Consider the following 72,089-nt stretch of genomic DNA (forward strand, 5'->3'; position numbering starts at 1 on the left):
TTACAATAATTGCCTCTTAGGATCTGCAGCATCTTTTCTATATCACATAGATTGTTTCAGTATGATCACCAACCTGAAAATTCTACTGATAATCCCATTTCAAAGCACTGCACAATAAAGCAAAACTGTTCTTCAGTTATTATAGCATACATTTTCTATAAGAGGTAATCATAATTGCTTTTAATTCTTTTGTTTTGGGATGCTTTTTCATATTTAGCTTATGAAATTTTATGTAGTATCCTTTTAATCAATACACAATGATGAGGCATTACCTCAATTATGCAAATGAAAAATCAGAAGTTTCATTATTAAGCAACTGGCCCAAAACAATACAGCTAATAAGAGGAAAACAAAAAACTCAGTTATGTCTGATAACAAAGTTAATATTATTAAATACTTTTGTATACAATTATAAAAATGAGAGAAAAAACAATTCTAATAAATCTATAGTTAAATGTTGATTATGCACATACTGATTTGAGAGAGTATTTCAAATTGAAACTGAAAATTCAGTTGTTTGTATGAATATGTGTTTACTGACACAGGGAGACCTTGACAAAATGTGAGGCTCTCAAGACCATACATCACTATCTCTGCATTTCTTTTACCAATGTTCACATGTGTAGAGGTGAGAAATTATCCTGGCTGACAAGTAAAAACATGTAAAACCAGACACATTTGAAACTAATGGCCTTAATGTAAATAATATACTTGAGTCTTTGATTTAAGTGTGCTACAGAGCATTTTCATTATTATTTTCTTCTATGCAGAAAGAAGAATTGAAAAAATATATTTAATTAGTTATAGAATAGATTGGGAGTAGGTAGGCTTACAGGTCATAAGTTCTCAAATAAGAAGAACCCATCAATTTAATTCTAGACTGAAGTAAGGATGTGATCATTTCAATTATTCCTGAAGAACCACAAGTAATTACCAAAACTAATTATATTGGTCTGGCCTGAGGTTAACAGCTGGCAAAGAGTGACACTTGGCTCTCCACAAAAGACAAGCAATTATAAATGTTTCCTTTAACTCATTGTGAATGGATGCATGGAAATCAAATTTAAGTTAACATGCACAGAGTTCTGAATAAGCACTCCAATGGATAATACATGAAATTGTAGGCTCAGGGTATCAGATATATTATAGATTGATACGAAGGAACATCATATAGTAAAAGATTGTGTTAATTTTCCAATTTAATTTTCTTTAGATACAAATTCTTATATGTGAAATGGCACCTTAGGGCAGAAGCAGATGGAGCAATTTTGAAGATAACTTGTCTTGGGCCTTGAGTTCCTAATAAGAGTAACAAAGATACTGGTATCAGATAATGCAAGGCAAGATCAATTCTTGCTATCAAATTACCCCCTTTGACTCAGGTCTTGTGTCACTAAAGAGAAATAACTTGCACCAATAGTTGAAATATTTCTTTTAAAGAAATTTTTATTAAAATTTTGCTCATGTTCTCCCTGTTTTTGGGGAAAAAGTGTCAGAAAGGAAGTATATTTTCATAAAGGAAGCAAACTTTCCTTGAGCAGTATTCTAATCCAAGATTTCAAACTTACAATTTAATTGTGATTAATCAGTCTCAGCTTTTCAATGTTTCTCTTTGAAACATCAGTTTTCCCCCAATAACAGCCAATGGATTCATATATATATATATATTCTCATTCCTGGATTTATCATATGCCTATAAATATGCACATGCACTTCCATGGTACACAATTATAGTTCACTCTAGGTGAAAACTTTCACCATTGGTATGTCACAATATGCCAGGTGCTCTCAGGGCTCCATGTACTACCATCAATGTAGTTCTTATTGCTTGTTGGACAAAAAGAACGATTTTACCTTTATCAGAGAATTTTTTGATTTTGTGTTTGAAGATACTGGGATGGAGCCAGGTATAGCAGTGCATGCCTGTGATTCCAACCACTCAGGAGGCTAAGGCAGGAGGAGCACAAGTTTGAGGCCAGTCTCAGCAATGTAGTCAGACCCTAAGTAACTTGGTGAGATTTGGCATCAAAAAGATAAATAAGGGACTAGAGGGAGGCTGCATTCCTTGTCACTCTGTAACTCCGGTTTCAAGCAGAAGATATCTGTTTCTTGGTGAGGCAGTTTTTGCTGCTTATGGATCACCTGGTGTTTACCCCATTTGTCTACTGTGATGACCTGCAGTCTGCCAGCCTATTGACGCCTTTTTTGAGTGCAGATTGCTCACTGTCAGGCGTCTATCATCTGCCATTTGCCTGCCTTACACCTATCCATCACCCAATGCACGAGGTTCACCTCCAGATCATCCAACAACAGTCAGCAAACTGATTGCCGACTGCCAGTGGAGCACCAGCTGCCTGCTGTTGCCTGGAAGTTCACTGTTACAGTACCTGCAGGTTTGATTACACGAGGCTGCCGCCATTTTGAGACAACAGCCAGGCCCCATAGGACCCTTGGCCGGACTGACTGAGCCCTGTCTCCAGGATATCTCAGCCCGAACAATCATTCCCTGCCTCTGGGGCCCTCACATCGACTGACTGCTCCCTGCCGCCAGGACCCCCAGACCAACTGACTGCACCCTATCACTAGGACCCCAGACCAACTGATTGCACCTGGCATTCAGGATCCCACAACCATACCAAACACACCGGACCTCCAGCTGACCACGTCCACCACTGAGCTGCAGCTCCCCATTTGCCAACACATTTGGAAGCCAGAGTGTCCATCTCGGATAATCCTGCGAGCCGCAGCTCTGATCTTTAGTTGAGGCAAATCCCATCCTGAGATGCCTACTGGAAGCTTGAAGCTCATTGTCAGATACCTCTCATGCATCAGGCTACTGAACACTGGGAGGTTTCATTACTATATGACTGTTATACTGTAGAATTTTTTTCTCCTTTTTAAAAAATTTAAGTTTTTATTTCTTTACTTTTCTTGCTCTCTTTTCCTTTTGTTTACCTGTTCCCTCAGAGTCTCTTTCTCCCTTTTTTGCATGCTAATATACAGTTTCTTTTGATTACACTCTCACCTTTTCTATTTTCTAGAACTTCTGTATATTCTTTTCTTATCCCATTAACAGCCACATTCTATATTCCTCTGCATCCTCTTTGTCCTCCATTAGAAACTACAGACCTTATTGCAAACCTGTTTCTTTTACCAAAGATAATATTTGAACTCATTCTGTTTACTATGACAATTTTATTATTCTCCCCATGGGGGTTTTTGGTCTAAGATTGCATAGTGTCTGATTTGGGCACTGCTAATATTGATCTCCCCTTAAAGAAAAGGTTTTGGAAAATTATAGGGCCACTATAAGCCTATAGGGGGAAATCTGTAATACCCCAGATCTGCACTGCTAGAGGGGAAGATACATGAACAACATGAACAAACAAGGGAAGAAAATGATCCAAACAAATCTAGATTTTATATTAATAGAATCCACTGACAGTATGGTAGAAGAAATGTCAGAAAAGGACTTCAGATTATACATGATTAAGATGATTTGTGAAGCAAAGGATGAGATAAGAGAGCAAATGCAGGCAATGAATGATAATAACAATAAGCTGAAAGAGCACCTGCAGGAAGCAAAAGATCATTTCAACAAAGAGATAGAGATTCTAAAAAAAAAAAAAAAACAAACGGAAATCCTTGAAATGAAGGAAACAATAAACCAAATAAAAAACTCAATGAAAATGGAAAGTATCACCAAAAGACTAGACAACATGGAAGACAGAACCTCAGACAATGAAGACAAAATATTTTATCTTGAAAATAAAGTTGCCCAAACAGAGAAGATGGTAAGAAATCATGAACAGAATCTCCAAGAACTATGGGACATCATGAAAAGACCAAATTTAAGAATTATTGGGATTGAGGAAGGCACAGAGATACAAACCAAAGGAATGAACAACCTATTCAATTAAATAATATCAGAAAATTTCCCAAGCCTGAAGAATGAAATGGAAAATCAAATACAAGAGGCTTACAGAACACCAAATGCACAAAATCACAACAGATCCACACCAAGGCACATTATAATGAAAATGCCTAACATTCAAAATAAAGATAGGATTTTGAAGGCTGTGAGAGAAAAGCATCAGATTACATATAGGGGGAGACCAAAACGGATAGCAGCCAACTTCTCAACCCTGACTCTAAAAGCTACAAGGGCCTGGAACGACATACTTCAAGGTCTGAAAGAACATGGTTGCCAACCAAGAATCCTATACCCCGCAAAACTAACCTTCAGATTTGAAGATGAAATAAAATCCTTCCATGATAAACAAAAGTTAAAAGAATTTACAAATAGAAAGCCTGCGCCACAGAATGTACTCAACAAAATATTCCATGAGGAGGAAATGAAAAACAACAATGTAGGTCAGCAAAGGGAGGAAGTACCTTAGAGAAAAACCACTCAAAGGAGAAACCAAGCCAACTTAAAAACCAAAAATAAGCCAAATGACTGGGAATACAAATGATATCTCAATAATAACCCTGAACATTAATGGCCTGAACTCATCAATCAAAAGACATAGACTGGCAGAATGGATTAAAAGGAAAGACCCAACAATATGCTGCCTGCAAGAGACTCATCTCATAGAAAAAGACATCCACAGACTAAAGGTGAAAGAATGGGAAAAAACCTACCACGCACATGGACTCAGTAAAAAAGCAGGGGTTTCCATCCTTATTTCAGATAAAGTGGACTTCAAGTCAAAGTTAGTCAGAAGGGATAAAGAAATACATTTCATACTGCTTAAAGGAACCGTAAATCAGGAAGACATAACGATAGTAAATATTTATGCCCCAAACAATGGTGCATCCCTGTACATCAAACAAATCCTTCTCAATTTCAGGAATCACATAGACCACAACACAATAATTCTGCATGACTTTAACGCACCACTGTCACCACTAGATAGATCTTCCAAACAAAATCCAACCAAAGAAACCATAGAACTCAATAACACAATCAATAACCTAGAGTTAATAGACATATATAGAATATTCCATCCATCAATGAGCAGATTCACTTTCTTCTCAGCAGCACATGGAACCTTCTCCAAAACAGACCATATGTTATGCCACAAAGCAGCCCTTAGGAAATGCAAAAATCAAGAGATACTGCCTTGTATTCTATCAGTTCAAAATGGAGAGAGAATAGAAATCAATGACAAAATAAAAAACAGAAATTACTCCAACACCTGGAGACAAAATAATATGCTATTGAATGAAACATGGATAACAAAAAACATCAGGGAGGAGATAAAAAAATTCTTAAACTCAATGAGGACGACAATACAACATATCAAAATATCTGGGACACTATGAAAGTGGTGCTAAGAGGAAAATTCATTGCATGGAGCGCATTCCACAAAAGAATGAAAAGTCAACAATTAAATGACCTAACATTACAGCTCAAAGCCCTAGAAAAAGAAGAACAGAATAACAGCAAAAGTAGAAGACAGGAAATAATTAAAATCAGAGCTGAAATCAATGAAATTGAAACAAAAGAAACAATTCAAAAAATTGACAAAACACAAAGTTGGTTCTTTGAGAAAGTAAACAAAATAGACAAACCCTTAGCCACTAAACAAAGAGAAGGAGAGAGAAAACTCAAATTACAAAAATACGTGATGCAAAAGGAAATATCACAACAGACACCACTGAGATACAGAACATAATGATAATCTACTTTGAAAATCTGTACTCCAACAAAATAGAAACTACTGAAGACATTGACAAATTTCTAGAGACATATGCTCCTCCCAAACTGAACCAGGAGGACATACACAATTTAAACAGATTAATATCAAGCAATGAAATAGAAGAAGCCATTAAAAATCTACCAACCAAGAAAAGACCAGGACCAGACGGATTCTCAGCCGAGTTCTATAAGACCTTCAAAGAAGAACTCATTCCAAAACTTCTCAAAGTATTCCAGGAGATAGAAAAGGAGGGTACACTACCGAACTCATTCTATGAAGCTAATATCATCCTCATACCGAAACGGAAAAGACACATCAAGGAAAGAAAATTTTAGACCAATATCCTTGATGAATATAGATGCAAAGATCCTTAACAAAATATTGGCAAACCATATCCAAAAGCATATTAAGAAAATCGTGCACCATGATCAAGTGGGGCTCATCCCTGGAATGTAAGGATGGTTTAACATCTGTAAATCAATGAATGTAATCCATCATGTCAATAGACTTAAGGATAAGAATCATATGGTTATTTCAATTGATGCAGAAAAATATTCGACAAAACACAACACCCCTTCATGCTCAAAACACTAGAAAAAATAGGGATAATAGGAACATACCTGAACATTGTAAAGGCTATTTATGCTAAGCCCATGGCCAACATCATTCTTAATGGAGAAAAACTGAAATCATTCCCTTTAAAAACTGGAACAAGACAGGGATGTCCTCTTTCCCCTCTTCTCTTCAACACTGTCCTCGAAACTAGCCAGAGCAATTAGGCAGACCAAAGAAATTAAAGAGATACAAATAGGAAAAGAGGAACTTAAGCTGCCACTATTTGTGGATGACATGATTCTATATTTAGAGGATTCAAAAACCTCCTACAGAAAACTTCTAGACCTCATCAATGAATTCAGCAAAATAGCAGGCTATAAAATCAGCATGCATAAATCTAAAGCATTTTTATACACAAGCGACAAAACAGCTGAAAGGGAAATGAGGAAAAAAACCTCATTTGCAATAGCCTCAAAAAAAAATAAAATAAAATACTTGGGCATCAATCTAACCAAAGAGGAAAGATCTCTACAATGAAAACTACAAAACATTGAAAAAAGAAATTGAGGAAGACCTTAGAAGATGGAAAGATCTCCCATGTTCTTGGATAGGCAGAATTAATATTGTCAAAATGGCCATACTACCAAAAGTGCTATACAGATTCAATGCAATTCCAATTAAAATCCCAATGACGTACCTTACAGAAATAGAGCAAGCAATCATGAAACTCATCTGGAAGAATAAGTAACCCAGAATAGCCAAAGCAATCCTTAGCAGGAAGAATGAAACAGGGCGTATCGCAATACCAGATCTTCAACTTTATTACAAAGCAATAGTAACAAAAAGAGCATGGAATTGGCACCAAAATAGACAGGTAGATCGATGGTACAGAATAGAGGACACGGACACAATCCCAAATAAATACAATTTTCTAATATTACACAAAGGTGCCAAAAATATGTAATGGAGAAAGATAGCCTCGTCAACAAATGGTGCTAGCAAAACTGGAAATCTATATGCAAGAGAATGAAACTAAACCCCTATCTCTCACCTTGCACAAAAATCAACTCACAATGGATCAAGGACCTTGAAACCAGACCAGAGACCCTGCATCTTATAGAAGAAAAAGTAGGTCCAAATGTTCAACTTGTTGGCTTAGGATCAGAATTCCTTAACAAGACTCCCATAGCACAAGAAATAAAAGCAAGAATCAATAACTGGGATAGATTCAAACTAAGTAGCTTTCTCTTAGCAAAGGAAACTATCAGCAATGCAAAGAGAGAGTGGGAGAATATCTTTGCCACTCATACTTCAGATAGAGCACTAATTTCCAGAATATATAAAGAACTCAAAAAAGTCTACACGAAGACTACAAATAACCCAATCAACAAATGGGCTAAGGATATGAAGAGAAAATTCACAGAAGAACTACAAGCAATCAACAAACATGAACAAATGTTCACCATCTTTAGTAATAAGAGAAATGCAAATCAAAACTACACTAAGATTCCATCTCACCCCAATTAGAATGGCAATTATCAAGAACACTAGCAACAATAGGTGTTGGACAGGATGTGGGGAAAAAGGTACACTCATACATTGCTGGTGGGGATGCAAATTAATGCAGCCACTCTGGAAAGCAGTGTGGAGATTCCTTAGAAAACTTGGAATGGAACCACCATTTGACCCAGCTATCCTACTTCTTGGCCTATACCCAAAGGACTTAAAATCAGCATACTACATTGATACAGCCACATCAATGTTTATAGCTGCTCAATTCACAATAGCCAGACTGTGGAACCAACCTAGATGTCCTTCAATTGGTAAATGGATAAAGAAACACTGGTATATATATATACAATGGAATATTACTCAGCCATAAAGAATAATGAAATTATGGCATTTGCAGGCAAATGGATGAAATTGGAGACTATCAGGCTAAGTGAGATAAACCAATCTCAGAAATCCAAAAGATGAATGATCTCACTGATAAGCGCATGATGACTCATAATGGGGGTTTGGAGGGGGGCAAGAATTGAGGAAGGAGGGACTGTATAGAGGGAAAAGAGAGGTGGGAGGGGTGGGGAGGAAGGAAAAAATTAACAGAATGAATCAAACATCACTACCCTGTGTAAATGTATGAATATGCAAATGGTATGCTGTTACTCCATGTACAAACAGAAACAACATGTATCCCATTTGTTTACAATTAAATTAAAAAAAATAAATAAAATTTAATAGGGTTGGGGATGTAGCTTAGTGGGAAAGAGCCCTTGAGTTCGATCTCTGGTGCCAATAAAAAGAAAAAAAAAGTTACTGGGGATGGAACCCAGGTGTTCTCTACCACTCAACTACATTCCCAACACTTTTTGTTTATTTATTTATCTTGAGCAGGGTATTACCAAATTTACTCAGGCTGGCCTCAAAAGTATGATATTCCTGCCTCAGCCTACAGAGTAACTGGAATTAGAGGGGTGAACCAAAACTCCCAGCTCCCATCTGAGTTCTAAAGGAAGAAAATAAAACATAAGAAAAGAAATATTCAGGTTTTCAAGATGGCGGACAAGAGGGTAGCTGCATTTCATGTTGTTCCAGGACTCAGGATTCAAAAGAGGAGATATTGAGAGTCTTGGGACCAACTCAAAGCAGCCGGGTGAGTCTCTTCCATTGGGGAGGCATCCCGGATGGGGCGTTAGTCCTGGAACACAGGGAACTTTGTGAAGTAGAGCTGCCCAACGAGACACCCCTCCCCCGCTGCAGCAGTGAACTCGAACAACTGGGAGCATCGTAGAGGAGGCCGCTCAGCACAGCGCTTGGACTCGGAACAACCACTGGGGCTCCGGGCAGCTGCCCAGAGGAGGGGCCACATAGCCAGGCGATTAGGTGCACAGCAGGGTCCCAGGACCTAGGAGGCTTCTTGGTGGAAGAGCTGCACAGAGACACGCTTAGGGGCAGAGCGAAGGTTCCAGGACTGCGGGCAGATTCTATGAGGAGAGGCAGCCTAAGGAGACTCGTCTGCGAAGGGTGAGGCTCCCAGGCACAGGAGGTAGGTCGGGGACCCTGGGAACATTGAGGAGGAAGGCAGCCCAGCCCAGGTGGTAGTTGTAGATTGAGGGGAACCTCTAGGAGGGGAACTGACCAGCGATACCTCCCCACCAGGTGAGTCTTCCCTGCCGGGTCATGTTTTCCCACAAGGACGGTAAAACCAGAGAAACAGGCCAAAACAGGCCTTGCCTCAGACCGCAGCCTAGTTCCCCTTTGGATGACCATTGGTCAACAAGTGGAGGCACCTCTGCCCACTAGCAGGGAATATACCCCACCTGAGGGCCACCACCTCTAGAGAGGCAGCTTCCTTGTGGAGCACCATATTATCACCTTCCTCCAAGACTTCAGGCTACTGAAGGCTAAGAGGGGATATACTAGAAATCTTCAAGGACATTATAAGTCAATAGAGGAAATCTGCAATATCTTAGCAGTCCACTGATACCTAATCAATATGAGAAAACAAGGGAAGAAAATGCCCCAAACAAATCTAGATGTTACATCAATAAAATCCAAAGACAGCATGGCAGAAGAAAAGACAGAAAGGGAGTTCAGAATGTACATAATTAGCATGATCACAGAAGCAAACAAGGAGATGAAAGAGCAAATGCAGGCATTGAATGATCACACAATTGATAGTTAAAAGAGCAAATACAGGAAGCAAAAGATCATTTCAATAAAGAGAGATATTGAAAAAAAACAAACAGAAATCCTTGAAATGAAGGAAACAATAAACCAAATTAAGAACTCCATAGAAAGCATGAACAATAGGATAGAACACCTGGAAGACAGAACCTCAGATATTGAAGACAAAATATTTAACCTTGAAAACAAAGTTGACCAAACAGAGAAGATGGTAAGAAATCATGAACAGAATCTACAAGAACTATGGGATATCATGAAAAGGCCAAATTTAAGAATTTTTGGGATTGAGGAAGGCACCAAGAAACAAACCAAAGGAATGAGCAATCTATTCAATGAAATAATATCAGAAAATTTCCCAAATCTGAAGAATGAAATGGAAAATCAAGTTCAATAGGCTTATAGGACTCCAAATATACAAAATTACAACAGACCCACACCAAGTCACATTATAATGAAAATACCTAACATACAAAATAAAGACAGAATTTTAAAGGCTGTGAGAGAAAAGAACCAAATTACATTCAGGGGGAAACCAATACGGATATCAGCAGATTTTTCAATCCAGACCCTAAAAGCTAGAAGAGCCTGGAACAACATTTTTCAAGCCCTGAAAGAAAATGGATGCCAACCAAGAATCTTATACCCAGCAAAACTTACTTTCAAATTTGACAATGAAATAAAATCCTTCCATGATAAACAAAAGCTAAAAGAATTTACAAAATGAAATCCAGCATTACAGAATATTCTCAGCAAAATGTTCCATGAGGAAGAGTTGAAAAACAAAGAAGCAAATCAGCAAAGGGATGAATTATCCTAAAGAAATTGTCAAATAAAGGAGGAACCAAGTCGTGTCAAAAAAATAAATACATAAATAAATAAAATAAAATAAATGAACCAAATGACTGGGAATACAAATCATATCACAATAATAACCCTGAATGTTAATGGCCTGAATTCATCAATCAAAAGACATAGACTGGCAGATTGGATTAAAAAGAAAGATCCAACAATATGTTGCCTGCAAGAGACTTACATCATAGAAAAAGATACCCATAGACTAAAGGTGAAAGGATGGGGAAAAACATACCATGCACATGGACTCAGCAAAAAAGCTGGAGTATCCATCCTCATTTCAGATAATGTGGACTTCAACCAAAGTTAGTCAGAAGGGGATAAAGAAAGACATTTCATACTGCTTAAGGGAAGCATAAATCAGCAAGACATAGCAATCATAAACATCTATGCCCCAAACAGTGGCTCATCCATGTATGTCAAACAAATCCTTCTCAATTTCAGAAACCACATAGATCATAACACAGTAATACTAGGTGATTTTAACACAGCTCTCTCACCACTGGACAGATCTTCCAAACAAAAATTGAACAAAGAAACCATAGATCTCAATAACACAATAATTTTGACTTAACAGACATTTATAGAATATACCATCCAACCAAGAGCAAATACACTTTCTACTCAGCAGCACATGGATCCTTCTCTAAAATAGACCATATATTATGCCACAAAGCTAATGTTAGCAAATACAAGAATATAGAGACACTACCTTGTATTCTATCAGATCATAATAGATTGAAGTTAGAAATAAATGAAAGAGTAAAAAACAGAAACTACTCCAACACCTGGAGATTAAACAATATGCTATTATATGATGAATGGATAACAGAAGATATTAGGAAGGAAATTAAAAAATTCTTAGAGGTAAATGAGAACAAAGAAACATCATATCAAAATCTCTGGGACACTATGAAAGCAGTACTTAGAGGAAAATTTATTTCACGGAGCGCATTTAATAAAAGAAGTAAAACTCAACAAATAAACAACCGAACACTACAGCTCAAAGCCCTTGAAAAAGAAGAACGGACCAACACCAAAAGTAGTAGAAGACAGGAAATAGTTAAACTCCGCTGAAATCAATGAAATTGAAACAAAAGAAACAATACAAAAAAATTGACAAAATAAATAGTTGGTTCTTCGAAAAAATAAACAAAATTAATAAATATTTAGCCATACTAACAAAGAGGAGAGAAAACCCAAATCACTAAAATTCAGAATGAACAAGGAAATATCACAACAGACACAATTGAAATACAAAACATAATTAGAAGCTATTTTGAAAATCTATATTCCAACAAAATAGAAAATTTTGAAGACATCAACAGGTTTCTAGAGACATATGAATTGCCTAAACTGAACAAGGAGGATATACACAATTTAAATATACCAATTTCAAGTAATGAATTAGAAGAGGTCATGAAAAGCCTATCAACAAAGAAAAGTCTGGGACCAGATGGGTTCTCAGCCGAGTTCTAAAAAACCTTTAAAGAAGAGCTCATTCCAATACTTCTCAAAGTATTCCATAAAATAGAAGAGGAGGGAACCCTCCCAAACTCATTCTATGAAGCCAATATCACACTGATACCTAAACCAGACAGAAACATCAAGGAAAGAAAATTTCAGACCAATATCCTTAATGAACATCGACGCAAAAATTCTCAACAAAATTTTAGCAAATCTCATACAAAAACATATTAAAAAGATAGTGCACCATGATCAAGTGGATTTCATCCCAGGGATGCAAGGTTGGTTCAACATCCGGAAATCAATAAATATAATTCACCCTATCAATAGATTTAAAGTCAAGAATCACATGATTATTTCAATAGATGCAGAATAAGCATTTGATAAAATACAGCACCCCTTCATGCTCAAAACACTAGAAAAAATAGGGATAGTGGGAACATTCCTTAACACTGTAAAGGCCATTTATGCTAAGCCCATGGCTAATATCATTCTAAATGTGAAAAACTGAAAGCATTCCCCCTAAAAACTGGAACAAGGCAGGGATGCCCTCTTTCACCACTTCTATTCAACATCATCCTTGAGGCTCTAGCCAGAGCAATTAGACAGATCGAAGAAATTAAAGGGATACGAATAAGAAAAGAAGAACTCAAACTATCCCTATTTGCTGATGAGATGATTGTATATGTAGAGGAACCGGGAAATTCCACCAGAAAACTCTTAGAACTTATAGGTGAATTCAGTAAAGTAGTGGGATATAAGATCAATGCACATAAATCTAATGCATTTTTATACATAAGTGATGAATCTTTGGAAAGAATAATCAGGAAAACTACCCCATTCACAATAGCCTCGAAAAAAAACACTTGGGAATCAATCTCACAAAAGAGGTGAAAGAACTCTACAATGAGAACTACAGAACACTAAAGAAAGAAATTAAAGAAAATCTTAGAAGATGGAAAGTTCTCCCATGTTCTTGGATAGGCAGAATTATCATTGTCAAAATGACCATTCTACCAAAGGCACTATGCAGATTCAAAGCAATTCCAATCAAAACCCCAATGACATTCCTCATAGAAATAGAGAAAACAATCATGAACTTCATCTGGAAGAATAAGAGACCTTGAATAGCCAAAACAATCCTGAGCAGAAAAAGTAAAGCAGTAGGTGTCACAATACCAGACCTTAAACTATACTACAGTGTCATGGTAACAAAAATGGCATGGTATTGGCACCAAAATAGACAAGCTGACCGATGGTACAGAATAGAAGACACAGAGACAAACCCACACAAACATGTTACCTCATACTAGACAAAGGAGCCGAAAACATACAATGGAGAAAAGATTACCTGTTCAACAAATGTACTGGGAAAACTGGAAATCCATACGTAATAAAATGAAATTAAACCTCTACCTCTTGCCCTTATATTTTTGTATTGGTTAGTCATTGGATGTTGGTTTAGCTTCATACCACTCAAAATGTCTGCTAAAAGCACTAATTAGGTGGACTCACCTGCAAGCTGTTAGTGCCTACTATTCCTAGCACCTGGAGAATGAGTGCTTCATTACTGAAGGTGAAGGATCTGGTGGCAAAACCCCACATCCACTGCAATGTATTTTCCTCCAAGTTTTAGTTTTAAAGCCTGTCAGACTATTTAATCCAAATCTTTTAGTTAGTATTACCTGGTTATATCTGTATTCAAACCCTAGATGCTCAAACATTCCAGTCTCTTGACTTCTGTTTTCTTTTAAACAACCTATCTTTAAAGTGATTTATATCATCCTACTCAAAAAACTCAGAATTTTCTTTATTTTCATGTTCATGTCCTTGTGTCACTCACCTCTTATAATAGTACTATATTAATTTTTTTAGATTTTAAGGCTTGTTTCTTATTAATATACTCCTTGTTTTCCTTTTCTCTTAGATATTTACATATGTATACAGTATTATTTTTTTAAATAGCAACTTTATCAAGTTATTTATTCAAACTTACTGCAATAAGTCTTACAGTGTCACTTGAATGTATTTTAACCTATTTTTCCCATTGTCCCAGATGTGGAACATTTACAAAAACTTAAATTGAGTAATAATTATACCACTATGATAACTTTGAGTTAATTATTGTTTGCAGATTTGAAGATGTTGGACTTAATGTATTAATTTTACTCTCAAATGTCAGTGATATTTTCATTGAAAATTAAATTTCAAATTCAAATTTCCTATCCTTTGAATCATGAGATATATGCTTCTTTTTTCTTCAAATCACAAAAGTTTTGCCTTCTTTGTATATGTGAAGTCTATAGCTTTGTAAGAGATCTGTTCTTTCTCATTGAAAGATCTTTATACTTTTCCTTTGTTTTGGATATTCTCACCTTTACTAAAAATTTTATTTTTCTTAATTTATTTTGGTATTCAATATTTTTAGTTCAATTTTTTTTGCCTATACATTTATTTTTGAATTATATTTTATGGGATGTATTTGTAGGATTTCTTCAAGTATTTCTACTTCTTTTTTTTTGTTTCTCTTCTGAATTTTTGTTATTTGGATTTTAGAATTTCTACTCTTTTCATTTTCATGTTTTTAACTTTTCATGTATAATTTTTATTTTTTCATACTTCCTTCTGTAGGAATTTCTTGGTATGGTTTTAAGGTGACAAAGATTTCTTCAGCTGAGTATATTTAACTATTTATCCCAGTTCTGACATCATTTACTGTATTGTTTAAATATTAATATTTGTGCATCATTCTTTTAATATGATATATTATTCTTTCATATTGCTATTTACTTTTTCTTTTAATACATTTTTCTTATATTTATGATTACATTTTACCTGAAGCCAGTATGAAAAAAATTAAAGAACATATGACTCCTTTTTGTTGATTTAGCTGCTGATTTTATCTATTTTCTTTTTCATGATTTGAATTATCCAAATGATCTCTTTGGTGTTACTCAATTTTTTTCTTTAAACACTCATTTCTATAAAATCACAAAAAACAAATTTCAACATAATTTTTTATTGATATGTTAAGAACATTGAAAGCATAATATTATACTTTTCCAAGTTTGTGAAATAAAGTTAGTTCTTTCCAAAAATTTAAAATTGCCAAATACATTTAAAGTATATGACATCCAAAAAATTTCTTTTATCAAAAAATGGAATTTCATTACTTAGAAAAGAATGCATAACTTTTAGAAAGTTTTTTAATACAGTATTGATTCCTTTACAAAAAGGATTTATTATTTATCTTTGACTTTAAAAATGAGATATCTCTAAAACAATAAGGAATACAACTCTTCAACTAACAAATTGAATCACTTTATATGCTGGGGATCAAAACCAGATGCCTTTTATGACATTAAATTACATAATTATGATCCTGTGTTTCCATATTTTGTGATCAACAGACCCAAGAATTTCCTGAATTTAATGAATATTTTACCATGTTAACATGGGGAAAATTACATTTTCAATTAGGTATTGCTAACTATATTATTTAGATTACTTGTACCGCTGTCAATTAAGATATTGAAACATGCAAAACAAAAACAAAAGTGACAATCCCAAAGAAAAGAAAATATTGTTTTTTCCTTGATTTAAAATCTAGAAAATAAATGTATACTTTATCATTGTCTTTCAAAAACCACACAGTATAGAAGATGATGTACCCAATCCTGAAGTTCATGGTATTAACGTTATTTTCAGTATCATTAGTTTTATTTTCTTTTATTTTTGTATCTTTTTCTAATTCATTGTATTGACTTTTGAAGTTCATTAGTTATTTTATGTCTACTACTGTGTAGCAAGCACTATGGGCAATGAAGAAATTAAAAGTGTTTTGCATAGCATTGTTCTAAGGAATTACACCATAAGTCCAATAACAGCATTAAAAAAAATCAACTTCCAAATAAATATATAGAGTGTCATTATTTCTGAATGCTTATAAGAGACATTTTGCACTTAAAAATTCACCTTCAACTGAAATTTTATTCAAACTTGTGCTTGGGTTATATCTCAGTGGTAGAGTTCTTGCCTAGCAGGTTAAAGGCCCTGGGTTTGATCCCCAACGTTGCAAAAATTAAATAAGCTATTTAAAAATACATATCAACTCCCAAACTGTTTATTTGTAACACATTAAGCAACTTAATTCTCTATATTATGCTCACTCAAGGTCAATAGAAATGCTCAAGATCACAGATCATTGAATAAAGTTTTTTAAAAAAAGATTTATGCTATCATTAAAGTAAGCTTTACTTTTATTTAAATCACCCAAATGCAATGTTTAATACTGTCTTTTAAATATATTTTCAAAAGAAGAATAAACTGCTTTCCTGTGGCCTTCAAGTGCACCAAGATCCCACACATACAGTGCCCGTCACACAACATTGAGCTTACTACTCCAAGCTATGTGTCAACTGATGAAATATGCTGAAAAATTTTATGCAAGAATTGAGTGTTCCCTTGGAGCATCCATTAGAGTTGTCAAATTTCAGTATATAAAAAATGAAATAAATAAGTAAAACCCTTAAGCCTATTTTGTTTAACAAGCTAACTTTATATGCTAATAAAATAGTAGGCTATTATAAAGTCAGTCTTGCCTTGTAACCCTGTCAAAAGATAAATCTCAGCAATTTGAATAAATATTTACATTTATAATCAGATAGATTAATCATTCCTTAAATTTGTTGACTTCTCATTATCAACAAAAGATAATAGGGCATTTGGCAAAGAATTACTCTTAATTGAAGTGAATTATTGATTTTCTGTAGTTCTATTTATGTCTAAAAGATTTTTAGAACACTGACAACCTTGGTAATGGGCAGGGATAAAGTATTTAACAGCTAAATCATGAAAAAAGCCCTTTTCTCTCTTATCTTGGGTAAATGAAGAGAGACACATATTGAAGAAGAGAGAAATCCTTTAACTAGGGAAGTCCTTCCTTGTAAGCCATAAAGTTCAGGAAAGCATCCTATATCCAGAAAGTTGAATATTCAGGGTACACAGAAGGATTCTACAAGAAGAATGGGTTGCAACAATTGTACTGTGTGGAAAACACCAGAATACTTTCAAGATTTTATTTTACTAAGAAAATTTTCACTCAGATGGTGATCCATTTATAAATAACTTGACTGAAGTGAGGCTTACCTAAAATCTCTACCTTAGGATTTAAAAGGTGCTTTATGATTTTTAATAAAAAAAAAATAAAAAATAAAAGGTGCATATTTATTGTGAATGTTTATTTCTGAAAGATGTTTATTTTAGAGGCCATTTATTAGTACCTGGTCAAGAACATTCAGTCCAAGGTTCATATAATATCAGGTTAAGGACTATGCTAAAAGGTCATCTAGACTGATCATGGCTCCTTACACCATACAGTTCCTTTAAGTTTGACAGGATGGACTGGGAATTGTAAAGAATCCCACAATGTAGTGGCTAAGCAAATACTAGTTGTGCTCCTTAGCAGAGAGAACACTAGCAAGCTCAATTTATCAAAGAAGTCAGTCTCTTTTGTGATGTAAATGACATTCTGGGTTTACCATAGTTTTCCCTAGAATATTATAGATATATAGTATATATGTGCATGCCTCTTGACATACTTACATGATAAACCCATCATGAGTGAAAATGTCATAAACTGAAATTACATTTAACATACTTAACCCACTAAACATCATAGCTTAGCAATACAGAACAGTGTAGAATATCAATGATCACATGGCTGACTGGGAGCTATAGCTTGTTGCCACTACCCAGAATCACCAGAGTATATTGTAGCACATATCACTAGCCCAGAAAGAGAGCAAAATTCAAAATTTCAAGTAGTTTTTACTGAATTAATATATCTTTCACACCAGCAAAAAATAAAATATAAATCAAACCACTGTAAATTGGGGGTAATCTATAACACACAAAGCACAAAAAGATTTTGAATCTTCAGAATTACCCTTGTGAATAGACAGCTCCCAAATAGTTTAAGGTGAGTCTAAGTATGAGTTGTATGGTCCAGGCAATAATACTGTCACATTAGACAAATATGACAGGGTGACCCACAGAACCATACTGAAATCATTAGTTTGAATGTTGTAGAAACAGGTGGAGTTTGAGTAAGCTTGGATCGTAAGTTTTCAGTCACTGGCTCAGGATTTCTAGGGACAATGGTATCATGGGTTTTTAACCAGATAATGAGTAATATTGATAAATAATAGTAAAAATCGGTGTTTTCACATATGCCTGTTTACAGAGATTATAGGTTTGGATTTGGGGATCAGTGGACCTTTCAGCAATAAGTATCACTTGGCAATATCCATTCATATTGGAGAAAACTCAAAGCAAGCAGGAATTAAGCTCTGCTAAAGTTGATCTGTTGACTAAGCTTTCTAACACTCAACCTGCATATTTGAAGTTAGGACCCAGTTCCCAGGATAATTAATATGAAGTTGGAATATTCCTTCTACCAGCCTTGGGATAGATGCTACTTTCAGGGAAGGACATTTAAAAATTAAATTACCTGCCATTTGGCAGAAGCCTAGCATCCCAATTTAGCAATATATCAGCATCCGGACTAGCAGTTTCCATTTACATTACTTACTGATAGTACCCAGATCAGAAGCAAAAGTAACTGTGAAGCATTATGGTTAAATGTTACCATCAAAAAAAAAATCTCTTAAACCATGAAGAATAATAATTTTGATTTTTCATGAAATTTCTTATCATACTATTTCCTATAATGGCTGCATTAATTTACATTCCCATCAGTATTGTTCAAGGGCTTGTTTTTCTCCATATTCTCACCAGCATTTGTTATTTTTTTAATGATAGACATTCTAACTGGGGTGAGATGTAATCTCAGTGTAATTTAGATTTGAATTTCCCTGATGGCTAGAGAGAGTGAACATTTTTTTGGAATATTGACCATTTGTATTTCTTCATTTATGAAGTGTTCATTCAGATTGCTTGTCCATTTATTGATTAGAATATTTGTTTTGGGGTTGATAGTGTTGATACTGTATATTCTGAATATTATTATTCTCTTGTCAGATGAATAACTGGCAAAGAGTTTCTCCCATTCTGTAGGTCTTTTTTATTACCCTGTTGATTTTTCTTTTGCAGTGCAGAAACTTTATAATTTGATGCAATTCTATTTGTCAATTATTATGTTTCCTGAGCTATTGGGATCCTATCCAGAAAATCATTCCTGTGTCAATATATTGAAATATTTCCCCTGTATTTTTGTGTGATAGGCCTTACATTAACGTCAGTCATACATTTTGAGTTGATTTTTGTATAGGTGAGAGATAAGGATCTTGTGATAACCTTCCTTATGTATGTTCTGGCACCTCTGTCAAGAAGTAGTTGGATGAAGATGCCTGGTTTTATTTCTGCATCCTCTGTTTTCCATTGGTCTATGCATCTTTTTTATGCCAATATGGTGCTGTATTTGTCACTATGGATATGCAGTGTGCTTTTAAATTAGGTATTCTGAAGTCTCCTGCATTGCATTGCTCATTTTGCTAAGGATTGCTTTGGCCATTTGGGATCCTTCATGTTTCCATATGAACTTCGGTATAGTTTTTCTAGTTCTGTGAATAATGACATAGGTATTTTTATGGGGATTTCAATGATTCTATAGATCACTTTGGGTAATATGGCCATAAAAACAATATTAATTCTCCTAATCCACCAACATGGGAAGTCTTTCCACTTTTTGTGTCTCCAATTTGTCTCTTCAGTGTTTTGTAATCTTCATTGTAGAGGTCTTTCACATACTCAGGGTTTTTTCCCTAGGTATTTATGTGTGTGTGTCTATTGTAAAAGGGATTACTTTGATTTGCCAATGAGCTCAATATTGTGGGTAGAAAATCCACTGATTTTTGTATTTTGATTTTGTATTCTGCTAATTTACCTAATTGGATTATCATTCCCAAAATCTTTTGGTAAAGTCTTTAGAATTTTCTATGTATAGAATCATATCATCTGTAAATGGATAAATTGACTTCCTCATTTCCTATTTGGATACCTTTTATTTCTGTACCTTGATTAAGTGCTCTGGTTAAAATTTTAAATACTGTATTGAATAAGTGTGGTGCAAGTAGAGAACTCTAGTCTTGTTCCTGATCATATAATAAATGCATTCAGTTTTTCCCCATTAAGTATGATGTTGTCCAAGAGATTTTCATTCAGTATGATGTCTAAGAGTATTACATTGAGGTATGATTCTTCCATATTAACTTATTCAGGAATTTTTTTCATAAAGAGTTGAATTTTATTAAAGGTTTTTCATACATCTATATAGATGATCATGTGATTTTTATACTTGAATCTATTTATGTGCTGTTATATTTATTAATTTGCATGTGTTGAAGCATCCTTGTATCCCTGGAAAGAAACCAACTTGATCATGGTGTATTAATTTCTTACTGTACTGTTGAATATAATTTGAGTATTTTGTTGATAATTTAGGCATGTATGTTCATCAGGGATATTGGTATATAGTTTTCTTTGTTGTATCCTTGTCAGGTTATGGAAGCGTGGTAATTCTGGCCTTGTAGAATGAATTTGGGAGGGTTCCTTCCCTTTCTATTTTGTGAAATAGTTTATGGAGCATTGATGTTAGTTCTTCTTTAGAAGTTTTGTAAAATTCAGCAGTGAATATATCTGGACTTGGGTTTTCCTTAATTTGGACACCTTTTATTACTGCTTCCATTTCAATGCTTGTTATTAATCTACTTAGTTTTTTTTCTATCATCTTGGTTCAATTTTGATAGGTCACATGAGCCCACAAATTTGTCCCTTCCTTCCAGATTTCTCAATTTATTGGCATAGTTTTTCAAAATATTCTGTAATGCTCCTTTGAATTTCAGTAGTAAATGTTGTAAATGCTCTTCTTTTTAACCTCTTGAGTATATTCACTCTTTTCATTATCTTAACTAAGATTTGTCAAATTTTTTACGGAACCAACTTTTGTTTCATTGATCTTTTTCTTGTAGTCTCTATTTCATTTATTTCTGTTCTCATCTTTTTTTTTTTTTTTTTTTTTTTTTTTTTTTTTTTTTTTTTTTTTTTTTTGAGGCCGGTGTGTGGTTACCAGGGATTGAACTCAGGGGCACTCACCACTTAACCACATCCCAGATCTATTATTTTATTTAGAGACAGGGTCTCACTGAGTTGCTTAGCACCTCGCTAAGCTTCTGGGGCTGGCTTTGAACTCATGATTTTCCTGCCTCAGCCTCCAGATCTGCTGGGATTACACCACTGTGCCCAGCTCTGTTCTGATCTTGATTATTTCCTTCTACTGATTGGATTCGGTTAGTTCTTGTTTTCTAAGACCTTTAAATGCATCATTAGTTTGAGTTTTTTTTTTTATGTAGAACTCATAATCTTCCCTTTTGATGCTGCTCTTCCTATATCTCACAGATTTTTGTCTGCTATGTTTCCATTTTATTTTGAATCAAAGATTTAGAAAATATCCCCTCTGACTACCTACTGGTAATTCTTAGATTGCTGTTCATTCTCCATATCTTAGTATAATTTCTGCATGTTTTGTAATTGATTTCTAGTTTTATTCCACTGTGATCACATGACATGCAAAATTTTATTTAAATTTTTTTGTACTTTGTGACCTGATACATTGTCTATTTTGCAAAAAAGGTTCCATGTACTGATAAAAATAATGTGTATTCTGCAGCTACTGGATGAAATATTATGCAGATGTCTTTTAAGTTCATTTGATGAATAGTATAATTTAACTCTGAAGTTTCTTTGCTCATATCTTTAAATATGTTTTGCTAGAAAATTTGTTGTTTTACTTTTCACTTTTAGATATATAATCCATCTGAAATTTATTTTTGTGTATGGGATGATGTAGAGGTCAAATTTATTTTTTCCCTATAGACATTTAACTAATCCAGTATTGTTTATTTAAAATCAAGCAAAAACAAATGACAAATATTCATATATCTTTGTCATATAGTAAGTGATTTAATATATGTGTGTGCTTTGTTCTTCCTGTCTATACTTCTATGCTATTCCAATTGAATATTTTGTATTCTTGGACTGAAAACACACTGTATTAGTTGCTAAGACTTTATACCAGCTTTTCATTCTATAGAATGAATCCTTCCATTTATTCCCACACTTACTTTTTTTTTTTTTTACTTACGCTTTATTATTTTAATTTCCATATAAATTTAAGTATTAGATTTTTGGGTTTTATAAAAAGGATCCTTGCAAATTTAATTACAATTTTATTTGAAGTTGCACGAATTTATAAGAACTGATGACTTTATAATATTACTTCTCTTAAAACACAAATGTGATACATTCCTTTATTTTTATATTCTTAATATTTAATAGATTTTCATACAAGTTGAAGTTAACTAAAGAAAACTAAGTTCTTTGTTTTTTTTTCTTTTGGGTACTAGGGATTGAACTCAGGGGCACTCAACCATTGAGCCACATTCCAGTACTATTTTGTGTTTTATTTAGAGGTAGGGTCTCACTGAGTTGCTTAGCTCCTTTCTTTTGCTGAGGCTGGCTTTGAACTCAAGATCCTCCTGCCTCAGCCTCCTGAGCTGCTGGGATTACAGGTGTGTACCACTGCATCCAGCTAAGTTCATTTAAAATAAAATCTAAGATCCATGCATGGCTTATAAAGCACTAAATGTCCTGAATATTGTCTTGTGGAGAATGGTGACTTGGATCATGGTCTCTTACTGCCTTGTGGCTGTTTGTGCTGGGAACTTCCTGTGCAAAGGTGGAGGTCAAGATTGCCCAGTGCCTATGGTTATGTCCTGCCTGAGGATGGTCTGTGCAAAGGCACAGAGGTATATCAGTCTGAACTTTCAGCTCAGGCACCAACTACTGGGGATAGAGAATTCTGGACATAATAAGATATCCACAAGTTCTTGCAAGTGACCACGAACTTCAAATGTTTGCTTTGGAGAAAATTGCCTACAAACAACCTTTTGATGATAAAACCTATATAATAAACATGCTGTACTAGCTCTGGGTGATTGTTCCTCCATCAGAGGCCAGTGTTCCAGCTTTCTCTCTGTAAGTGTTTCTCTTTCTTAATCTCCCATTTCCCCTCACCAGTTTTCTAAGGTTGGCCGATTTTTAGCTTTCCCAACAGATTTCCCTGTGTATTATTTCTGTGCCTAGATCTTTCCCCTTTTGTGAATTACCATGTGTAGCTAATTCATACTAATTATAATGATCTTTGCCTATGACATGATTTTTATGGTGAAGAATTTTCTGCCCTTGTATACTATAATAATTCCCATGTCATAATCATATTTTTCTCTGATGTTTTTCTTCATAACCTACAGTACAAATGAGATTAAAGAATATGTCTCATAATGATGATTTTTTTTCTTGTAAAGAACCATGAAGGTAATGATTGTTTCTTCTCTATTCATTGATGTTTATCTTCTTGGCTTATACTGCATCTGATACATCATGGGAAAATCAATAAATAGATGTTAACTATCATAATCTGTTTTGTGCCATTAAAACAGATTATCTGAGACTTTGTTATTTATAAAGAGTAAAGATTTATTTATTTTAGTACCAGAGACTGGAAAGATCAACACTGAAGTAGTTGCACCTGGCATATTGTTGCTACCTTATCAAATGACAGTACCAAGTGGTGAGAAAGAGTAAATGCAAGAGAGAACAAGGAATCAAACTCACAATCCCAAATAACTTTTTAAATTGGCAATAATTCCTTTATGAGGGTGGAGCCCTGATTACCTAAACAACTGCTCCACTGAGTCCCACTTTCCAACATGTTGGACTGGGTTTAATTTTCCAATATATGATTGGGGAGACACGTTTAAACAATGGCATCAACAGAATGAAAATAATAATGGGATCTTGAAATAAAAGAATGAGTGAATGAGCAAAAAAAATAGTAAGGTACAAAACTATGATGGAAATTCTGGCAGAAAGTCCACTTATGATATCAACAGTAAGATTCAAAAGCAATCTATCGAAATTAGGGTAATTCAATAAGATGGAAATGGGAGAGTATTCAAGAATGTGAGTCTGTTTTTGAAAAGACTATTATATACCTCAGGACAGAACCACAGATACGTTCATAAGATACCTGTACACCTAGTGGTGAGAGAGAAAGTAACTCAAGGCTTCTGAAATGATAAACACAAATATAAAAATGTTAAATAAAGCTTTCTCATATTTATGAATTTTCAGATACTTTAAACAGTTATTGTGTCTTTTAGTCAAATAAAATGGCACTACATTACTTCAATTTGGAAAATACATTTTATAATATATTGACAAAATTTTCCTTGTTTAAGTTACTGGGTCTTCCTTGTAATTCTATATAGTTACTAGTACCAAATACATGCTTTGATTTATTGTCATTAGCAAGTATAATTAATGTGCTTTTTCTCAAGGATTCTAGTTCATTAGTAGAAATATGTTGAACTCCCAGTGACATGATAGACAAAGTTGGTTTAAGAAAAATTAGTGTCCATCAAAGTTATGAGTTGCAAAATAAATAGCAACAGCCAATTGCATCAATTGAGCCATGATGGTAACACTTGAGTTTCTCTTTATGGAAATAAAGATTATCTGTTTATTAACTCCTTAATCATACATGTATAAAAACTATGAAATAAATTAAAAGTGACAGAATATAGTAGTATGTATTTAATCATTCAAAACCTTGTAATTTAATCCTCAGACTTCAATGAAGAAAAAATTCTTAACACAATGTCAAGCTACTATAAAGTATCAAAAATTCTATTGGTAAAAGACATGATTTCTGGGCCAGGGTTGTGGCTCAGTGGTAGAGCATTTGCCTAGCACATGTGAGGCACTGGGTTTGATCCTCACCACCACATTAAAAAATAATATAAAGGTATTATATCCCTCTACATGAAAAATATTTTTAAAAAGACATGATTTCCAATTTGCAATGGGACATGTTACTGTGACAGTATTAATCTTTTATCAGCAAATTGTATCATTTTCCCTTATCTGGAATAGCAATCTCTCAATGCTGTGATAAAACAAGATTATCTGGATTACTGACTAATTCATTTTTTTATTTTAGGAGCCTCAACATCAGCCATGTAAAATAGCCATGGCAATAATTAGGTAATTAACAGGCCATGAAATTTCTTTCTTTTTTTTTTTTTTTTTTTGTTAGAACAACTCAGCAAAATAAAATTCCGGTTTATTGTTGGACAACATTGTTTCACGCATACATCAAACAGGCCAAAAAAATAAACAGCAACTTCATAGACAAAAAAAGAAAAAAAAAAAAAAAGAAACCTTTTTATCTTTGGCCTTTTTAACCATCTCATACAAACCAACTACTTATAGTACAGCTAAAGTACATACACAAAAAAAGTTACTGGAATGCTCGGAATAAGATTGTTTTTTTGTTGTTGTTGTTTTTGCTTTTTTTACAAGGTTTTTTTTTCTCCTTTGAGATTATAATGAACATGGTCACACCACAAGTAAAGTCAGAAGTAGGACAGAGAACGCTCCAAAGGCTGGTTTGGTCATCCGAGATCATTAAAAATGGCTGACCCCTAACAATATGTACAAAAATATAAAATGTAAATAAAAAATACAAACAAATTTTCCTTTTTTAAAGTACTTTTAAGAAAAAAAAGCAGGGCCTTGGAAGTTTTGGTTCTTTTTTTTTTTTTTTTTTCCCTCCCCTGTTGCAAATTCACGTTGTGATTTTGGTTGGGTGTTGGAGAGCGCGTGTCATCTGCGGGTGGCACTGCCCGCGGTGGGTGGGCGGGCGGGTCTCTCTACTCGAAGGTGACCACGTTTAGATTCTGAGACGGGAAGTGGAGGGTGAATAGGTCACGGCGGCCTTTTATTTTTAGTTTAACTTTTCCTTTTTTGCTGTCTAGTCATCCTCATTGGTCTTCTGCTTCTTGGTATCAACATCATCATCCTCGTCATCTTCAGCTGCCCGTTTGCCTGTAGCTGCCTCAGCCTCCTCATCTTCGTCTCCATCCTCTTCCTCGCCATCACCTTCCTCCTCCTCCTCCTCTTCCTCACCACCCTCTTCCTCTTCTTCATCTACCTCATTGTCAGCCTCCTGCTCCCCATTTTCCTCATTAGCATTCCCATTAGCAGGGGCATCTCTTCCATTCTCTGCCTCCTCCACAACTTCCTTCTTCTCCTTTAAGTCCTTGGTGGTGATCTCGGAGCTGGTGTCCACGGCCGCGTCTGACATGGTGGGGCACGCAGGTGAGCCGATGCAGTGGGCTAAAGAGGAAACGAGAGTTCAGGGACTCTGGCGACAAAGCTGCCGGAGTCCACGGCGGCGGAGGAGGCGCGCGGCGGAGGTGGTTGCGGCGAGCGAGGAGCTGAACCCAGGAACAATGCAAAGATGGCTTTTCAGAGCAGCCAGTCCAGGCCATGAAATTTCTGACACCATGATTTGTTTTTACAAAGGGAATTTGAAATCCTCAGTAACTCATATTCATAACATATATTTAAGTATAATCATATACACATGGTCTTTTGTCTTTCTGTTTGTTGGTAGATACTTGAGAGTATCTAATTGTGGTAACAGGAGAGTTACTAGTCTGTAAGGTAGAGCTGCAAAAGCAGAGAAATAACATGAATCTAACTCCTTACAAACATCTTAACGGGTAATGCAACAGAAAAGTTTGCTTTTGCATAGTGTTTATTTTCCCATTGTGATTTTACTGAAATTTATACCTTTATTATATATTTCATACTTATTCTGATGAAATAAATGTTTTTAATATGAATTTTGTTCTACCTAGACAAACTTTTGTCATTTACCTTATAATATACACCTGGTTTTGTTAAAAATACACAATACTAAGTGACAGTATATTTCAGTGTATCTTATATTCAAGATATTGGCAAATATTTACTTAGAATGGAAATGTCCTTGACATCTATATACACATTAACCTAAAAATAGACTAAATTATGCTTTGAATGTGCATGAAAGAGTTGTTACCTAGTAGAAGCCTAGGTAAGCAGTGAATTTCTTAGAGAGGAAACCATAAATTTCTCTTAGTTAATTCACCAAATTAAAATATTGAAATTGAACTATATACTTTCTAAGGCTGTATGTATTATAATTATGTGAATTTCATTTTCCCTCTGGCTATTTCAGCCATAAAACATCTTTCATAAGTTGCCATATAGAATAATTTTATTATAAAATTTTGAGTATGTCATTAGGGATATTTATGTAATAGGCACACTATTTGTTTTCACAATGATCTCTGATCTATTGGAAAAAATAGATGCAGTCATTATTGCATACTATATTTTAGAATTGATATAATAAAAAATAAGTATGTATTATTTCATGTAGCTTCTGAAGATTATAAAGCCTAGAATGATTTTGCTAGGTGTTTCTGGTTCAGCATCTCACATGAGGATTAGTCAAGTTGTTTACTAGGCTGTATCCATTTCAAGGTTCAATATGTGTGTACAGTAGAGTTTCAAGCTCACTTATTTAGATTCTAGCAGGCCTCAGTTCTTCAATAGCAGTTGCCTAGAGGCCTCAGTTTCCTTACTACATGACCTTTCTATCATGTTAGTCATAAATGGCAGTCTATTCCCCAGGGCAGATAAGAAAGAAAAGGAGAAACAGTTCCAGATTCAAGTACTGTTCTTTTGAAAGACTGAACTTGGAAGTGACATGCAATTACTTCTGAGGATTTCTTATCTTTAGAATCCTGAGTTACTAGGTAAGTCCACAGTCAAGAAGGGGATTAAACTTTATCTTCTGAAGAAGGGAATTCTAGAATGATGTGTTTTAAAATCCCAAAATATGCATTTTAAAGAGAGATAATATTTAAATCTTCCTGCTTTTACTTACATTATCAAAGTGGAAGCAATGAATGAATGCATTTTTAAATAAAATAATTAAGTTTTTTTTTAATCTGAATTTTGATATTGGATGTATTGCCTTCTTTTCTTTATTGTAATGAATAATATAAATATTAGTTCAGAGGCCCAAATTAAGACTTTCTGCTCTTTTAAAAGAATATGATGTCATATTTTGATGAATTCCCAAGGTCAATAAGGAAACATACTCTTGCATTGTTTGTTATTGAATATTTGTGATAGCACTGTCTTGCTGGGCATATTGGAATCCTGGAGATTTATTGCTTGGTAACTTATATGCAATATCACCTGACTTTTTGCTGGGCATTATTACTGCGCATCTGGACATTTTGCTTTCTTCTCACTTCCTAGAGAATGTAGCCTTGCTGATGCAAAATTTGGCTGGGGAACAAAAAGGTCCCAGGTCCCCAAAGTCTGTTAATATTTCATATTAAGGATATTTTCTTCATTTATTTCTGAATGACACAGCAGGAAATAGCTACTCCATTTATATAGGGCATAAATCCTGGTAGACATCATCCCACATAAGCAAATTCCTTATTTAAGGATTCTAGAAGTCAAAAGAGGCTGCACTGAGGTACTGCTTTATTTTGCTATGTGTGTCATCAATTTTAAAGACGGAGTTGGCCTACTCATTATAATGATATTTTTCTAAGTGTATGTATGTGTTGGGGAGGAGGTATGTATGGGGTTTGTAAAAGGGAATCTTTGAAATAAACCTATTATATAACAGACACTGAAAAAAATTAAAGTTTAATAAATCTATGAATGAAATTGAATAATCAACAATGAGGATAATTTCAAGGAATGAATATTCTAAAATTAATTCCATAAATTGTGATTTGGGGGTAGGAAATATGCCATTAAATTTGTTCATTGTTCTTCAATTCTCACTACTAAAAATAGTAAATAATCTATCATTCTATAATGTAAATTAAAAAATTACAGAGATAGGGCAATCTCATAGAAAACATGAATGATTAAGAATTTCTTTGGGTTTCCATAAGATCAATTCCATCTGTAGCTATTACATCTTTATATACTATTTCCCAAGTATTCCAAAGTATGTTTTGTGTTTACAGTCTTTACAGTACAATAGATAAAGAGTCCAAATAAACTGATATTATAATGCACAAAAGGCACAGGCTGAAATGACTTATAAGAGGGACATACAAGTATATAATGATCAAATAGAAGAATAAGATTAAGAAAGAAAATGTTGATAGGCAATAAAAAACATAATCCCCATTAAGAATAAATATGTTTTATTTAGAATAATGGCATTACTGGAGAATGAATTTAAAAGTAAGGGTGTAATTTCCATCAGGATCAAGCAGAGTTTCAGGAAAGAAAAAAGAAATGGAAAAATCTAAGTAGGACAGTAATTTCCAAGAATGGCAGAAATGACACCTGTGAACTTTCACATTAATTATAATAAATAAAAGCACCAATTTTTCCTTTCAAAAATTTTAACAGAAATTTTTGTTTCAAAGTCTGGAGGATGGTAGTGTAAAAATCAAACTATTGGTTGGACCACAATCTCTGATAGTTCTGAATCCCTCTGCCTCTTTGGTGGTATGTGTGGATAATTCTTGGTAATTCTTAGACATATTCTAGTCACATATATACCTTAACATCTTCTCCCCACTTTGCAAGCCTGTGTTCACAAAGTGCTTTCTTGTCTTTGAAGGAGAGCACTCTTATTAGTTTCAGGAGCCTTTTTTTTACTCAAGTATGACCTCATTTTAACTAATCTGCAGTAAGTATTTTCTGAGGTACAGGGGTGAGGGCTTCAACAAACCTTTGTGGGGGGACCTAATTCAATGCATGACAGTGTCTTTCTTTCCCTCTCATTCCTTTTTTATACTACTAGAGACATAAACACGATGATAATACTTATATTTCTTTGTGTATATAAATGATGTATTCATATGTCTTTAGATAGAAACTTTGAAGAGGAATTACTGGGTCAACTGATATATACCTTAAAAAAACTAACATTCACCTAAGTTGTCCTCCCAAAATGATTCATTAATATACCATCTGCCCAAGAGTATTTCCCCACACCTATGAACCCTTACAGTTTTCATTAAAAGTTTGTCTACTGGACAAAGAGGGAGACAGTATATTTTCCTTCTGGCTCTAAAGCAGCTTTGATTATATCCTAAAGCATCCAAAGTAAATTTTGGACATTTATTTCTGTAATCTCTTTTCAAAGAAGGGAAAAAAATATCCCTTGGGTCTTAGTGTGAAATAGACCCATTCCTTCTTGTCTTTTCATCTGTCCTTTGACTATTGTTCCAAACTCAAATTCTTTGTGTCCTTTCCCAACTACAAACACAAAAGTGAATTAAAAAAAAAACCTCTTGAATCTATCAAAGGATGATTCCCTGAGGACTTCTGGTTTTAAGACAAAATATAACTTATAAAGATGAGACAATTTTAAAAAAAATTTAAATGTCAAGTACTATCTAAACACTTATAATAAAAGGTTTTGCACGAAGGAGGTTGAATTTTGAACAGCGAAGGATAATATTCAACGTAATATTTAAAATATTTGTTGAACTTATATTACATGACTTCAAAATTTTATAAATATAAATTAATCACAACAGTATGGTACTGACCTTGGAATAAAGTATATGGATGAAACTAGAAGGGAGAACTGGAAAAGGTATACATGTAAACATTTCTTGATTTCCTTGAAGAAGAAGTGCCAAAGCAATGTAATATTGGGAAAAAAAAAAAAAAAAACTCTTGCTGCAATACCAATATATTAATATGTAAAAAAACATCCAACATTGGACCCTCCCTTACACAATGACCCAATAAGAATTTGGGAGGGTTCATAGATCTAAATGTAGAAGTTAAAACTAAAAAATTTTAAGAGTTAGACATGGTGGTACACACCTGTAATCCCAGAAACTTGTGAGGCTGAGACAGGAGGATCACAAGTTCAAGGCCAGTCTCAGCATCTTAGCAAGGCCCTAAGCAACTTATTGAAACCCTGTCTCAAAATAAAAAATAAAAAGGACTGGAGATGTGGCTCGGTAGTTAAGTGCCTCTGGGTTCATTTGAGAGAGAACAAGACAGAGAGACAGAGAAATATGTAAGACAACATCTTAATAAATAACAATAGTTTCTTAGGCAGAACACAAAGAGAAACCACCATAAAATAAAAAAAAATAACAAATTCCTGTTATTTTATTTTTGGTGCCAGGTACACCTAACCACTGAGCAACATCCCCAGTCCTATTTTTATATTTTACTTAGAGACAGAGTCTCACTAAGTTGCGTTTAGAGTCTCACTGAATTGCTGAGGCTGGCTTTGAACTTGTGATCGTACCTCATCCAGAACTGCTGGGATTATAGGTGTGGACCAATGAACCTAGCTACAAATTAGAAACTTTTTAAAATTAAAACTTCTTCTCATTGAAAGACTGTTAAGGAGACACATAGGTAATTCAAAGTGATTGAAAATAGTCATTATTAAGGGACTGATAGCCCGAATACATTAAGAATGCATATAAATCAATAGAAATGCAATCAATCAAATTACGATATGAACAATAGATATGAACAAAAGGGGGAGGTATATTAATGAACAATATTCACTCTAAAAGGTGTTCAATATCATTGGTCATTAGGGAATTGTGAATTAAAATAAAATGAGGTATTTCAGACCTACCAAAGGGACTAAAAATTCTGGCAGTGCAAAATTATGCTGAGGATGTGAAGCAACCCAGAACTTTTATATGATGTTATGCTATGTTATGTTATGTTACTACTTTGGGAAAAGTTATGGCATTTTCTTATCAAACTTAAACACTGGGGATGGAGCAAGATGACAGCTGTGATTCTTTGACAATCTCACTCCACAGACAAACTAAGTCAAACAACTATTCATGAACCAAACTACCAAGCACAAGAGCTAAGGAAATAGGAGAGTTACCACAGTGTCTGCTTTTGGAATAACAAAATGAAAAGAGTTTTCAAAAAGGTAGGAAGAAAAAAATTGCCCATGTTACCTCTTCCCCAACTCCAAGCAGCACATTGCAGATGTACCTCCTCCTTGTGGGAGGGAGAGAGAGTTAAGTTCAGACCTCAGACTTTAAAACCAGTATCAGTACAGCCACAATTAATTTAATGGTTCTATTCACCCCTACTTCTAGGCCAAATACTGTAGACTGAAACCTTGGAACTATGTTAGGTTAGGTGGTCTTCCAACCTTATGTGGCAGGGTAGAGATGTGGACTATGCCTTCTGAGAAGCAGGGCATTAAAGTTAAAGCAGAACTTTGTCACAGAGTCTAGTGCCTGGCCTGTTGTGGCAAAAACAAGCACCTAGTAGAAACTAGAAGCCCCGTGTGCTGACCAGTGCTCACAGATAGATCCTCTAGCCCACCTCAAGCATCAGGTGGAGATTTGTGCACCTGTGGGACAGACCCAAGTTCTGGCCACCTTAGTTCCAACCTTGGAGTAAGCCTGGGAAACACCCAACACCCTAGTGAAAGCTGGTGCAACCAAGCTTAGGATCTGCCTTTGTGGACAAAAGACTATCATCACTATACATCCCCAAACCTTGAATAGTACCTGGATCATCAGACCAGTTCTCACGAACAGGTCTTCCATAGTATCAGGAAGAGACCTATACTGTACCAGGTGTACACACAGGGCCTTGGTACGCCTGAGACTGTGCATGTCTTTGTAGCTCTGAGACTCATGTGTGACCCAGCTTAGCATCATCTCAGATGTACAAGGGTCTGCCTTCACCAACACTGTCTCAACATTAGGCAGGAAAGTGTGTGGTAGATGGCTTCATCCTCTGGAGATAAGACAAAGTAGTCAGCAGAAGACTTTGCTCTAGAATTTAGTGCCAGGTTGGTGAAATCTAACACTGGGCAGATCTTAATGGTTCCCATCCCCAGGTCTGCCTATAGATGGAGCCTATCTAGAACAGCTTCAGGACTAGCGGGATGACATGCAGTCACAGTCTTTCAGACTTCCATTCTATCATAAACTGTTACTAGTTCAGCAAACTTGGGCCACAAATCCACCTCAGTAACAGGCAGTCCATAGAATTGTGTACCTTGGTCCTAACCTAATGTTTTTGCTGGTCTTGGTGGGCTATGGGCTTAAAGTATAACACAACTTGGTAACTTTGTTAGCCAAAGGGTTTTCATAGGAGTCAAAGGTTGGTCTATCCACACTGGCTTTGTGTAGTTAGGCAGAATCCAGCTCTTTCTGACCAAAGGCTGAAACTACAGAAGGCATCTGGGCCTACATAGGCACCTGGGAAAGCCTATGGGGACAGACAACACTCTTTCTACGTGCTCTCCTGTTTCTTTCAGAAAAGTTCACCAAAAGAGTATTTGGGATAATCCTGGGTAAGAATTGCTTTCTAGTAAGGAAACAGTACCAACATTATCAACAGCAGATTTCTGGCAAATCTGGACCTGAGTACCATCTAGTGCGACAACAGCAGAAGTGACTGTAGGCTCAGAGAAAATAAGTAGCCTGCTTATTAAATGTGGGGAAAAATGGAACATAATTGTAGAGTTTTCTTATGATTATATTTTTCTTGTTCTTTTGTTAATTTGTTTGTTTCTATTCTTATAATGTTGTTGCTGTCATTTCAAAGTACATTGTTCTAAGCAAAAGATATTTTTTTAAGCCTCATGGTAACCACACAGTAAAAACCACAATAAACATACCAAAACTAATAAGCAAGAAATCCAAATATACTAGTACAGTAATTCACCTAACCATCAAGAAAGATTGTAAGTGTGGGAAAAAAAGAACTACAACCAAACTAGGAGTTTCATAATAATTATAGTAAGAGCTTACCTACAAATAATTACCTTGAAAGTAAATGGGATAAATTCTTCAATTAGAAAACATAGGTGGGGGCTGGGATATAGCTCAGTTGGTAGAGTGATTGCCTCACAAGCACAAGGCCCTGGGTTCAATCCCCAGCACCACAAAACAAAACAAAAAAAAAACATAAAATAACTGAATGGACAAAAAAAGTAAGACCCAATTATGTTCCTTTCAAAAAACTTATTTCACTTCTCAGGACATACAGATTTAATGTGGACAGATAGAATAAGATATTCCATATAAATGGAAGTCAAAAAATGCAGAAATAGCCATATTAATATTAGATGCAATAGTTTTTAAATTAAAAGCAGTAAAAATAGACAAGGAATCTTATTATATAATGAGAAAAGTTGTCAAATAAAGCAAGAGGAAAAGCAGTTCTGAATATACATGTCCCCAGTATAAACACACTCAAATATATAAAGCAAGTACTAATAGACTTAAATGAGAAATAGACTCAAATACATTAACTGGAGGGGACTTTAACACTTCACCTTCACCAATGCATAGATAATCTACACCAAAAAATCAACAAAGAAATAGCAGTGCTAATTTGCAGATCAACTTAAAATATATTTATGGAACATTCTATCACTGCTAAAGAAATGCACAATTTTATCACCAGTTCTTGGAACATTCTCCAGGATAAATCATATGGTAGACCACAAAATCAGTCTCAACACATTTAAAAAATTGAAATCACATCAGTATTTTTTTTTTCTGATCACAAGGTAATAAAGCTAGATATCAATAACAGGAAAAGTTTTGAAAACCAGAAAAAAAACAATGAAATTGAACAACTTACTTTTGAAGAACCAATAAAGCAAAGTAAAAGAACAAGAAGAAAATTAAAACAATTCTTGAACAAATGAAAAGAGAAATACAACAAAAGCATTCCTAAGAGGAAAGTAAATATTGATCGATGCCCAATTTAAAAATGTTCATCCCAGCATGGTGGCACATGCCTGTAATCTCAGCGGCTTGGAAGGCTGAGGCAGGAGGATGGTGAGTTCAAAGCCAGTTGCAGCAACTTAGCAAGGCACTTAACAACTCAGTGAGACCCTGCCTCTAATAAAATATAATAAAGGGCTAGGGATGTGGTTCAGTGGTTAAGCACCCTTAAATTCAATCCCCAGTACCACAAAAAGAGAAAATGTCCAAAAATCCCAGATAAACAACCTGTCACTACATCTCAAGGAACTAGACAAAAGAGTAAACTAAATCCAAAATTAGTAGAAGGGAGAGAAATAACAGACTGAAGCAAAAAATAAGTGAAATGGAGACTAAAATAACAATACAAAAGAAAAATGAGAAGAAAGTGTATCCACTATTTGATGAATGAAATATTCTATATATGTATGTTAAGTCCAAATTATTGACTTATTATTTAGTTCTATAGTTTATTTGTTTAGTTTTGGTTTGGAAGCTCTATCCAGTAGTGAGAGAGGTGAGTTGAAGTCATTCAGTATCATTATGTTGTGGTTTATTTGATTCTTGAAATTGAGAAGGGTTGGTTTGATATACGTAGATGCTCTATTGCTTGGAGCATAAATATTTACAACTTCTATGTCTTCTTTATATCTATGTTAAATCCAAGGTCAACATCATTCTAAGTGGAGAAAAATCGAAAGCGTTTCCTCTAAAAACCGGAACAAGACAAGAACGCCCTCAATCATCACTTTTATTCAACATAGTCCTTGAAACTCTAGCCACAGAAATTGCATAAAAGAAATTATAGGAATATGAATAGGAAAAGAAGAACTCAGACTATCACTATTTGCCAACTACATAATGCTATATTTAGAAGATGCAAAAAATTCTACCAGAAAACTTCTAGAACTAATAAATAAATTCATCAAAGTAGCAGGATATAAAATCAACAACCACAAATCAAATGCATTCCTATACATCAGTGATTAATCCACTGAAAGAGAAATTAGGAACACTACCCCATTCACAATAGCTTAAAAAATAAAATACTTGGGAATCAATCTCACAAAAGAGGTGAAAGCCCTCTACAATGAAAACTACAGAACACTAAAGAAAGAAATTGAGGAAAACCTTAAAAGATGGAAAGATCTCCCACGCTCTTGGATAGGCAGAATAAATATTGTCAAAATAAAATTTGTCAAAATATTGACAATAAATATTGTCAAAACTTTTTACTACCAAAAGTGCTATACATGTTTAATGCAATTCCTATTAAAATCCCAATGACATTCTTCATAGATCTAGAAAAAACAATCATGAAATTCATTTGGAAAAATAAGAGACCCAGAATAGCCAAAACCATCTTTAGCAAGAAAAGTGAAGTAGGAGGCATCACAATATTAGAACTCAAACTATACTACAGAGCCATAGCAACAAAAGCAGCGTGATATTGGCACAAAAACAGACACATCAACCAATGGTACAGAATAGAAGACATAGAGACAAACCCACATAAATACAGTTATTTCATAGTAGACAAAAGTGCCAAGAATCTACATTGCAGAAAAGACAGCCTCTTCAACAAATGGTGCTGGGAAAAATGGAAATCCACATGTAACAAAGTGAAATTAAATCCCTATCTCTCACCCTGAATCAAAACAGAACTCAAAGTGAATCAAAGACTTAGGCACTAGAACAGAGACCCTGTGCCTAACAGAAGAAACGTAGGCCCAAATCATTACCATGTCAGTTTAGGAACTAACTTCTTTAATGAGACTTCCAAAGTGCATAAATAAAATCAACAATCAATAAATGGGATGGATTAAAACTAAAATGTTTCTTCTCAGCAAAGGAAACAATCATTAACTTGAAGAGAGAGCCTACAGAATGGGAGAAAATCTTTACCATATGCACCTCAGATAGAGCATTATTCTCCAGGACATATAAATAACTCAAAAAAATCAACACCAGAGAAAAGAATAACTCAATCAACAAATGGGCTAAGGAACTCAGCAGACACTTCAAAGAAGAAAAAATACAATGGATCAACAGCTATGAAAACATGTTCAACATCTTTAGCAATTAGAGAAATGCAAATCAGAATTACTTAAGATTTAATCTTACTCCAGTCAAAATGACAATTATCAAGAATACAAGCAACAGTGAATGTTGGCAAGGATGTGTAGGGGGGGAGGTACACTCCTATATTGCTTGTGGGACTGCAAATTGGTGGAACTGCTATGGAAAGCAGTATGGAGATTCCTCAGAAAGCTTGGAATGGAACCACCATTCGACCCAGCTATCCCAATCCTTGGTTTATACCCAAAGAACTTAAAGTCAGTATACTACAGTGATGTTTCAATGTTTATAGAAGCTCAATTCACAATGACCAAACTATGGAACCAACCTAGGTGCCCTTTGACAGGTGAATGGATAAAGAATATGTGGTATATATACACAATGGAATATTACTCAGCCTTAAAGAACAATGAAATTATGGCATTTGCAAGTGAATGGATGGAGCTAGAGAATATCATGCTAAGCAAAATAAGCCATGCCCAAAGAACCAATAACAGAATGTTTTCTCTGCTATGTGGATGCTAATTCACAATAAGGGAGGGGAGCTAGGGAAAAAATGGAGGTACTCTGGATAAGGCAAAGGGGAGTGATGGGAGGGGTGGGGGTAGAAGTAGGAAGGATAGTAGAATGAAACAGACATTATTATCTTATGTACATATCTGATTACATGACTGGTGTAGGTCTATATCATATACAACTGGAAGAAAGAAAAGTTATACTCCAATTTTGTATGGTGCATCAAAATGCATTCTACTGCCATGTATAACTAATTAGAACAAGAAAGAACAATGAAACAAATAAGTGGTTCTTCAAACAGATAAGCAAAACAGATCAATCCTTTCAGAAGACTGAAATAAACAAAATCAAAGGTGAAATGGAATATATTACATTACAGAAATATAAATGATCATTAGAGATTAGTATAAACAACTATATGTCAATAGATTAGAAAAAATGGACTAATTCCTAGACACACAAACCTTACTAACACTGGATTATGAAGAAACAGAAAAACCTGAACAGATCAATAGAAAGTAATATATAGCCTCCTATCAAAGAAAAGCCCAGGGCCAGAGGGATTCACTGCAGAGTTCTATCAAATATCTGAAGTAGAATTAATACAACTCTCCTTCAGTGACTCCAAAAAATAGAAAAGGAAGGTATTCTTTCAAACACCTTCTGTGAGGTGAGCATTACATGGTACCAAACCAGACAAGAATACAAAACCAAAAGAAGGAAGGTAGGCCAATACCCTTAATGAACATAGATTGAAAAACTCCTCAACAAAATACTAGTAAACTGAATCCAACACAAAATTAAAAAGCTTATTCACCACGATTAATTGGGATTCATCTCAGGATTGCAAGGATGGTTCAATATATGCAAAGCAAAAAAACTGATTTATCCCTGCAGTTTAAGTGACTGAGGCAAGAGAATTGCAGTTTCAAAGTCAGCCTTAGCAACTGGCAAGGCTTAAGGAACTAACTGAGGCCCTGTCTCAAAATTTAAACAATAAAAAGGGTTAGGGATGTTGCTGAGTGGTTAAGTACCATTGGGTTCCATCCCTGGTATGAAGAAAAACAAAAACAAAAACAGAAACAAAAAAACAAAAAACAAAACTGGTACACAATACTAACAGAACAAAGGACAAAAATCATTTGATCATCTCAATTTACAAGAAAAAGGCATTGATAAAATTCAACATCTTTTCACAATGAAAATGCTGTACAAATTGGGTATAAAAAGATGTGTCAACATAATAAAGGACATTTATAATAAGCCAACAGCTAACATTATTTTATGTGGGAAAGTTGAAATCTTTCCAAGATATGAATCAAATAAAGGATGCCCACTTTCATAAACACTCTCATTCAATAGAGTTGGAAGTCCTATGCAGAACAATGAGGCAAGAGAAAGAAATAAAGGACATCCAAATTGGAAAACCAATTAAACTGTCACTGTTTATAAATGACATGATCTTATATGTAGAAAACCCCCAAAATTCCACCAAAATCTTACTAGGACTAATAAATGTATTCAGCACAGTTGCACAATACAAAATAATATACAAACATCAGTAGTGTTGCTATGTACCAACAGTGAATTGTCTAAAATAGAAATCAAGAAAAGTAATTCCATTAACAGTAAATTAAATTAAAAAGAAAGAAAAAAAAAAAAAAAAACTAGGGCCAGTCACACTGGCACATGCCTATAATCTCAGTGACTAAGGAGACCAAAGCAGGAGGATTCCAAGTTCAAAGCCAGCCTCGTGAACTTAGTGGAGCCCTAGGTAACTTAGCAAGACTTTGTCTCAAAATAAATTTTTAAAAAGGCAGGGGATGTAGCAAAATGGTTAAGTACCTCTGGGTTCAATCCTTGTTAAAAACAAAATAAAACAAAACAAACCTATGAATAAATTTAATCAAGGTGATAACAGGTTATTAAAAAATATAAAACACTGATGAAAGAAATTGAAGAGAACACAGAAAAGTGTCAAAGCATAGTGTGTTCAAAGATTGGAAGAATCGATATTATTAAAATGTCCACATGAACCAAAGGGAATTACAGATTCAAAGCAATTTGTATTTAAACACCAATGTCAAAGTGGTCTTGGTGATACCCATGTTTAATCCCAGCAGTTTTGGATATAGAGGCAGGAAGATCTCAAGTTCAAGGACAGCCTGAGTAAGCAAGACTCTCAATAACTTTGCAATATTCTCTCTCAAAATAAAAATTAAAAAAAAAAACATAAAAAACTCTAGGGATGTAGCTCAATGGTAAAGTACCCCTAGGTTCAATCCCCAGTACTAAAAATATAAGGAAAAAGAAATACCAATGTAATTCTTCACAGGACTAGAAAAACACAAATGATTCTGAGTTTTTTATGAACCTACAAACATTCTGAACAGCAAAAGCCACTTTGAGGAAAAAGAACTAAGCAGTAGACATCAGGGTATGTGAGTCCAAAACACACCAAAATGCTGAAATAATTAAAACTGGATGTCATTTGCCTAAAAACAGTCATTTGCATAAAAACATACACATAGCAGAATACAGAGCCTGGAAGGACATCATTGCATCTATAGTCAACTATTTTTTTGACAAATATGCTAAGAACACATATTAGGGAAAGGAAAGTGTTTTTAACAAATGTTGAGAAAATTGGATGTCTAGATGAGGAGGAATGAAGTTAGAATCCTATTTCTCACCAGTTACCCGTATCAACTCAAAATCAATTAAACACTTAAATTTAAGACCTGATACTATGAAACTACTTAAGGAAAACTGGGGAAATGACTCAGGAGATGGAATGGGCAAATATTATTTGGACAATATCCGAAAAGTACAGAAAACAAAAGCAAAACTAGACAAATTATATTACACTAACTAAAAAGCTTTTGCACAGCAAATACTCAACAGAGTACAGAATTAATCTATGGAATGGGAGAAAATATTTGCAATGTATATCTTTGATCATGGGGTTGATATCCAGAGTATATAAAGGATTCTATCAACTAAATAGCATAAAACAAGTAACCCGATATAAAAATGGGTCATAAACCTAGACATTACACAAAAGAGAAGCAATTAGCCAACAAGTGCATAAGAAATGCTGAACACCACTAATCATTAGGGAAATGCAAATCAAACTCAAAATGAGACATCACTTGCCCAGTAAGAACAGCTAGTATCAAAATGAATAACTATAACAAGTACTGGCAGGGATGTTAAGAAAATGGAACCCTTGTACACTATTAGTGGGCATATAAATTATTACAGCCATTATGGTAAGAAGTAGGAAGGTTCCTCAAAAGTAGAAAATAGAACCACCATATGATCCAACAATCCCACTAATAAGTAATAAGAAATGAAATCAGTATGTTGAACAGGATCTTCACTCTCATGTTCATTGCAGCATAATTCATGATAACTAAGAAATGGAAAGGTCTAAGAGCCAGTGTAGTGATGATTTGATAAAGAAAATGTGGTACATATACACAATGACTGTTTTAGTCATATTCTCATTGCTGTGACAAATATGTGAGAAAACAAGTTACAGGAAGAAAGTCCATTTCACTATCCTCACATTAATCTACCCAAGAGGTCAGCACCCTCATGATCTCATCACTTCCCAAAAGCACCACCTCTGAACTTTGCTATACTGGGAAGAAAGTCTTCAACAGTGAGTTGTTGGAGGGCATTCCAGATTCAAACCATAACAATGGAACAGTAGTTAGTCATAAAAAGAAAGAAACCCTATCACTTTTATTAAAATCTTTATTTTTACACACTGCATTTTGATTCATTGTACACAAATGGGGTACAACTTTTCATTTCTATGGTTGTGCATGATGTAGATTCATACCATTCATGTAATCATATATACACATAGGGTAATACTGTTTCATTCTACTATCTTTCTGTCCCCCACCCCTCCCATCCAATTTTCCTCTACACATCCAAAGTTCTTTCATTCTTCTCTTCCCCCACACCACCCCCCCACACATTATATATCATCATCTACTTGTCAGAGAGAACATCCGGCCTTTGGTTTTTTGGGCTTGGCCTATTTCACTTAGCATTATATTTTCCAACTTTATCCATTTACCAGCAAATGCCATAATTTTATTCTTCTTTATGGCTGAGTAATATTCCATTGTGTATATATGCCACAGTTTCTTTAGCCATTCATTACTTGAAGGGCATCTTGCTTGGTTCCACGATCTAACTATTGTGAATTGAGCAGCTATGAACACTGATGTGACTGTATCACTGTAGTATGCCGATTTTAAGTCCTTTGGGTATAAACCGAGGAGTGGGATACCTGGGTCAAATGGTGGTTCCATTCCAAGTTTTCTGAGGAATCTCCATACTGCTTTCCAGAGTGGCTGCACCAATTTGCAACTCCACCAGCAATGTATGAGTGTGCCTTTTTCTCCACATCCACACCATACTTATTATTGCTTGTGTTCTTGATAATAGCCATTCTAATTGGAGTTAGATGAAATCTTATGGTGGTTTAATTTGCATTTCTCTAATTACTAGGGATGATGAGTACTTTCTCATATTTTTTTATTACCTGTGTATCATCTTCTGCGAAATGTCTGCCCAGTGTCTTAGTCCATTAAAGAAAGAAATTGAAGAAGACCTTAGAAGATGGAAAGATCTCCCTTGTTCTTAGATAGGTAGAATCAATATTTTCAAAATGGCCATACTTCCAAAGTTGCTATACAGATTTAATGCAATTCCAATTAAAATCCCTTTGGCATTTCTCATAGAAACAGAAAAAGCAATCATGAAATTCATTTGGAAGAACAAAAGACCCAGAATATCCAAAGCAATCCTGGGCAGGAAGAGTGATGCAGGAGGTATCACAATACCAGAGCTTAAACTCTACTGTAGAGCAATAGTAACAAAAACGGCATGGTATTGGCACCAAAATAGACAGGTAGACCAATGGTACTGGATAGAAGACACAGAGACATACCCACATAAGTACAGTTATCTCATAGACAAAAGTACCAAAAACTTACAATGGAGAAAACAAATGGTGCTGGCAAAACTGGAAATCCATATGTAGTAAAATGGAATTAAATCCCTATCTCTCACCCTGTACAAAACTCAACTCAAAATGGATCACGGGTCTAGGAATTAGATCTTAGACCCTTCACCAAATAGAAGAAAAAGTAGGTCCAAATCTCCATCACACTGGCTTAGGACCAGATTTCCTTAACAAGACTCCAATAGTGCAAGAAATAAAAGCAAGAATCAATAAATGGGATAGATTCGAACTAAAGTATTTTCTTAGCACAGGAAATAATCAATAATGTGAAATAAGAGCCTACAGAGTGGGAGAAAATCTTTTCCATGCACACTTCAGACAGAGCACTAATCTCCAAAGCTTATAAAGAACTTAAACTTTACACCAAAAATACAAAGAACCTATCACATTTGACAACATGGGTAGAATTGGAAATCATTTTCAGTGGAAAAAAGTCACAGGAAGACAAGTACCACATGATCTCACTGGTCTATGAGAGGGAAGAGAATAGGGGGAGGGAGGGAGGAAGAGGAAGGGGAAGTACTTTGTCTGAATTGGAACAAATTATATTCCATACTTTTATAGTATGTCAAAATGAATCCTAATGTAATATATAACTAAAAAGAGCCAATAAAAAAGTTGATCTCTGGAGGATTCAAGATGGCAGACTAGAGGGTGACTGCATCTCCTGTCGCTCCAGAACTCAGGATTGAAGAAGGGGAGGTATTGAGAGACTCGGACCAACATAGAGCTGCGGGGTGAGTCTCCCCCACCGGGTGAAGCTTGGTCTGGGTGGCAGGCCTGGACGGGGGCAGCTTCTCAGAGCAGGGCAGGGCAGCAAGAGTTTTCCCCAAGTAGCCCTGCTCCCTCGGGAGGGGGGGCAATCTAAAGCCAGCTCCTCAGAGCAGGCCCGCTCAGTGAGAGCTTTTCTGCACAGAGCCAGCTCCAAGCCCCAGACCCAGCGATGGGCCCCAGCCCGCAGGCAACTTCTGGGTCCAGGGCAGGGCAGTGAGAGATTTTCCCAAGCAGCCCTGCTCCCTCCAGCAGGGGCAGGCCCTGTGTATAGCCAGCTTATAGGAGCAGAACTGCCCAGTGAGAGGATTTCCACGCAGAACCAGCCCAAAGCACTGGACCCAGTAGCAGGCTAGGGACAGCTTTCTTTGGAAGCACTGCATTATCAAGTTCCTCCAAGACTTCAGGCTACTGAAAGCTGAGAGGTGATACACTGGAAATCTACAGGGATACTATAAGCCAATAGAGGAAATATGCAATATCTCAGAGTCCCACTGACATCTGACCAATATGAGAAAAAAAAGGGAAGAAAATTTCCCAAACAAACCTAGATACTATATCAATAAAACCAAATGACAGCACAGCAGAAGAAATGTCAGAAAGGGAGTTCAGAATGTACATAATTAAAACAATCAGGGAAGCAAACGAGGAGATGAAAGAGCAAATGCAGGCATTGAAGGAAGAGATGAAAGAGCAAATGCAGGCATTAAATGATCACACTAATCAACAGTTAAAAGAGCAAATAGGGGAAGCAAAAGATCATTTCAATAAAGAGTTAGAGATACTGAAAAAAAAAAAGAAATCCTTGAAATGAAGGAAACAATAAACCAAGTTAAAAAGTCCATAGAAAGCATAACCAATACGATAGAACACCTGGAAGACAGAACCTCAGACATTGAAGACAAAATATTTAATCTTGAAAACAAAGTTGACCAAACAGAGAAGATGGTAAGAAATCATGAACAGAATGTACAAGAATTATGGGATATCATGAAAAGGCCAAATTTAAGAATTATTGGGATTGAGGAAGGCTTAGAGAAACAAACCAAAGGAATGAACAATCTATTCAATGAAATAATATCAGAAAATTTCCCAAATCTGAAGAATGAAATGGAAAACCAAATACAAGAGGCTTATAGGACTCCAAATATACAAAATTACAACAGACCCACACCAAGGCACATTACTATGAAAATACCTAACACACAAAATAAACACAGAATTTTAAAGGCCGCGAGAGAAGAGAATCAAATTACATTCAGGGGGAAACCAATAAGACTATCAGCAGATTTTTCAATCCAGACCCTAAAATATAGAAGGGCCTGGAATAATATTTACCAAGCCCTGAAAGAAAATGGATGCCAATCAAGAATCTTATACCCAGCAAAACTTGCTTTCAGATTTGACGACAAAATAAAATCCTTCCATGATAAACAAAAGCTAAAAGAATTTACAAAAAGAAAGCTGGCATTACAGAACATTCTCAGCAAAATATTCCATGAGGAAGACATGAAAAACAACGATGCAAATCAGCAATGGGAGGAACTAGCCTACAGGAATAGCCAAATAAAGGAGAAACCAAATCACGTCAAAAAACAAGAATGAGTCAAAAGCTGGGAATACAAATCATATCACAATAATAACCCTGAATGTTAACGGACAGAACTCATCAATCAAAAGACATAGACTGACAGATTGGATTAAAAAGAAAAATCCAACAATATGCTGCCTGCAAGAGACTCATCTCATAGAAAGAGATGTCCACAGACTAAAGGTGAAAGGATGGGAAAAAACATACCATGCATATGGACACAGCAAAAAAGCTGAGTATCCATCCTCATTTCAGATAATGTGGACTTCAAGCCAAAACTAGTCAGAAGGGATAAAGAAGGACATTACATACTGCTTAAGGGAAGCATAAATCAGCAAGACATAACATTCATAAATATCTATGCCCCAAGCATAGGCTCATCCATGAACATCAAACAAATCCTTCTCAATTCCAGAAATCAAATAGTCCACAACACAATAATACTAGGCAATTTTAACACACCTCTCTCACCACTGGATAAATCTTCCAAACAAAAATTGAATAAAGAAACCATAGATCTCAATAACACAATTGAAAATTTAGACTTAATGGACATATATAGAATATACCATCCAACATAAAACGAATACACTTTCTTCTCAGCAGCACATGGATCCTTCTCTAAAATAGACCATATTTTATGCCACAAAGCTATTGTTAGCAAATACAAGAAATTAGAGGTACTACCTTGTGTACTATGAGATCATAATGGATTGAAATTAGAAATAAATGACAGAATAAAAAACAGAAACTTCTCCAATACCTGGAGATTAAGTAATACATTATATGGTGAATGGATAACAGAAGACATCAGGAGGGAAATAAAAAAATTCTTAGAAGTAAATGAGAACAAAGACAAATCATATCAAAATCTCTGGGACACTATGAGAACAATAATTAGAGGAAGATTTATTTCATGGGGCACATTCAATAAAAGAAGTAAAAATCAAAAAATAAACGACTTAACACTATAGCTCAAAGCCCTCAGAAAAGAAGAGCAGACCAACACCAAAAGTAGTAGAAGACTGGAAATAGTTAAAATAAGAGCCGAAATCAATGAAATTGAAACAAAAGAAACAATCGAAAAAATTTAAAAAATAGTTGGTTCTTTGAAAAAAGAAGCAAATTGATAAACCCTTAGCCACACTAACAAAGAGAAAGAGAGAGAAAACTCAAATTACTAAAATTCAGAATGAACTAGCAAATATCACTACAGACACGAGTGAAATACAAAACATAATTAGAAGCTATTTTGAAAATCTATACTCCAACAAAACAGAAAACCTCGAAGATGTCAACAAGTTTCTAGAGACATATGAATTACCTAAACTGAACCAGGAGGATATACACAACTTAAATAAATCAATTTCAAGCAGTGAAATAGAAGAGGTCATCAAAAGCCTACCAACAAAGAAAAGGCTGGGACCAGATGGCTTTTCAGCCAAGTTCTACAAGAGCTTTAAAGAATAGTTCATTCCAATACTCCTCAAAGTATTCCATGAAATAGAAGAGGAAGGAACTCTCACAAACTCATTCTATGAAGCCAATATCACCTGATACCTAAACCAGACAGAGACACATTGCGGAAAGAAAATTTCAGACCAATATCCTTAATGAACATCGACGCAAAAATTCTCAACAAAATTTTAGCAAATTGCATACAAAAATATATTAAAAAGATAGTGCACAATAATCAAGTGGGTTTTATCCCAGGGATGCAAGGTTGGTTCAACATCTGGAAATCAATAAATGTCATTCACCATATCAACAGACAAAGTCAAGAATCACATGATTATTTCGATAGATGCAGAAAAAGCATTTGATAAAATACAACATTCCTTCATGCTCAAAACACTAGAAAAAATAGGGATAGTGGGAACATTCCTTAACATTGTAAAGGCCAGCTACGCTAAGCCCATGGCCAATATCATTCTAAATGGTGAAAAACTGAAAGCATTTCCCCTAAAAACTGCAACAAGGCACGGATGCCATCTTTTTTTTTTTTTTTCACTGTTCTATTTGTTTTTAATTTAGAAAAGTATCAAACTCATAGTGCCCCTTTTTTCACATAAGCAAGCACAAAGATATGAGGTTTAACAGGAAATCATACAAATAAAATATGTATAAACACAAATCCATATTGAGCTGTAACACAGATAACAGAGTAAAAATGAAGAAAACTGGCCACTATATACAGTTGGACACTGCTGTGTCTTATACACTAGAAAGTCTTTTATAAAATCATCATCTTATATAATCAGGAGACCAATCTTCAATCTCATCCTGCAAGATGCATTTCTTTACTATCTCAGAAAGGTTTTCTTCTTCCTTGGCTTTATGATGTTCCTTCTTCAAAATACTGCTCACTTGAAAGAGAGGTAGAGCTTGCAGCCACAGTTCTGCATGTTGTTATTTCAACACGACTGGTGTGCAGTAGGATCATTGATGTTTCCAGAACATTACAACGTCTTGCAAGCTCATTACTCACTTCTGCTAGCCTTTCCTTCGTCCTTTAAAGACTGCACTGTTTCCTCCAATGTTTTCTCCCTCCCTGTCTTTTCACTTGTTGCTTCATACTGTCCTCTTGGATCAATTTCCACAGAATCATTCTGCCTAGATTGAAGAGTTAATATTTTTTCTTCTATTTCCTTCTTCTCCTCCTCCAGTTTTCCACACGTAATTTCTAATTCTTCCACAGACAGAACCTCCTGCTTCAGGAATTGATTTTCCATATTTAGGTACGCATGCTGTGAAGATGAATATTCCAGTTGTTCCTTAAGATCATCCAACTCCTTTTCATAGAAAATTTGATTGCGCAGAATCTCTTTGACAATGTCCCTCTCATTGTCCATATCGATTTTTGCCTGATCATGATGTTCCTTCTCAAGAGCCAACTGCTGTTTATTGGGTTTTTGAAGTTCATCATGACTAGAGGCAGAAGCAGCACCACCACCTTCCCACATTGCTGGGGTTTCAATTTTCTCTATTTCAGGTCCCCTGCAGTGTTGTTCATCCTTTAGTTTGTTAACTTCACATACATCAAGTCTTGTCTGTTCTTCCTCTGATGTCTTTCCTGCAAGTACTTCTGGGTATTTATTTTGAAACATTTCACGTTGCTTTTCTTCATATGCAACAGCTATTTCTTTAAGGTTATCACTGCGATTGACTGCATAGGACAATGCAGTCCTACCAGAGCGATCTTTCAAACACACGTCAACTCCTTTTTGCAGCAGCAGCCTGACTGTTCCTTTGCTTTTGTGTCCTGCTGCGAGCATCAGTGACATTCTTCCATGATGATCCATCGAATTGGATGCTCGCTCCCATGTCCACTAGGAATTCTGCTATTTGCTGATTGTTTTCTTTCAGCACAAGTAATAGTGGAGTGAGGCTGTCGTTTTTTGTTTCAATCATCGCCTTGTGCCTAAGCAGATTTGCTGCTGTGCACGTGTTCTTACTGTAGACGGCATAGTGCAGAGCACTGTTGCCACTGGCATCCATCACATTTGGATCTGCATCAGACTGCAGCAACATCGTGGCACACTCCTCTGCCTGGAATTGTACAGCCTGTTCAGTGGAGCTGCTAAGCTCATCTCCAGATTCAGAATCTTGATGGATTCTTTCCGAGCCTTCTCCTACTGAATCACAAGACTGTTTGTGGGAAAAGCTAGTTTTCTCAGTGTCCAAGAACTCCGGACCAGGAAAGTGACCAAATAAGCGTGTCCTGTTCTGGCTACAAACTTTAGGAGAATGTGAGTCACTGTTAAGCTTTCCATTATTATGGGTCAGGTCCAGGCTTAGATTGAGAGTCTGACCTGGATTAAAATTGGGTCCAAAATTCTGATTGGCATCACGAATAAGACCTGTTCCTTGAACAGACGATGATGGCTTTCCAAAACTTGAAAGCTCAGGCGGTTTGTTCACATTTTCTGTTGATCTCTGAAGCTGTGGACTCTGCATCATTTTCATAGAATTATTTGGCACTCCAACTGCCTGCTTTAACAGGCGGCATTAGAGCTTTGCGGGTGACCACCTTAACATATTGGGCTGGCACATAAAAGGGTTTGGAATTCTCATCCAGTTTAACTTGCCACCAGCCGTCATTGGTCTTTTTCACAAGATGTACAACTCTCCTTGTTTCATCACAATCTTTTGGTCCTTGGCTTCATATTCATAATCATATTCCACTCCAATATACACTTGTCCTGGAACCATCTTCCCACTTCTGTCAGCCATTTTTATTCAATATTATTCACCTCTCAAAAGGGATAGCATGCCACATTATGGCTTTAGGACTTGCTGCATTAATATAGCTGTAATCCCAGCTACTTGAGCAGCTGAAGCAGGAGAATGAAATATTTGAGGCCAGCCTGGGAAACTTGGTGAGATACTGTCTCAAAATATGTAGTTCAGGGGTAGAGTGCTTCCTAGCAGGCATGTGAGCCTTAAAAAGAGATATAAAAATCCAGCATTACATTTAAACTGAGGGCCCAGCGGCCTTGCAGTGGCAGGCCCCCTCCTCAGCCAGCACAGTGGGTGCGGTACACCTAGCCAAGCCTGGAGAGCGTTCACACCACCTCAGCTGGCGCTTCCCTGCAACCTGGTCGCTCAGGGAGGGTAACTTCCAAGGCACGTGGAAGCGGGCGGCGGGTGGGGCAGCGCTGGGGATGCCCTCTTTCACCGCTTGTATACCACATCATCCTTGAAACTCTAGCCAGAGCAATTAGACAAACCAAAGAAATTAAAGGGATACAAATAGGAAAAGAAGAACTTAAATATCCCCGTTTGCTGATGACATGATTATATATTTAGAGGAACTGGGAAATTCCATCAGAAAACTTTTAGAACTCATAAGTGAATTCAGTAAAGTAGCAGGTTACAAGATCAGTGCTCATAAATCCAATGCATTTTTATACATAAGTGATGAATCCTCAGAAAGAGAAATTAGGAAAACTATCCCATTCACAATAGCATCAAAAAAAAAAATACTTGGGAATCAATCTCACAAAAGAGGTGAAAGACCTCTACAATGAGAACTACAGACCACTAAAGAAAGAAATTAAAGAACACCTTAGAAGATGGAAAGATCTCCCATGTTCTTGGATAGGCAGAATTAATATTGTCAAAATGGTCATACTACCAAAAGTGCTATACAGATTCAATGCAATTCCATTTAAAATCCCAGTGACATACCTTACAGAAATAGAGCAAGCAATTATGAAATTCATCTGGAAGAATAAGAAACCCAGAATAGCGAAAGCAATCCTTAGCAGAAATAGTGAAGCAGGGGGTATCGCAATACCAGATCTTCAACTCTATTACAAAGCAATAGTGACAAAAACGGCATGGTATTGGTACCAAAATAGACAGATAGATCAATGGTACAGAATAGAGGACATGGACACAAATCCACATAGATACAATTTTTTCATATTAGACAAAGGTGCCAAAAATATGCAATGGAGAAAAAAATAGCCTCTTCAACAAATGGTTCTGGGAAAACTGGAAATCCATATGCAACAGAATGAAATTAAACCCCTATCTCTCACCCTGCACAAAACTCAACTCAAAATGGATTAAGGTCCTTGGAATCAGACCAGAGACCCTGCATCTTATAGAAGAAAAAGTAGGTCCAAATCTTCAACTTGTTGGCTTAGGATCAGACTTCCTTAACAGGACTCCCATAGCACAAGAAATAAAAGCAAGAATCAATAACTGGGATAGATTCAAACTAAAAAGCTTTCTCTCAGCAAAGGAAACTATCAGTAATGTGAAGAGAGAGCCTATAGAGTGGGAGAAAATCTTTGCCACTCATACTTCAGATTGAGCGCTAATTTCCAGAATATATAAAGAACTCAAAAAACTCTACACCAAGAATACAAATAATCGAGTCAACAAATGGGCTAAGGAAATGGACACTTCACAGAAAATGTACAAGCAATCAACAGATATATGAAAAAAATGTTCAACATCTCTAGTAATAAGAGAAATTGAAATCAAAACTACCCTAAGATTCCATCTCACCCCAATTAGAATGGTGATTATCAAGAACACAAGCAACAATAGGTGTTGGAGAGGATGTAGGGGAAAAGGTACACTCATACATTGCTGGTGGGGCTGTGAATTAGTGCAGCCACTCTGGGAAGCAGTATTTAGATCCCTGAGAAAACTTGGAATGGAACCACCATTTGACCCAGCTATCCCACTCCTTGGCCTATACCCAAAGGCCTTAAAATCAGCATACTACAAAGATACAGCCACATCAATGTTCATAGCTGCTCAATTCACAATAGCCAGATTGTGGAACCAACCTAGATGTCCTTCAATTGATGAATGGATAAAGAAACTGTGGTATACATATACAATGGAAAATTACTCAGCCATAAAGAAAGATAAAATGATGGCATTTGCAGGCAAATGGATGAAATTGGAGAATATTATGCTAAGTGAGATAAGTCAATCTCAAAAAACCAAAGGACGAATGATCTGGCTGATAAGTGTATGATGACACATAATGGGGGGTGGGAGGGGATAGTGTTAGGTTTAGGTTTTGGGTTAGGGAGGGTGGCAAGAATGGAGGAAGAAGGACTGTATAGAGGGAAAAGAGGGGTGGGAGGGATGGGGGAGGGAAAAAATAACAATGAATCAAAGAACATTACCCTATGTAAATTTATGATTACACAAATGGTATGCCTTTACTCCATGTACACACAGAGAAACAACATGTATCCCATCTGTTTACAATAAAAAAAGTTGATCTCATAGAATTGAAGAGTAGAATGGTAGTTATCAGAGGTGCTTAACAGTAGCTTGGAGGGATGGGGAAAAGTTGATAGATGGTTACTAAAATACAGTTATGAGCAAGAATCTCTGGGGTTCTATTGCAAAGTATGGTGAGTATAGAAAGTAATTACATAAAATGTATTTTAAAAAGTTAGAAGGATTTTGAAAGTTTTTACAACAAAGAAATGATTCACGTTTGAGGAGATAAGTATTTCTAACCTGATTTAAACATTATACAATATATACACATATTGAATATTACTTGGTATCCCATTAATATGTACATTATGTTTTTATATGTCAGTTGAAAGAAAATAGAATGCTTACATATAATTTGAATGGAAATCACAACACATTTGAAAAAGCTGACATGCATTTCCAAAAAACTTTCCAGAAAATATATTCATTAATTCATTTCTTGAGATACATTTTGATTATCTTTTTGACTGCATATTCTGACCCTATTTTTTATAAGGCAAGAATTTTTAATGCTTTCTAGAAACAATAACTTAAGGAATCAGTTTTTCCTCTAGCATAGTGAGATTTGTTTAATGGATGCTATAAAAGTGGGGTTTTTTTTCAGCTTTATCACTTATACTAAAAATACTATTTGTGTAGAGTCTGACTAATTTGGGAAAACTCTTAAATGAACTACGAAATTTCAGAGTATTTTACGTTTTCCTGTTTCATGTGTGATCTTAAAAACTTTCAAATAATGGTTGCTCATTACTCAATATGCTGCCACTATCTCACTCTGGTGGCCTATGTCCTATATGATCTTTTGTTGATGTATTTTCAAACAAATAAGCAATAAATTTAATTATATTTCATTATAATTCATATAATTCATTCCTCTTCATTAATTGGCTCAGCAGACAAATATAAGAGCCTGTCCATTTACTTTGAATAGCATTTTATCACTTTCTGTTAACTACTATTTTATGTTCTGATTTTTGTTACTTTCGTTATATTGTTTTGCTTCATCATGCTTTATGTATCAGTTATTTTTTTATAAAAAGAAATAAAATGAGTTACTTGTAGACAAAAGGATAATCAGATAGCTATATATGACCCACCAGGAAATGAAAACATCACTACAAAAGTGAGTCCAAGAATGGTCATACAAGAACAGTAGCTTTGTTAGGTATGCACACTTTTGTAATCCCAGTAATTTAGGAGGCTGAGGTAGGAGAATGGTAGGTTTGAGAGCCTCAAACTTAGCAAAGGCTTGCTGGGGATATGGTTCAATGGTAAAGTCCTTATGGGTTCAATCTTCAGTCTCAAAAGAGAACAGCATTTTTATTCATTTTGGCATTAAAACCAGAAATGGTTACATTGTATACAAGAGGAGCATGGATAAACAAACTGTATTATACTTGTACAATGAAGTACTACTCAGTAATAAAAATGAAAAAAATTTAAAAAATAACATGGATGAATCTCAAAAGGATTGTGCTGAGCAAAAATAGATAAAATGATACATATGATTCCATTTACATTAAATTCTAGAAAATTCAAAACAAATTCTGACAAAAAAATCATATCAATATTTGTCTAGGGAATAAATGGAGAGATTGATTTCAAAGTGGCATGAAGAAGTTTTGGTCATTGAAGAGAATTTTCAGTATATTGATAGTAGTTTTAGATTCCTGTATATATACTTACGTAAACACTCACCAAAAGATGCACTTTGTCTTATATGTACATGAAATGTGCTTCAATAAATTTGTAGTAACAATTATAAACATTGACCTCAAGCTAATAATATTCATGTTGAAGATTTTAGGGGAAAATGTTCCATGACTTCCTTGCAATCACATCAGAAAAACAAGATAAACTGATATATTGATGGGAGCATGGATAAACATGTATTAAACCATGTAGAAAAAATTGTATTTATATTGTAGGTGGAAAGTACATAGAGGTTAACCATAAGGTCATTTCAGGTTTTTCTATATGACTGAAAACTTCCATTATGAATGTATAAAAATCCCAGAATGTCATATTTAAATGTTGGGAAAAAAAGATTTATGGCAAGCTCATAAGTATGCTTTTTTATTAGCTCAGAAAATGTCTTCTTTTATGATGTCTTTTAGGTACGTATTGAAAAATTATTTTTTAATTGACAGTAATTTATTTGGCCCAAATAATACTCAGGAAGATTACCTCAAGAATATATTAGCATATACTGAGATCTGGAATATGTTGATATTTCAAGCCTTTGGACTCTTATATTCACTGCTCTGAAGGAGAACCTATTCATTAGTGGATATGTACAAAAGGTTATATTTTCTTATGCCATCGAAATCTGTCAAGTGTAATTTCCAGGAGACCAATGTACTGTGATATGTCTCTTTAAAAATTATGTCATATTCTCATCTAAAGGCTTCCATTCCACACACTTAATGTTCCCCACTACACTTTTTGGCAAACCCCAACTCTATTACAAAGAATAAATGTCTATGATCTTCTGGACAATCTCAAACCGAACATGGCATACAATGAACACTAAATACATATTCATCAAATGAATAAATCAAATGATTAATTGACCTTTCTTTTATATATATATGTATCCATTTCACATGCCAATACCACTTTGTAATTCATTACAAAGTTTAAGGTAACATTTACAGACACATATCTTTATAAAATTAGTATTGAAAAAGGTATGATTCATAAATTAGTCCTTTTATGCTGTGTTCTATCTCTACTACTTACAGGACATGTGGTCTTGCCTAAAATGCAAAATTATGAATTATTTTTTCTTAAAATTTGGATTAAAATCCTGTTTTATAGGTTCACCATGTAAATGAAGTGGATTACGTTAACTTTATTCAGTTCAAAAAACTCCATGAGGAATATGGTTTACCTGGTTTCCTTCTAGTTCAAAATCTTGTTTAAAAGTTTTCAAAGTATCATTCATTCCAGTTATCTGTTTGAAACAATACTTGGATGTTATAAAGAAATTTATAAAGACAAAGGAATTATTAGGACAAAAAGAACCTCTATTAGTGATTAATAGCTCAAATTAGCCTTAATTATAAACCACAAAAGTGAACACCTTACTGTCAAGCTTTCATTGAAGCTTACTGTTATCCTTCACTTAGGAGCAATTAAAAATCTTTCACCTAATATTACCAAAAGTGGAGATTCGCTGGGGTGGTGGCTCAGTGGTAAAGGGCCTGCCTGGCATGTGTGAGGCACTGGGTTCGTTTCTCAGCACCGCATAGAAATAAATGAATAAAATAAAGATCCAGCAACATCTAAAAGAAAAAAATTTAAAAAGAAAAAAAGTGAAGATTCTTTTTATGCTTTTATTAGTGTATTTTGCATAATATTTAGGATCATTTTGACATAATAATCATTGTACATGCATGGAATATAATTTACTTCATTTCAATCCCCAATATGTTTGCTTTCCCTCTACTTCTCCCACCTGCTGTTACCCTTCATTTCCTATACAGGTCTTTCTATTTATTCTTTTTTTTTTTTTTTCCCAAAAGATCTCCAAGCCAAACATTTGGCCATGTTTTTATTTACTACATATACTATAAACATATACAATGCATGTTATAAAAACATTTTTAATTTAACTGTCAAGAAATTTATAGCATTATAATAAAATGGTACATGTTCATATTTTATTTCAAATGGGTTTGCTTATCACCCATTTCAAACCATTAATGGTACAAAAAAAAACAGTGAAATGTTACATGTGGAAAATTTAAAATTACCTACTTGTATTATTAACAATAAAGAAGTTCAACAAATTAATAAGAATTAACCATGTCCAACATTAGCATCCAATAAATGAGCTTTTGCAGAAACAATTTATAAAATATAGCAGCCAATTTCAGTTTACTTTGAGATAATGAATATGTACTTGACTAGGATTCTAGCATGTTTTTTGGAAGATAGCTGTAAGAAATCCTTTTGATTTCTTGATATCCAATAACTGCCACACAATCCAAATCCAAGCCAACAATTTATGTAATGGCTCCAGAAAAATAATCATTGATAAATTCTTATGATATGGGTAGAGTTGCATATTCCACTAATATTACATGATGAAAAGAGACATTACAAGCCAATATCAAAGGCAAAGGAAAATATAAATATTCAAATCAGTTGAAACAAGGTAAGGTTCTTGTACAATTATTTTAGATGACATACTTTCAGGAAAATAAGACTTATCTAATTATAATTGGTACTTTATGGGTACACATGAAGTTTCTTGTCATTTTTAAGCATATTCTGTTTATGACTCTAATGATATTCTGGTTCTGTGTGCTATTCTTGCTGATGTGACTTGTAACCCCTATACATGTTTTTCGTTTTTACTTTAAAAATCTTTGTGTGGTCAGGCTTGGTGGTGAAAGCCCATAATCCCAGTGGCTCCAGAGGCTGAGACAGGAGGATTGTGACCCTGGGTTCAATTCCTGGTACAAAAATATATAAGCGTCATATGGTATGTACATGTGCTATATTCACTAGCTCAGAAAAAAAAAAAAAACATTATTCATGTGCTGTGCAATCTGAAGGAACATAAAAAATAATTTAGTTGTAAAGCTTATTTACTGATTGCTGTCCAACATGAACTATATAATTTCTTTAGACTGAAAGGCAAACATCACCATACAAAACCAGTCAGTTACTATCCCTAACTGTAGCAGTGAACTTTTGTTTCAGTTTAACTATTTCTTACCTAAATTATTTAGGCAGCTATATATTAGAAAACCTAGGGGAATTTTTATGAAGTGGACAGTGGTCAATAAATACTATCTTCTTTTGCCTGTCAGCACTATGGCTCAGTATATATTAAAAATAAAATAGAACTTTACAATTCACAAGAATTAAAAGGAGACCAAAAATCCATAATGAAAAAATGATACATATAAAAACAAAATATTAAAAAGTAATTAAATATTAAAATATTTAATTAAATATTTAAATTAAATATTTAAAATATTGATTACAGAAATTATAATTCCTTGCAAGTACATTTAAAAGGATCATGCATCTTGGTATTATTTATGATTCAAGGAAGACTCAAGTGTTATAATATTTCAAAGGTCTCTCTTCTGTCTAAACATCCTTGATCCTGACAGAGTGATTTTTCTGAAACACAAATCTTATCATTTCACTCAGCTTTTTAAAATTCCTCAGTGACATTTCTTGGTCTACAAGATAAAATCTAATAGATTTCAAATGACACAAGGTCCTTGATGATGTAGATATCCCCTATTTCTCCAGTCTTCTTTCTATAAGCCCTTAAAATTAATCCCTTCGATTCACCTATAATTACTTCTTACATTTTCCAGTTTCCAGTATGCTTATGTTTTAAGCATAGATGGAGATATGCTACAAGGACATACTCATGCCAATATCTTGGCCCGAAAACGAAAATCCTTACTCATCTTTCAATATTCATGACATCACCTTAAAACATTCTGATTATCACAGATGAGTGTCTATTCTTACCATTACACTGTCAGATTATGATATGCATTGTTCACTTGTATGGTAACACAAACAAGCAACTGAAATTGGAGAGGTAATAAATTGTGACTACTGCTTTGGATCCATAAGTATAGGAACTGGGAAGGGTTTTGGGGGTAAAGGGGAACTGGGGATTTAATTCTTTTTCTGATATTAGGAATTGAATCCAGGAGCATTTTACCATGAGTTACATCCCCAGTCCTTTTTTGTTTTGTTTTATTTTTGGTTTTTTTGAGACAGGGTCTCACTAAATTGCTTAAGGCCAAACCAAGTTGCTGAAACTGTCCTCAAACTTGTGATCCTCCTGCCTCAGCCTCTTGAGTTGCTATGATTAGCTGCTTGTGCCAGCATTCCCAGTGGGAACTGGGAAGCTTTAAAGTGTTTTCCTTTCTCAACAATCATAACCATCAACATAATTCCTAGCCTGGATACTCAGGATTCCACCCTCTGTTTTGGCAACTTCAGAACTGTAAGTTATTGAAAGAGATGCATCATCTAGGCAGATGAATTAGGATAAGCAAATCAATCACAGGCATTTCTGATTTCAGCTGGAAAATCTTTAAGGAAAGCAGTCATAATTGACTCTCAATAGAGAGTGTGACTACTTACTATTGATGAGTCTCAAAGTTCCATGATTCTATATGGCCAGTGTCTTACTCTAATCCTCCTAGTCTAACAAATTAACACAGCCTGGGTAATTTGAAAATAATAGAAATTTGTTTGATGTGGTTGTACAAGACAGGAGGTACAAGAGCAAGGTACTAGCAGATTTTGTGTCTGTTAAGGGTTTACTTCATGCTTCCAGAATGGCGCTTTGTTAGTTCATCTTTCAAAGATAACACTATATCCTCACATAGTGAAAGAGCGGGAAAAAAAGCAAAAAGGGATTAGGGTGTTCCCTTCTGCCCACATGGCTAGTCCTAAAGTTACCACCTTTTTATACTGTCACATTGGTAGTTAAGTTTTAACATATTTGGGGAGACATTCAGACATCTTTCTACAAATTCCAGTGCGCATGTATGATTTTTATGGTGCTATAAACAAGAGTGCTCAGTAGTGTTTGTCCTACATTTCTTATGCCACCCCTTCTCCACCAGATACAATTCCCTCCTTGCCAGTTTCTGCAGTCCTACTTAGCCTTGCTTGCTCCCCTATTTCCCAGCTTAGTACTCCCCCTCTAATCTCTTCCAGAAAATTAATTAGTTTGAGCTTTTGTTGATCTTCTCTCTACTTTTCTGAAGTGTCATGCACTATTTTTTATATTCAGGCTTTTGATTGTCAAGTATCTTTGATCTAAATAAACCCCATGTTAAAAATGTAAGTATTGGCTTGCAAAACTGTCATCTGTACTGTTTAGTTTAGAAGGAAAAAGTTGAACATTTTTATTGAAATCTTAATTTTCTTAGTAGGAAGGAAGTTCTCATTTCTGGAAAGGCAAGAAAAATGAGCAAAAATTAAAATTTCAAGTTTTCTTACTAGCAGGTTTTTAGGTTTGATGTGTTAGAACATTTAAATAACTTCCTTTACAAAAAGAAAGCAAATATTCTTTTTGGAATATAAAATGTATTATATTTTTTTCACTGATAAGCATCAACGTGAAATTATCTTTGTTTGTCCAATCTAAATTTTTTGAAGAAGCTCAAGAACACTTTTTGTGGATAATATTTCAATTTACATTCCCACCAGTATGTATACAAGTGTTCCTTTCTGCATATCCTTACCAATAGTATCTTTAGTCTTTTTAATAATGGCCACTCTATCAAGAGTTAAGTGATATATCATTGTGATTTTAATTTGCTTATGTTTAGTCATGTCAGACAGCTTTCCATATACCTATTGGCCATCTGTATATCTTGGGAAAATTTTACTAATGGAGTATCATCTTAACGATTCTCACTGCACCAAAAAAGGGAACTGTGAGATGATATGGATACATTAGGTAGCTTTACTATAGTAATCAGTTCGTTATGTACATGCATATGAAATCATCATGCTCTGTATCCTAGATACAGACAATTTCAATTTTTTTAAAAACAAAAAGAAAAAAGTAGGAAAAATATCCATTATATTTCTTTCAGCTTTTTCATAACTTGTGATTTAGTTAAACTTCATTTCAATGACACAGTGCATCGACTGATGCCTGCTATAACTCTCACATGAAGTGATGTCTACAAACTCCCTACTGCTCTTCATGTGTCTAGAAATCTCCTACTGTTCTTCATGTCTAGACAGGTCTTAGATGTAGATGGGATCCATTTACATCCCTCCAATGGTGTTAGAGTTCACCTCCAGGGGTATGAAGGGATAATCATCATAAGTGAAAATTTACTAAATTCAATCATAATTTATTTTAGAAAGGACCTCGAGGAGTTAAAGAACAGGAAATAAAAATTTTGGTCATAATTATGTTGTATTGTAATGAATAGTCAATAATTGGACAAAGATAATAGAACATATTAAACTCCTTAATATCATTGTAAACTTTCTTATATTAAAACTAATCCTTTTTAAACTGAAAATGTTTTTTAAAAATAGGCTGTGTGGTGGCACTTACCTGTAATCCCAGCTACTTATAATATCTAGATTTTATGACTATAAATACTTTAATATTTCCTTAATATTAATTACATATCCTAAAGAAAAACATTTTTTCCTTAAATTTATTTTTAAGTCCTTTGAAAAATCTCTCCATTCCTAAAATCATGGTTGAGCTCAGTACACAAGTATATTCGAGTCATCAGGTTCAATTATTATAATGCCTATTTTATATCAGTCCGTTAACCATACGTAGTAGATACTACTTATTATATAGGAGTTTCAATTAATAATTAATCTTCTATGACAATCTCCAACAATTGTAACTCTATTTTGCCTGTTTCTTCTGAGAGTTCAGAACACAGTCCTTTACCTTAAAATATTTTATTTCACCAAAAGAAAAATTATTCTAGTAGAAAAACTAAGATGTCACTATGATAAGGTAAATTGGAACTAAAAAAGCCTAATTAAAAAAATTCACTGTTGTAGAAGATGACATTTGTAGACAACCTGTTGTGCCAGGATGTATAGAGAGTTGTACAACTGGTAGAGAGTTTGTGGTTGGATTATGACACAGAGAAGCAATCAAATACAAAACTAAACAACTATAAATGAACCAGAGAAGGAAAGGTATTCATCGTGTGTTCCATGACCGGCTGAGAATACTGTTTACCTAAGTATACTAATGTCACCATCAAATATGGATCAAGCCAAGTATGCATGATAAAGCTAGTGAGAGGCTGTTGGCAAGAAGAAATCAGATGAAGACAGATGGAAAGCAGTTCTTCATTTTCTATAATAATTCTTCATTTTCTGTTCCTAAAATTATTAAAACAATCAGTAGCAACATGGGCTTATTAAGAGAAGAAGGTAAGTTTAGAAAGAGTCATTGCTAGGAGCTTGGGGCGTGGAGACAGGAGAAGTTGCTGTTTTTTATAAGCCTCGTAGAACTGTGTGATTCTTTAAATCAAGAGAATGTTTAATAATAATTAACATAAATGCATGATGTGTAGTCCTTCCTGGAATCTGCATTTCTAGACCACCTCCCATGCCTCTCCCATTGTTTGCTCCCCATTATTGAACTAAGGACTACTTTTAAATGGTCCTACTGAAAGCCAAATTTCCCTCCATATTATCAGGTTCAAAATGGACTTAAGAGAAAGGTGCTTCTAAGAGTAAGCACTAGTTTAAGAAAATCATGCAATTTGGTCATTATAAAAATCTTGTTATGGTTTTTGTTTTTTTGTGTCACATGTTTAAGTATTCTAGTCCTATTTCATTTATATCTGAAGAAAGTTAAACATTCTTAACATTTTTAGTAATCACATCATGATAGACCATTTTCATTTTGTGAAATTATGCAGAATTATTTTTGACTTATTGAAATACGCCTTTGTATCCTATTTTCCCAGCATCATATTTTAAAACAAGTGTTCCAGAATAAAAGCTGTATCAGTGTTCTCTTTGATTTCAAATATTTTATGTTTATATTTTTCCTCTAGTGAGGTATTTAAAGAAGTTCTCCATCCTTCTGTGTGCCTGCTAGGGTTATGACATGGTGGCCACTTTGTAATGATATCTCTTGTATGTTGGTTAGAGGGGGTGACTGGGATCTGTAATCTTGGCTGTTGAATTCCTGAACGCTTTCTTTGAAGCTACTACATAATTTTTCTACTCATGTTTGTAAGCACAATAAAGAGTCATTTTTTTGTTATAAAAAAAAAAAAAAATCACTGTTTCTGGAATCCTATTCTTTTCACTCAAAATTTAGGCACAAGATTTATAGTGGCATATAGTATAGATGTTGTCACTGTGGACATATTTTTAATTCATATTATGGGCTAATTTTAAATCCATCAGATCCTTTTAGATTTATAAAAAGTTTAGTTTAGCCATGAAGCTTCTGTCAAACATTTCCTTAATACTACTATAAAGGAAACACAAAACTCAGTGAATGTTAAGAATAAACACTTATATCTCACTCCCAAGTTTGCAGTTTGACATCATCTGGTCTATGCTGGGCTTGACTGAACTTTGTTGTAAGCCTCCAGAAAAATTAAAGTCTTTTCTTATCTTGATCTAAATACCTATAAACTAAAAAAGCAACACCACACTAAATGATTGCCAAGTATGGATATACTCACATTCAAAAGGGGAAGAATGGAAGTCATATAACAATTGCTGGTGTATAAGAATTTTGAAATCTTGAGCAAATGTTGCTAAATCATTACATGTAGAATAGGTAATGTTAATTCATGAAGCTCTAGTTTTACTCCAAGAGAGTGGATTAGTCTGTATGTCTTTGCTTCACCAGTATTTTCCTGCTTCTATCATCTTTCTTGCTGTGCTATAAAGAGGGCATTGAATAAGATGCTCTGCTTGGCATAAGATTTTTTTCCTGTTTCTCCTGCCAGTAGAAATTTATGTGTTCAATGATATTCTTAAATCTCTATGAATGGGCTTAATTTGTATTTTCTATATATTCACTTTAAACACGGGGTTGCTGTGTCTTAAAGCTATATCCATGTCTCTCTTGAGATTTAATTATAAGTAATTTAAGTCCTTAAAATTTTATCTTTGTGTTGTATCTTAGAGGCATTACTCTGAATTTAATCTGTTCCTTCAAGCTATGTTATATTGCACAATTTTTTTTGTTTGTAAATCAGCCAGTTTTCCCCCAAATCATCTCTGTTGTAGTGTCTTATTATATTCTATTAATCATGGTCAGTTTGTGCTTTCAGATATTTGCCTGGAAACTTCTTCACTCAGTGTAAATGGTTATTCAGTCCATTTCCAATCTTATATCTTAGGTCATAACAGTTACCAAACATAATGCCTATAAATAATGAGGTTCCCTTTTCTCTACTACCTGGTTAAGTTTCTGTTATGTTATGTTAATGTTAAGTTTCTGTTATGGCACTATCCTGCCTTAATAATGAATTTCCATTTGAGGAAGCAATATTAACCATACTTGTGCTCAATAAGCCATCCCATACAGTAGCTTATAACAAGAAGTATTTATGTCTCACGCTCACACCAGTGAATTGTTTGGCATTGGGTTGATTTAAGCTGGTTTCATCTATGCTTACCTGCAGGGCTCAGACTGGGTTGAAGTTTACATGACATGCCTATAATTCTTCTCAGACCAGCAGGCCATGGGACTAGTGAGCCAGACTTTTATGGCAGATCAAGAGGGAAAGACAAATGCAAAAGAATGTTTCAAGTTTCTGATATTGTCATGCTGACTCACATAATATTCGCCAAAGCAAGTCATTAGCCAAGTTCACAAGGAGTTTGAAGGAAGCTAACTGAAAGATGGGTATCATGATGGAAGCATTTATAGAAAAGTCACAATACATGAAGCATATTTGAGATGCTTAATTATTAGCCTGAGCTTAAAAAGTTGAAAATTAAGAAAAATTAATACTGGGAAAAACCCTATGCAAAGTAAATAAAGCCTTATATTTTATAGCAATTTAAACTTTATAAGGAATCTGCCTATATTATGTGTCATTTGACTTCATAATAATTTACTAGGGTAGATGGGACTGGCAGAATTATATTAATTTTATGAATGTGTAACTGAGGTACAGCATGACCAGAAATATGGCAAATTTGGTTCTGGGACCTTATGAACACCTGCATGTAGCATATTCCTTTTTCAATTGCAATTTCCAGAAGAGTAATCCCTTAAGAAAACCACAATAAAGAGAAAGTATGGGAAAGTTGCCATGGAAAAGTATGTATCTTTTTTTCTTGAGTTTGTCTCAGACATTTGAAAGTTTATTCTATAGCAATAGGAAAATTCCTGCGTCTTTCATTCTACCTCTTGAGATTATTGTCACCACTTGATTTCTGCATAATTATTTGTATAATCTAATATTTCATTTGAACTGCAAAACACCATTTTAAAGATTGTTAGACTGATACTCTTCAAATAAATATTAAAAACTTTTTCATCTTGTTAATAAGGATACATAGGTGGACATATTCAAATTTCCAATTCATTAATCTGCATATATGTTGGAATATTATAGTATGATATTCACAAAACACTGTATTTCAGTTGTTTCCTCTAAACATTTTTTTAGATAAGAGAAATGACAAAAAAAATTTTCAAAAATATCTATCTTCTTTAGGTACCAAACCAACATCCAGTCTGTACTAAAACTATTCATTTCACAAAAAAAAAAAAAAATTTAAGTTTGTGTATAGTGTTTGGGAAGACAAAATTTTCTTTCCTTTTCTTACAAAATTTAAAGTTACATTAGGAAATTTATGAGTCACATTATTTTAACCTTCTAAGCACTTGAATATCTTTTCATATTATACACAAAAAATAGAAGCCCACATTGTACTGTAAAGAAATAATTTTTGCTACATATGGCGTAATGCTTTATATGGTGTTTGTATTTTCATAAAATAAGCGTTCAATAATAAAATCATTTCAAGCAATTTCATTGAATCATTAGTCAGCTAAATTCTGATTGAGAGGTTTATAAGAAATTAAAATTCATGTGAGTTGATCAAAATTAATGAGTCATATATAGTCACATGTAAAAGATAAAATGTATGTTATATGTGAATGGGAGTCACATTCCAGGTGATAAGTAATTTTTTAAAAAATTTGAATGTCAAGAGTGGCTCAGCAAGGCAGGTGAGCCCCAGGACATCAACACATGAACGATGGGGATATGTGTCCTATTTGCTTGCCACTCTTACTCCTAATGGATTTTTTAAGTGCATCCTGAAGGCTTCCACTGAAGAACAAACTCAAAGAAACTTAAAATTTGTGATTACTTTAGCAGAATAAAAAAATCACATTGTAACTTCTGAAATGGAAGGTTAAGTAAATTTAAGTTGAGATCACTGCTTTATGCCATCGGTCTGAACATGATTTGGTGGGATTAGAGATAAGTGAAGCCTAAGGCTGATTTAGATGAATGAATCTTTGGAAGCTGAGCCTGAAGAAGTCGAATGAAATACCTAAGCAATAAAACTATAAAATGGCACTGCGAAGTTATTTTCTTTTCCCTTCAAACTATCAAAGACTAAGAGCAAAAAAAAAAAAAAAAATCTGCTCAAGGTGTAAGGGGAGCCTATATTGGAAGTACATATAAATATATTGTCTCAGCTTGCTGGTCAGCTTAGTTCTAAATGTATAGGGCAATAAATTTTTAGAATATTGTGAGGGTGCTTTATGCATTTTTGCTACAAATCTCAGCATTTTTCATCTAATATATATTCTTCTATCATGCTGTCTCAAATATTTCCAGAAAAATTTTGCTTCATAGAATAAAAAGAATTCAAGTTTAAAAAGATTCTTCTTTCAGAATACATTCCTTCCCTAGACCTAGTAAGTCATACATACATCTGTCTCAGATGGAATGTCATCAGAATATATTTCTCCTCTAAGAGAAACACTTATGAAACATATCATACACAAAACATTGTACTCTCAATTGTGGACAATATAAATGATACTAGTAACTGATAATTTATTGTTTATCAGGAGAAATACCAGATGTATTTCCCTAATATTTCAATTAAATCTACCAGCACTATTTTTCAGATACCATTATGCTTCTTACTTTATAGTCAGGTTTAAAAACAGAAAAAACATATTTTGTTAAAAGAAAGACAAGATGAGAATCTATGTTGTCAGGAATCAGAGTGAGTACTCTTAAACATTCCTAAGACTGTTTTATAACTATGAAACTTGTAGAAAAATAAGACAAAGATCAGTAGCACAGGACAACAAGTCTAAAACACAGGATATTCCTCAACAAATCTGACTTCCAAATAAGGACATCTTAATATCAAATATCAAAAAAAAAAAAAAAACTGGTCAATTTCTTAGAGGTCTATGTAGCAGAATATCCAAATTTTTACAGGATCCCTTGTTCTTTTTTTTTTTTTTCAAATATTTCAAAGGATTTGCAACTTTGCTTATTCTTGCCCATTCATCAATTGCCTACCTACTCCATGACACCTGCTTCCACCTGCCTGAAATGTACCAATGTATGAGTTTGGATTGGGTATCCATGGAGTTCCTAAGGATTCCTACTTGTAGGTTCCACTCATCTGTGCTGCTGCACAATGTTAGTCTTTGGCAGATTCTGGTCATAGATCACAGGGTAGAAGCCCTGGCCACAACAGAAAGATAAACAAACATGAGTCCTAACAAAGCTACTCATGCCACACACCCCCAAGTTCCCACCCATATCCACCATTTGTCAGTAGGGCTTATTTCTGTCAATATTCCTTTACTGAAATAATTTGCCACACTACAGCAGAACATCATTAGTTGTATGCAATCAGGAGGGCTTCACAGCCAAAATTACCAAACTACCATTGATACAGTCCATTAGTCTTAAAATCCATTTGAATTATATGGCTTCAGGCATTTTTCCTGGCATTCACAAGGCAAGAAAAAAAAATGTGGACAGGCAAAAAAATCTATTAAGATTTCTCCAATTAGCCTTCACACCAAAGAAGACTCAGATACCAGCCCAAAGTCTGGCACTAAATTTCCTCTGAAGAGTGACCACCAGAGAAAAGGGAAGGCGGCAGAATAGAGGAGGTCACTTTCCTGGCTGTCCTGGGGTGTGAAACAAGGAAAGCAGATAGGCAACTTCTCAGTAAGGTGGGTAGGGAAATAAAAGGGGGGACTTTACAGGGGATTAATACTGGACATTCAAAGCAGATTGGGAATTCAGGAGAATGGATATAAAAAGGAAGAAATCCCCACCACCACCATCACCACTGGCACCAGCTGGAGAAGTCCCCATAATGAGCAAAGTGGAGGGATAAGGGAATTAAAGGAACACATTTTTAGGAGGCCTGAGGCAAGTTTGGGTAAGAGATCAGACATCAAAGACACTGCCTGACTAACTTGAAAGGTGTGCTGCACAATATTCTTGTGCAGGAAAGAAGGTACATCTCTCCCAGCTTCCTGCAGAGGACAAAGGAAGGAGCCATTTTGCAGCCATGCTGCATAGTCTGGTACCTAGAGTAGCTGATTCTTGGCAAACCCGAGCTGGGCCCAAACTACAGGCCTGAAAAAAAAACACCACACAACATAGAACATGCCTAAATGACAAGAAAAAATTCAGACATGGAAAGGTTGGAGTTGTGACTCAGTGGTAGAGTGTTTGCCTGGCATGTGTGAGGCCCTGGATTTGATTTTCAGTATCACATAGAAATAAAACAAAAGATCCATTGACAACTAAAAAGAAATATTAAAAAAAAAATCAGATGTGGGACTGAGGATGTAGCTCATTTGGTAGAGTGCTTGCCGCGCATGCACAAGACCCTAAGTTCAATCCCCAGCACCAAAAAAAAAAAAAAAAAAAAAAAAAAAAAAAATCAGACGTGGAGAGGGTTTACACAGGGGAATATGGGTCTGGGTCATGGAAACCCACCTGGCTCCCCTCTACTGGAGTCCAGCAACTCACAGGACTGGCTGGGAGTGGTGTTCCCAACCAGGAATTTGAAAGGGTAGGGGCAGGAGTGACTGAGATTAAAGAGTGAACCTGAGAGACCAGGGAATGTGGGGTCCCAGCAGGGATGGAGGGAAACAAGAATTGATTCCTCCACTGCACAAGTGGAACACAGGGGAGATTCCTGGGTTGCAATCTTCCAGCATGGACAGGTAACTGCTGGGCCCTGTAGGTGTGCAGATTTAAAATCTTCAGAACAATTGCCATTGAACTAAAATCCTAGAGCCTACTTGGGCCTAAATCCCACTTTCAAGAATTCTGCCTACTTAAACTCCTCTTATAGAGCACTCCAAGAACACCACCTAACACTGCTCAGAAGGGAAGCTGAAAATTTTTTGAACTCTAATTCTTTAACTTTTCAGTGAGAACTTTTTTTTTTTTCTTTTCTGTTTAATTGTGAGCTGAATGGTTCATGGACACATATACATATTTGTCTCTTTTTCTCATTTCTAGCATTTTTTTGCATCTATTATTTTTCATGGCTCAGTCTTTTGGGGGCTAGGATGTTTGATTAATGTATTTCAGTTTTGTTTTGTATTATTTTATTTCTTATACTTTTATTTTTGAAAAATTTATATATATTTCTTTTTCTCTCACTTATTTGTTTCCCTTAGCTCTACTCTTATGCTAACAGCCAAACTCTATTGCTCTTTCATTCTTCCTTTGTTTTTTTAACTTCTATCTTCTCTCCTCCTCCCTCACAATCATCATATCCTATATTTATTCTGTTCTCTGCCAGTTCGCCATTGGAAATCATAAACTATTTTGCAAACTTACTGTTTTTACTGTGAATGATAATTGATCACATTATTCCTGTTTATTGTACAATTAACATTGTACATGTCCCAGTAGCAATTGTTTGGTTTAATGCTATATATTGTTTGCATTTGTTGTTATTATTTGTCTCCCCCTAAAATGTGAGATACTGGAAATCTTCAGGAACACAGACTACAGGGTAGAAACACTACTGCCTCAGATCCATACTCAGATAGGCAGACATACAAACAACAAGGGAAAAAAACCATCCCAAACAAACCAAAATACTTTAATAACATGATCCATCCACACCACAGTGGCAGAAATGTCAGAAATTAAAAGTTCACAGTTAAACTGATCTGTAAGCTAAAGGATGATGTAAGGAGTAAAATCAGAGAGAAAATACAAAAAGTGAAAGATCACTTCAATGAAGAGATAGAGATTCTGAAAAAAATCAAGTAGAAATCCTTGAAATGAAAAAAAAAAAAATAATAAACCAAATTAAAAATTCAATGAAAAGAATTACCAGCAGACTAACCACTTGGAAGTTTAAGTTTCAGACAATGAAGATGAAATATATAGTCTTGAAAATAAAGTTGACCATGGATAAAAGATATTAAAAGACCATGAACAGAACTTTAAAAAATATGGGATAACATGAAAAGACTAAATATAAGACTTATCATGATAAAGGAAGGCTTGGAGATACAAACCAAAAAAAAAAAAAAATGCACGATTTTTTTCCAGTGAAATGATATCAGAAAATTTCCCAAACCTTAAGTAAGTATGAAATAGAAAATCAAATACAGAAGGCTTATAGAACCACAAACATACAAAATTACAACAGACCCACCCCAAGGAACATTATATGAAAATGCCTAATGTACAAAATAAGAGAGACTTTTGAAGGTGACCAGAGAAAACTCAGGTCACATTTAGAGGGAAATCAATTTGGATCTCAGCTGATTTCTCAACCCAGAGATAGGAGATATTAGAAAAATATATACCAAGTTCTGAAAGAAGATGGATGCCAGTCAAGAATACTATACCAAGCAAAATTAATCTTCAGATTTGATGAGGAAATGAAAACTTTCCATGATAAAAATCTTAAAAGAATTCACAACTAGAAAGTCTATACTACAAAATATACTCAATATAGTATTTCATGAAGAAGAAATGAAAACTAAAAGTGAAAACCAGCAGAGGGAGGAACTCCACTAGAAGATTAGTCAAAGAAGAAACTAATTCAAATTAGATAGAAAACAATCAAAATGACAAGGAATAAAAAGTTTCTCAATAACATTGAATGTAAATTGTCTAAGCTTATCAATCAAAAGACATAAACTGGCAGATTGGATTAAAAAACAATCCCCAGCAGTATGCTGTCTCCCAGAGACTCACCTAATAGGCAAAGACATCTACAGGTAAAAGGATGGGGAGAAACATCATTCACATGGATCTCATAAACAAGCAGGGCTTTCTATCCCAAAAATCATAAATCCTTATCCATGCTAACCAAGAGAGACAAATGGGAAAAATTCAAATTAGTGAGAAAAGTGATGTAGGAGGCCTCACAATACCAGACCTTAAATTATACTAAAGAGCCATAATAACAAAAGAAGCACAGCAGTGGCACCAAAACAGGCATGAAGACCAGTGGAACAGAACAGAAGACACAGAGACAAACGCAGTTTATCTCATACTAGACAAAGGTGCCATAAACATACATTGGAGAAAAGATAGCCTATTCAACAAATGGTGCTGGGAAAACTGGAAATCCGTATGTAGCAGAATGAAATTTAACCCCTATCTCTCACCCTATACAAAACTCAACTTGGATGAAGTACCTGGGCATTAGAGCAGAGACCACATTAGAAGAAAATGTACACTGAACACTCCATTATATTAGCTTAGGACCCAACTTCCTCAATAAGACTCCTAAAGCACAAGAACTAAAATTAAGAATCAATAAATGTGAGGGTATCAAACTAAAGAGCTTCTTGACAGCAAAGGAAATTAAGAGCCTGAAGAGAGTATCCATATAATGGGAGAAAATCTTGCCACCTGCACATCAGACAGAGCATTAATCTCCAGGATATACAATGAACTCAAAAAACTTAACACCAAAAAAAAAAACAAACAACCAAATCAATAAATGAACAAAGGAAATGAACAGGTACTTGATGGAAGAAAAACAAATGGTCAGCAAATATATGAAAAAATGTTCAACTTCTCTACCAATTAGAGAAATATAATTTAAAACTACACAGATTTTTATCTCACTTCTGTCAAAATAGCAGCAATCAAGAATCCAAGCAATAATAAATGTTGGTGAGATGTGGGAAAAAGGGTACATTCATACATTGCTGGTGGGACTGCAAACTGGTATAACCATTCTGGAAAGCAGTACGGAGATTACTCAAAAAACTAGGAATGGAACCACTATGGGACCCAGCTATCCCACTCCTCAGCTTATATCCAAAGGTGTTAAAATCAGCATGCTATAGTGATGCAGCCACATCAATGTTTATAGCAGCTCAATTCACAATAGATAAGCTATGGAACCAACTTAGGTGCCCTGAACAGAATATTGGATAAAGGAAATGTGGTGTGTATATACCATGGATTATTAGCCAGTCATAAAAAATAATGACTTTATGACTTTTCTCAATAAAATGGATCGATTTGGAGACTATCATGCCAAGTGAAATAAGCCAGTCCCCCCAAACCAAATGTCAAATATTCTGATATGTGGATGCTAATACACAGTAGGGGCTGGGTAGGGGAAAATAGAAGTTTAGTGAATTAGACAAAGTAGAATGAAGGGAAGGAAGGGGGCATATGAATCAGAAAGACAGTGGGATCAATCAGACATAACTTTCCTATGTTCATATATGAATGTACCACAGTGAATCTTCACATTATGTACAACCACAAGGGATCCCAATTAGAATAAGGTATATTCCATGCATGTATAATATGTAAAAATATACTCTACTGTCATGTATATCTAAAAAGAATAAAAAGAAGAGTGACCACCAGCCATTTCCATGTGAAGTTTGAAGTGGCATTACCCTAACTTATAAGACACTTAAAAATCTTTACCTATGATTTGTGGAAGGAGACTTAAGACCCTTATTCAGCATTTTTATAGGATATACCCAATTCATACAGAAAATACCTTATTTCAGAATTTTGGAGGTAGAAACTAGGAACCAGGCATCAGTATTTTTATATCCAGGTGATGTCATTTTGTAGGAAAGTTTGAGAACCACTATATATTTTTTTTAAACCAAGGAACAAGTTTATGTCCATATAAATTTGTGGGTACAAATGCTGATCATCTTTCCTTATGCCAGTTAGATCTAAAATTCATATCTTTATATATCCATCATTCTATCTATAGGTTGTGCATATGTTAGCACTTACATTCAAATATTGACAGCATTGAAGATACAGGTTTTATGAAATATGTTTAATTCATGAAGAATAATAAAGAATCCAAAAAGAAAAAGATTTCAATCTACTCATGGAATCACAAAAAAATTCATAAAGAGGGTAACAATTGAATAGGTATTTGAACCTGGGTAACATATGGAATTTTCCTTGGTTTTTATTTGTCCTAAGATTTATATTAACATTTTATTTCTAATTTCAAACCTAGGAAATCGTGCAATAACTATCAGAAGCTTACTAGCATTCCAATTAACTATCAGAGTGGAGCTTACTTTAAGTCTGATGGAAACAAACCAGTATGCATACACACACAAACATTTTTAGCAAACCAGTATAATAGAGTGTCTGTATTGGGTGTTCCTCCGGGAATAGGTAGTCTCTGCAAAGAAGAAGCAGCAGCATTTCCTCCCAGAAAATAAGCTAAACAAGAGCAAAATCAACACACTTGAGCTTCCCCTTGAACCAGCAAACAGAAAGCCCATTGGACTTTTGAAAAGATTCAGCAGGTCAGATGTGGAAAACCTCATGGAATTTTCAAAGTAAATATCTTTTTTCTAACAGTACAGATGAGTGTTGTAGTCTCAACAT

General features: G+C 34.8%; 1 protein-coding gene and 1 long non-coding RNA gene across 2 annotated transcripts; one reads left to right on the forward strand and one right to left on the reverse strand.

Annotated features, from left to right (window-relative positions):
• Window positions 1-16,288: 16,288 nt before the first annotated feature.
• On the forward strand, window positions 16,289-48,793 carry LOC306650739. Its single transcript, XR_013760999.1, has 2 exons — window positions 16,289-16,337; window positions 48,534-48,793. It is a non-coding gene; the product is annotated as an uncharacterized lncRNA (long non-coding RNA).
• LOC306651495 (prothymosin alpha-like) lies at window positions 25,930-26,520 on the reverse strand. The gene has a single exon (XM_079124154.1). It carries the CDS (start codon window positions 26,491-26,493, stop codon window positions 26,161-26,163), a length of 333 nt encoding a protein of 110 aa, XP_078980280.1. The 5' UTR covers window positions 26,494-26,520; the 3' UTR covers window positions 25,930-26,160.
• Window positions 48,794-72,089: the final 23,296 nt, after the last annotated feature.

The sequence above is a fragment of the Sciurus vulgaris genome (genome assembly GCF_902686455.1).
Source record: "Sciurus vulgaris genome assembly, chromosome: X".
NCBI classification, from domain to species: Eukaryota; Metazoa; Chordata; class Mammalia; order Rodentia; family Sciuridae; genus Sciurus; species Sciurus vulgaris.

What these genes read in the sequence shown, in the direction of transcription:
- LOC306651495 (XM_079124154.1), bottom strand. Translation starts at nt 26,493, where the DNA reads ATGTCAGACGCGGCCGTGGACACCAGCTCCGAGATCACCACCAAGGAC.